The sequence below is a fragment of the Uloborus diversus genome, chromosome 1 (genome assembly GCF_026930045.1).
Source record: "Uloborus diversus isolate 005 chromosome 1, Udiv.v.3.1, whole genome shotgun sequence".
NCBI classification, from domain to species: Eukaryota; Metazoa; Arthropoda; class Arachnida; order Araneae; family Uloboridae; genus Uloborus; species Uloborus diversus.
This window is the reverse complement of record NC_072731.1, coordinates 28564597-28636685: the sequence shown is the minus strand read 5'-3', so window position 1 is coordinate 28636685 and position 72089 is coordinate 28564597. Positions and strand designations below refer to the sequence as shown.

The window sequence follows — 72089 nt, the reverse complement described above, 5'->3', positions numbered from 1 at the left end:
CAAAGTTCTTTGAAAAGCGAACATTGCCAGCAATGTTTGAATGGCTTAAAGTAAAGACTGTTGCCATTCCCTTTTCCATAAAAGCTTACCTCTTTTGGTATTCATTCTGCGGAAAAGGCTTTTAAACTAATCTCTCAAACTTAATACTTTGGAAGTTTCTCCTCGACTTGAATGTGGAAAAATAAACAGATCATCATATTTCTGAAAGTAATGTTGTTTATTTACTTTTTTCTTAATAAAGCATAGAAGAATGTTTTTAGAAAATTTCATTACAGAAGAAAAAGAAAGTCTCAAATGTATAAAACAAACTGACATGTGACATAAACAAATAAAGACTACCAGAAAAAAATAGGAAAAACTGATCAAAACACATACGTACATTCGTTTATATGAATATGTTTATTTATATGACGCAAAATGGAAATACTGGTAGTAAAATAACCTTCAAAATGCAAGACATTTTTGATAGCTAATCAGAAAATGTGATTTGTGACGATGGTAGAACATTTTTATGTGAAACTCCACGGAATATTTTTTTTCTCTTTCATCGATTTTAAAACTTGATAATTAAGTTTTAACGAGACAAAATAGTTGTTTCTTGACTTTTGAAAGCTTCGAGGATAATATGGCAATTTTCCAGAAAGTGAGGGAACTGTTTTTAAGTTCAAAGATTTGAATGTTCCTTCTAAATTAAGATCATTTCTCGCAGTAATTGAGATATATATCCTTAGATAATCTTTACTAATAATAAAGCTGAATGTCCCTCTGTCTGTCAGGATCTCTGTGACGCGCATAGCGCCTAGATCGTTCGGCCGATTTTCATGAAATTTGGCACAAAGTTAGTTTGTACCATGGGGATGTGCACCTCGAAGCGATTTTTCGATAATTCGATGTGGTTCTTTTTCCAATCCAATTTTAAGAACAGAAATATCATAAGATGGACGAGTAAATTTCGAAATTATCATAACGTGGAACCGTAACATGGGTACAAGCCAATTGGCGAGAAAATTCACCATACATTATTTGTAAATATACAGACGAACCAAAAGACCTTTTAGTAAAGTCAGACCAAACAACGTAAGTAGAAGCACAAATTTGTAAATTACAGCAGACACGTGTTTCGGCGTTACAGGGAACGCCTTTTTCAATGCAAAAATAATGAGCTTATAGATGAAAAGACATCCGACAAAGCTTTTGTCGGATGTCTTTTCATCCATAAGCTCATTATTTTTGCATTGAAAAAGGCGTTCCCTGTAACGCCGAAACACGTGTCTGCTGTAATTTACAAATTTGTGCTTCTACTTACGTTGTTTGGTCTGACTTTACTATTCTGCACAAAGGTATTTATTTATCTCAAAAGACCTTTTAGTTTTCTATTACGGACAAAGCCGTGCGGGTACCACTAGTATTTATTAAACGCGTTAATTTTACTTTATTATGTATTCTTTGTAGTTTTTTTTTCTTTACACACAGATTGAGGGGTCTGCTATTCCACTAAGAACGCTTATACCTCTATTAATTCACAACAATTTTTCATTTTTATACCAAGGACAATACACATGAAAGATTTACAAATGCATAAGAAGGTTGGGAAGAACACCCAGGGCTACAGGCGGGAATCGAACCCGTTCCTCTCTGCTTACAGAGCAGTTGGCGAAACCACGCGGCCACCGAGGCCCCTTGTAAATTTATCTTATTGTTTTGTATAATTAACAACACTCAATTATGCTGTCAAAAGCGAATTTTTCCAGATGAGTTTTCAAAGGTTTCGTTCGACGAACTCAACCGGTCGACCGGTTGCTAATCGCAGCGTTCTATGATCTACCGGTTATTACACTGGTTACCGTTTTAAGCTGTTAATTGGTTGATTGAAGCACATGATCATTAGCTGTCACGTGATCAACCAAACGGTAAGGGAAAACAGAGTATGTTCGGATGGATGTAACCGGTTAACCGATGATAACCAGGTGAGTTCTAACAGAGCTACCGGTTGATACAAACTACTGAAACCATCCAACGGACACTCACCGTGACAAAGAAAAAAAAAAGGTGGATGATTTTTTTAGCGTTAAATTTTATAATCCTTTTTATAGTTTATTTTTACAAATTTTATAATATAATACTTCATTTCTTAATTTATATTATTAATAATATTACTTCACTGTGAAAACGTGAAAGGTAGCTTTGTAGAAGTTTAAATCTTCCAAGGAAATGACCGTCAAAAAGAAAAAAAAACTCAAACACAATTTTAACCTGCTGCATCAGCCAAATAACACATGAAACAATCCTACGCTTTAGTAATTTTTTAACTTTTTTTTTTTTGCACAGCTGACTGCTTTAACCTAAAAAATCTATAAATATCTGTTCTTGAAGACTCAAAAATATGCTTTCACGATATTAAAATGCTGTTTCTACAAAGGAATACGCAATTTCATGTTTATATTCCGTTCGAGAAATCTCTATCCCCTTGGAGGCATATTTTGAGAGTCGGGATTTTTGAAGGAAAAAGCGAACATCCGTTGCTCGAACACGGATGAAGAATGAGATTGATGCATGTTTCTTCACCGTTCCGTTCGAGAGAAGATTCAGGGAATACAAATATGTTTTATGTTTCTGTTTTTCACGTTCTTTGGTTAAAAAAAAAAATCTTCAAAGGACTGTTACTCTAACAGTGGTACTTAGTAGAAAAATAACTCCGCTTTGAAAAATATGTACTCGTATATATAGGGGAATATGGGACAATGTGAAATGGTCAAATATTTACTCTACTTTTAGCGCCTCCTATCTAGTAATATTTTAACTATGTTGTAACACATGTAGTTTATTCCAGTCCAGAAAAACTACCTCTAAAAATCAAAGAATATGATGACAGAAGCCATTTTTGAAAATTGAAACTCATGTTTGTAATATTTTGTTTTAAATTAAAAGTAATTTTTGTCTTTATTAAATGATAAAGTTCTCGTTATTAACATTGGGAACATTAGTTGATACTTATAATGTTCCCAATTGCTAATATTCGGTGCAGTATTTATTGTTTAATATTAAGCTTATTTGTATTTTAAATGCTTTGTACAGTTAGTCAAGGGCATGCGGGGCAAAGCGGGTGGATCAAAGTGAAATAGTTCATTTCATTAGCTTATTAAATTTTTTTAACAAATCACTTACGTATTCATTTATTAATTATTTCATTTTTATTCCTTCATTTAATAATTTCCTTATTTGTTCACTCATCCACTTATTTTCTTATCAATTCACTATTTTATTAATTAATTTACTTTTTTTCATATATAACTTATTTATTTATTTATTCGTTTGTCGCTTCATTTCCTTTTCATTCATTCTTTTTTTACTCATTTAATTGATCAAAAAATATCTTTTAATAAAAATTTTTGTTTTTCACTTGTCAATGTTTCAATGCAAATTTATTATAAAATATATTGTTCTTTCTTTATGTACCGTAGTTTTCAGAATAAATTTCCAATTTGTTCATTTTTAAAAAAAGTTATCTTAGCTATTTTCACTTTGCCCCACACTCCCCTACATACATAATAGTAGAACCCGGGAGGCGCTGTCCTTCCTGCCCATAGATATACGTATATGATCGCCATTTGGTGAACTTGGTTGTAACAATCTATAAAATGTTGTAGAACTGTGACAATATTCGATTCCGAGTCACAACTGACTACTGTATTTATGTCGAGGACTACATACTAAGTGCCTTGCCTCCATTATTTTTTTATACCGATAGATGGCAGCATCATCACCGGATCGAACAGTTAATGAGAATTTAGAACTAGTCCAGGAGCTAATAGCTACCTGGTGCTAGCACCCCCAGAGGTATCGTTTCACTTGGAGGACATTGAGACCACGAGCATATTTAACGTCGCCCAGTCCCCTTTAATGACGACGGTGGAACTTAGATCATCGAGGTTCAAACTCAGGACCCTCTGGTCCCGAATCCGATACTCTACCGATCGGGCTACCAGGGCCCTGTGACAATATGATAAATAAATTACTGACAGGAGTTTCTTCACTTCTTTCTTTCTTTTTTCTTGTTTTTTAGAAATTGAGGATAAACGAGTATTAAAATAATTCACGTGAATGAAAGATTATTAATTAATTTTTTCAACATTGCATCAAACCTATCCTATGTGGCAATTGAAGTATACGGACAGAGTTTTAAAATGTTTCTCTCATAATCCCGCTATATTTGCTCTAGTTATTTTTGGGAACTTCTATTGTTGTAGTTTTTTGGCCTGATTTAAAATGTCACCAAATTTGCGATAATCGTTTTGAGATACCTTGGATAATGACTCCTCTCCTTCTTAACTGCGACGACAGATACTTACGCGTTATTCTGCCACTAATTTTCGTTGAAGAGAAATTGTCGTTAAATGCCAAGATACTTTCGGCAATCATAAAATGGCGCAAAATTTCCGATCTTACCCAAAAAGGTAGTGAAAATTTGGCGATTATTTGAAATAGTGGGAAAATGCAAATCAATGGAACTTTTTGACTTGCTTAAGGGTTTGCTACATTTAGGTGGAGGGGTTTTTTTACATTAAAAAAAATGTTTTAAAGTTCCTTTGTTGGCGACTTACGGAATCGGTGGGAAAAATAAGTAAATAAATAAATGAAAATGAAGAAGTATATTTCGCTACTTTGGGACTGTGTCTCAATTATTGAGATTCTAGTGCTGTCGACAAAAAAAGGTAATACTTTTAATTGGTTACACCGTCAAAGGCGAAAAATGTTAGTGTGGCGTCTTAGGCGCCATAAAAGAAACAGTTGGAAAAATTGCCCAAAGTCTCAGTTATTTCCTGAGTGGCAACTCAGTTATTGCAATCATAAGTCTCAGTTGCCAAAAGTCTCTTCCAGTAAGTTTGATGACATTCATGGTTAATTGAATAATAAGCAAGCGCAAAAGATATATAAGAAAAATATCTTTACTAATAATAAAGCTCAAAATCTCTCTGTCTGTAGGATGTCTGTAGGATGTCTTGATCTCTGTGACGCGCATAGCGCCTAGACCGTTAGGCCGATTTTCATGAAATTTGGCACAAAGTTAGTTTGCAGCATGGGGGTGTGCACCTCAAAGCAATTTTTCGAAAATTCGAGTTTGTTCTTTTTTTATTTCAATTTTAAGAACATTTTCCGGAGCAAAATTATCATAAGATGGACGAGTAAATTACGAAATTATCATGACGTGGAATGGGAGAGCGAATGAACATAGCCAATTGGCGAGAAATTCGTCATCCATTATTTGTAAATATACAGGCGAACCGAATGACCTTTTAATTTTCAACTACGGGCAAAGCCGTGCGGGTACCACTAGTAAAGAAATATAAGGTTAAATATGCGTGTAAGTATTCATTAAGTGCAATATAAGCTGAGTAACATACCTTTTCCCCCTCCCTCTAATAAGCTTTAAAATGAGAGGCATGTCGTCTATTGCAGAAGTTCAAGTCAGTAATTATTAGACTGATAAAAAAAAAATAATCCATAGCAACTTTTAGGGGGTTTTTTTTGACGATTTTTAGTTTTTAAAATGGTTGAGAATAAAGTCCGCATTGCATTGCATCTATGTCACGCAATGTATTTAATGTATTTACAATGAAACCTAAACTCTCAAAAAAGTTTTTGCCAGACTTTTGGATTCAGTTTAAGAAAAAGAATATTATCTCAAGCGAAGTATCAGGCGATAAAAATTACTATTTGTTTTTCCGAGCCACGTTTCGGAATTTAAAAACTACTCACAATGGTCATTAGGAGTGGTTTAATTGTTCCGCAAATTTCGTATAATATTCATCTTGTGCAGCCGCTTAAGCGCTTTAATACGTAGCAAAAATTAATTTTTGTGCCTTATTACAGTTTACCTCCCAGATACGCATGTATATGTACAGAATACCTACTGCACAAATAAAACGTTAAAGAAAAATATCGCTATTGATGTCAGCTTATATAGTTAAAAACTGAGCGTATCTATGTATGATGAATCTGTGTCCCAGTTACGTCTCCCGAACGCCAGTGAACTGACCATCGAACCAGGTATTGATAGATTCGTAATTTTTCCGCCCTATACTTGGCTATTTAACATATTCCTCCGATTATAATTAGCGGAGGTATCAATTAATAACTATTAATTAAGATGCTTTGGTTTCGACATAAAATCCCTATTTTTCGAAGGCTTTCATCCATTCAAATTGCACTAAAAACATATGCTATCGAATTTTCTCTTCCTCAACGTACTTTGGGTGTTTCTTATAGATTTCAAGGTGCTGAAAAACAACATGTTTGCAAAAAATTCTGTAACCCTCCAATTTTAAGGAATTTCATTTATAAGTTTTGAATTATGTATGCTATTTTATAGCAGTTACAAGTTCAGTATATTTTTATTTTAGATGCATATGACCCATAGACACATATCTTTTTTACTCATTATAGCGATAGAAGTTGAATTTGTCTTTCGGCGCGTGGAAATGCTGTGCCATCGGTTCTCATAACTTATTCTTGCATGAAGGAATTCTACGAAAATATGAAGATATTATTTCATGAAATTGACTACTCGCATCTTAATTGGAGCATATGGGCAGTTTTTTAAGAAATTGCCACTCTCATTCGTCTGCAACTTGATTATATAATATATTGCTATTTTCTGTGTGAGTGGGACACCAAGGCAATACATGAACATTTCTCAAAAAGAAATGGCCAGAGCGCAAACATTATATTGCAGGTGAAAGAAAAATGCAACACGCTTCTCTAATCAATTAAAAATATATATATATATATTTTCCCACAATTACACATTTAAGTTGGTATTGATAAAGAATTTCGTTAAAGCAATGGATAAAGAAGGGTGTGGATTTCAATATTTGCAGGAACAGTTCCCATCACTCATTTATGCAAAAATTAAGGATGGTATTTTCACTGACCTACTGATAAGAAAGCTTATGATGGACCCACATTTCGAAGCTAGTTGAAGTGATTTAGGAAAAACAGCATGGATTGATTTTTAAAATGTTGTTACACAGTTCTTCAAAAATAATAAATGTTCTAACAGTGAAAAATTATTAAAGACACGTTAAAAAGTTTAAAAAAATTGAGATGTTCAATGTCATTGAAAAATTTTCCCCTGAAAGTATGGGAGCTGTGAGTGACGAGCATGGAAAGAGCTTCCGCGAGGATATATCTGTAATTGAAGCGGGATATCAAACATGGTTTACACCTAATATGCTCGGAATTACTGTTGGAATCTTATTAAAATAGTATATCTTATTTAAGTTTGTGTTAATGCCAATAATAGAGCATCAGCAGTTAAGGCATTTACAGCTACATAAAGTATGAAATGTATGAAATTTTTTGCGAGCATCATTACTTTTTTCATCAAAACTCTCTTCCGTTCTTCTACAACTTTTTAAACAATGTATTTTTTTGCGTTTTATACTAGTTTAAGGCTTTGTAATTGCTTATAAGATGGTAAATGGCAAAAATACTGTACATGTATTGAATGAAAGGCAATAAATTGAGATTTTAAAGATTTTGGATTTTTCAAAAATCTGTGGGTGAAGGAATATTTTTAGTTATTATTCAGTACTTCATCTGAACTTTCGCGGGAAGAAAATCATTGAGAAGAAAGTTATGTTGCTACTTTTTTTCCTCGAATATAAACCAATAAAATTCTGTTTTATTTATTTATTTATTTTTTTTTTCGACGCTTTTCCTGTAATCGGGAGAGTAAAAAAAAATTTCTTTTTGGTTATTTTTCCGCAATCGGTCTGGAAATTTTACAGATTTTTTTTTTTGTTCAAGCGTGATTGTTGAACACGTGTTACTTGATACTACTTTTATTTTCTAGGTAAACCGTGCAAAGACTGGCAACGCAGCTAGTTTATTATTAATTAGAAAATTGCCCGTAAAGGCATGACGAGTGAAAATTGCTTCTACATTTGAACGAAGGCATTGCCTGTTTGGTGATATTTTAATAGCTAAAATTTTAACTATTAAAATATCACCAATAGTTAAAATATTAACTATTATTAAACTCTAACTCCAGTGAATAAACCCTAAACTCCAGTAGGTAGCGTTCATTGTTGACCTTTCTTTCGTTTCTTCATGCCCCTGAAATGACATAGTCTTACCAGTAAAACAGTTAGGTTACCGGATCGAGTTCAGCCTTGTCACAGTAAAGCCTTGTACATGTACATGTTAAACATTACCAAAACATATTATCAAATTATCACACAGTGGCTCGAGTTTCATTGTTGAAACTCGCGGGTTACTCGATCATTGGCTATTATATATATATAAGGATTAAATAAAACCAATTCACATGAAAATCACTTTAATGGATCTTTTCATAGATGGAAGTCCTGTGACAAAAACTCAAGTCCCAAGTGCTCACGAAGCAATAATGAGTACAGAATAACCTTTGTGATCGACTTAGGAAGGAGAAAGACATTTTCGTTCGACTGGGGCCTGATTCGACTGCAAATGATCCGGTCTTGCAGAATTCTTTAGCATGTTTCGAGGAGAACAAATTTTAAGCGGCTGACTCCCGAAGCGACTCCGGAGGGTGATGCATTTTTCTCCGGAAAGTTTTCGAATACTTAGAAGTTTTATGACTGAAGACTCATGGTTCTATATTCTAATTTGGAACTATAAAAATGTTAAACTTGCACTTTTAGTTCTTTTAGATACTGAACAGTTTGCAGCACAGGGTCATGATGACGTTTTGGAAAATGTAACGGTTTTATTCATCATTAGTATGCAGCTTAATTTCATGCACAGCGGAAGTTTAGTTTTGCGCGTTACATTTAGGAATATGCGATGTATAATACAGATCTTAATTATGTGCAACACAGCGTTTGGTAATAAACAACAGTTCTGAGAATCAATTATTTCAAGAAAATAAATATTTCTCAGAAAAAATGTTTTCCTACAAATATTGTGGAACTTCGATGATTCGACACCCCAGGGGAACATGAAAACATGTCGACTTACTGAGGTTCCATATTTTTAGTTCCTAATGAGTTTTTGTAGCACTTAATTACTAATGCTTAACATTCACATTACGAAAGTTGATTCTAGTGAATGAATTTTCTTTTCCTTTTCTGAAAAGTCCATAATAAAATCCCTAATATTATTTGAATACCTCGTGAGGAATAAATTCATAATTTTTGCAAAGAGGTAAAAGCTTTTTGTCAACCAGATAAAAAGTCCTGCTCACATTTGTTTGAAAAACATGTCATGGTGCCTTCTTTCTCTAGAGTACTCCCCTGGATACATCCGTCCTACCCTTAGATTGTTCTGGCTGACTCCCCTGGATAGATTTTGGAATTCTTAAAAAGAACTTTCTAGAAAAATATTGACTGACTAAGAAATCGCAGCTTAAAATTCTGAGTAAAAGTCAATATGAAAGATTGTTGGTAGCAAATTGGACTAGAATAGCATCTGGATGTCGACTTATAGGGGTTACTGCAAACATTTGTCAAGTTGGAGAGGTTTTCGCCCATTGAAATTACCATTGGATCAACCATAAGAAAAACAAATGTCAAGTTACCGGGGTAGTCGAGTTATCCGCGTGTCGAGTTAACGAAGTTTCACTGTATCTCTACATAGTATAAAATGAAGTCTATAAAAAGCGTATGTTTGTTTGAACGCGCAAAACTCAAGAACTACCCGGCCGATTTCGCTGAAATTTTTACAGTATCTTTCCTTCAGCACCGGAAAGGTCTCAAGGTGCAGACCAGTTCGAAAAAAATTCGACGAACAGTTCTTTTCTTTATTCCAATTTAGGTCCAATTTTCATATAAATCTCCGAATATGGGAGTGAAACATTGTTAGCACATAATAATGTTATATATCGCTGGAAATGGTAGAATTTTCCGCGTTCTACGCATTTTAATTTTTTTAGGCTTATCTAAAATTTAGGCTCTGCTTTCTTTATTAAATCTATCAATAAAAAATGAGGGAATTGCAAAACAGTTTTCTTTTTGACACCATTGGGAAAAGCGACATTTTTCACTCCAGATCTATCTCAACACATGATCAAAAAACTAAGCTTCTATCTCCCGAGGAAAAAAGTTACAAGCCTTTTTAAATCAAGTTCGAAAAATCTCATCTGCATTCAAATTGTTAACCATTTTATTTTGTGTTTCCACGGTTAGGATTTTTGAATTCATTGTTTCTTTCCATCTTTCTCTTAAACTTATTTTATTTTGTGTTTCCATTGTTACACTTTTTAAATCCATCCTTTTCATTTTAATTTCTTAAAAGTATTTTAATATCTGTCGTTATTGTTTTGAAGGGAAATTTTGCAAGATGTTTTTGTTTTCTTTTATTTCAGCCTTATTGTTGAACCTAGGCTTCACTTGATACGTGTTTTTATGTGTACTATACGTGTGTACAATACTATGTGTACTATACTATGCAATAGCGGCTTTATACTATATGTACGATACGTGTTTATAAGACACGTATCGATTGAAACCTTTGTTGAACATACGTCACTTGACACAATTTTTATTTTTGAGGTAGGACCGGGAAAAGCCGGGAAACCCAGTTAGTTTAGTCTTATTAATGCTAATTTAATAGAAAGATGTTTCAAGTTATGTATTGTGAAAAAAAAAAGCAAAATGATTTTACGCAATGATCAAACATACTTATGTTTACTCCCTCGTAATATAGTCGTTCTCATTTAACCAATTTTTAATACCACAATTATGCAGCAGTTATGCATATTTTAATGCGATGAATGCAGTATGACAATAAACAATATATGTTCATGTTATTCTTAACAAAATTCATAAAACTCCTGCTTAACTAGCATTTAAATAGAATGTTGTGTTTTCTTTTTATGTGTGCTCAGTTACTACCTGAATATTTCACATGATCCTGCATATCAAACCTTTTAAAGCAATAACGAGTAGTAATTTTACATTGCTTTTAGTCGCAATAGAGTGCATTTTTATGCATTCGATGCTGAGAATACCAGGCAGAATACAAAGGTGCCCGCTTAGGGGGGAGAGGGGTTCAGGCGCAGACTGAAATTTTTAGGGGGGTGTTTTGATGGGTATTTTACTCATCTTTAGGGGGCTCTTGCTTTTAGGGGATCTTCAAATTATGTAGGGGTTACACCTTTGATCTTAGGGGGGTGGTACTCCTGCAGAATAATTCATAAGACCTGTATAGCCAACAATGATCACACATAAATCCGTAACATTATTTACTAAGAAACACTTTTTAAATCAGTATCAATGTAATAACAGAATGGATGTGATGGTTTTGCTTATAAAATGAAATAAATTTCCCTAAATATAGTGATAAGGACTAGACGTTATATCCTGGTTATCACAAATTTGCCATTTCAACTGCGCATGCGCGCGGATAGCTTTTTGGGCTTTCTGTTTTGAGATTTCGTGTTGCTTGTTTATATTTTGGCTTTCGTTTTAATTGATCTTAATTATTTCTTTAAACTTATCGAATTCTGAAATCTTACTACTATTCTTATCCACTTGTCATAAAAAGTAAAAAATGGTTAACTGACATGCGAAATCTCGCCAAGGGTTCTTTGCTCGCACAATACCAAAACTATAACCCTTAACAAATTTTTGGCAAAACTCTTCTGCTGACAATGTAAGCAATAAAGTAAAGTTGGCGCACTATTTTGGTGATAAAAATGCTCAGCTTTTAGTTTTTGCTAGTTCAAATTCTAAACGTTCTTTCTCGGTGAAACATTTTTCATTTCGTTCTACGACAATATATTCAAGAAAATATTTTGCACACATTCCAACTTAATGCTGCAATAAAATAAGGCTAGTTAAATTATTTTGTTTTAACTAGGCGGAAATGAATGTCCTAATGAAAGCCTTCTGCTAATTTTATCAAATCCTTCTTTCGAGCTTAAGATTAAAAAAAAAAAAACATTCTTACAAATTCAAACAAAACATTAAATAATTGTACCTGGTATTTAAATAGAATGTTGTGTTTTCCTTTTATGTGTGCTCAGTTACTACCTGAATATTTCACATGATCCTGCATATCAAACCTTTTAAAGCAATAACGAGTAGTAATTTTACATTGCTTTTAGTCGCAATAGAGTGCATTTTTATGCATTCGATGCTGAGAATACCAGGCAGAATACAAAGGTGCCCGCTTAGGGGGGAGAGGGGTTCAGGCGCAGACTGAAATTTTTAGGGGGGTGTTTTGATGGGTATTTTACTCATCTTTAGGGGGCTCTTGCTTTTAGGGGATCTTCAAATTATGTAGGGGTTACACCTTTGATCTTAGGGGGGTGGTACTCCTGCAGAATAATTCATTAGACCTGTATAGCCTACAATGATCACACATAAATCCGTAACATTATTTACTAAGAAACACTTTTTAAATCAGTATCAATGTAATAACAGAATGGATGTGATGGTTTTGCTTATAAAATGAAATAAATTTCCCTAAATATAGTGATAAGGACTAGACGTTATATCCTGGTTATCACAAATTTGCCATTTCAACTGCGCATGCGCGCGGATAGCTTTTTGGGTTTTCTGTTTTGAGATTTCGTGTTGCTTGTTTATATTTTGGCTGAGCTAGAGTCCCAACAAATTAATGAATGCAATTAGAATATTTTCACAGTGATTTCGGGATACATTATATGAAACTACGGATATGAATTACTGATAATCTTTATAAAGAAAAGAGAAAAATGACACTTCAATATTTATTGGTTTGGAAATATTTATTTAACGTAAACGTAAAACACGATATGTACTTCAAAAATGATTGGAATATGAGTACAGATATCCGTTTTTTGCGGATATTTAACGTTAGGCGTAAACAGCTTAGTATTATACATTTTTATTTAGGTTGAGGGTTCGGCTTTGTATTAGAAGTGGTGCTGCAATTCTAGTACGCTCTTGTGAGGTTAAAAATTTGGCCTGAAAAGGGCCTTTGTTTGATGGAAAAATCAAACACCGAATCCATTAATAATTAAGACGCAAAACTCAATCTTTACCGAGGCCTAAAAACTAAATCGGAGAAATCTTTGTGATTTCTTTTTTTTTTCTGTTGCCATCTCATATTTATTAACAAATTTAAAATGTTTGTAATTAATTTTAGCGAGATTTTTGAAATCTAAGTCCGCGCGCAAGCGCAGTTGAAATGGCAAATTTGTGATAACCGGGATTTAACGTCGAGTGTGATAAGGACATAAAAGCAGGGGGGGGGAACGAAATCTTTTTTTTTTCGTTTTGTTTAGAACATTTAATATTTGAACACTGTAACTTATTCTGACCAATTTTTGCAATCGGAAGCAAATGTATAAGACTAACATTTGCAAGAAACGTGAACCTACACAAAAACAGGCACTAATTCAATGGGGTAGTTTCCTTCAGTCAAAAGTACTACTTTTAGTCATTGAAAGGGATAGAATGAGCAAAAAAAAAAAAAAAAAAAAAAAAAAAACACGGCCCCAGAAAATATTTTCATTTTCTCAACAGTTTTTTTTTAAATTAATTTTTTAACGGTCCGATTTTTCAAACAAGGCGTGGTCTTTATGACGTCACAAATGATGCACTTTGCCGCATCTTTCTACTACGTTTCCGCGTTATGATAATCAAGCAGCGAATTAAAATTGCGCTCTACGCTTGCTATCAACCAATCCGTTGCCAGTACACGTGAGTAAAGATGCGAATTAAATATTTTGGACCGTGAATGGCAACACTGAGAAGGCATTTCATCATTTGTGATGGCAGAAGCGTTAAACGATGAAAGAGCACCTATTTAAGTTTTTTTTTTTAATATTAAACTTAAGAAATTATTCAAAAAATGGTCAGATTCTATGTTTTTAAGCATGCGCTTTCAGAAAAAAAATACTTTTAAAATTTTGAAAACGACCCCATTATGGCATTAACTGCTCCAAAGAAGCTGGTTTTTTCTATCGTTTGCTCAAATAAAAATAGCTTTATTAATAGAACAATGTAATAGATAAATCATATTAAAATGTCGTCTGCTCGAGAAGGCCTTTCACGTGATTTAATTGTTGGCAAATGATTCATAGACTAATAATAAGAATAGGCCGAGCTATGGCAACCCTTTTGCCGCTCATAAACCAAACCATGTGACTGGTGGGTATCCTAGCAACAGCGGGCGTTGATGGTAGCAGACGATCAACGGACGCGAGAAATAAAATTAATAGAATTGATGGAACACAGAAGAATGATCTTTTATGGAGTCCGATTAGTAAATTTGTTATTCTAAGTTGTAAATATTTTGTTAATATAGTGAGTTTTTCGTTTAGATAGTATTGTGAATTTTCTTTAGTCAATTTCAATACTCTCTAGGCAATTAAAGATGCAAGCGCCCAAAAAGAATCGGCAAACGGTAAGATTTTTACCTACAATTTCAATTTAAGATACCGATTAGTACATTTTTGCGTTAACGCAAAACGTTTACGCCATTACGTTCACGCCAACGCTGACGTAGCAGTTCCGAATGAAATAAAAGTTACGGAAAACTGTGATCAGAAACTAATTACTAATGTCAGAATAATGCATAACTAAAAGAAAAACAGTTCAATCTCTGCACCTGAAAAAAAAATTGTAATGAAAACACATTACGTCTTAAAATACATGTCGAGTGCCAAACTATAGATAATGTTGCCATCTAGCAACCATGCTGCCTAAGTTTTCGCCAAGCCTTCCACCAGTCACATGATGTATCCATGAACCAATTTTTTCATCAGCAAGTCTGGGAAAGCTCGGTCTAATCTTATTATTAGTCTATGAAATGATTTGAAAAATCGTTATGAATTCAAGCTTTTAACTGTTGCCACCTTCTATTTGTTAACAAGTAAAATGCTTCAGGCTTTCAAAATGATTTTCAATTTTCGCTCTTTGATTCTGTTTTTGCTGGAATATTTTTACCATTGGGAAATCGTCGCGGTCGTCAAGTTTTTGTGTGCGTATTATTATTTTGGTAACCATGTTGCTTTTTTGTAACAATACGCAAATAGATATTTCCCAACTTCTTAACTACGCCGGCATAGAAAAGCAATCCTCGCGCAAGTACTGGTGCAAAAAAATCTAATGGCGATGAATTAAGGTCACCCAATTCCCAATTATCGAAATCTTCCCGCTGTTACGAATAGCAGAATATATAGTAGGGATTACATGAGCGATTATATATGTTAGAATTAAGAAATCAAAAGATAGGTATAGAAGAAGGTTTCGTGGTGGCCACAATATAGTGAAGTACCGTTTATACGTTTTTGAAGGGACTGTATGAAAAAAACCTATAAATGAAAAAAACGTATAAGAGGTATACTTTAATGTGTATTAGACTCTGTAGAGGCTAATTTTAAAAACGTATAATTTATAAAAACATATAAAAGAGAAATGTATAAACGGTGCTTCACTAGTTTATTCGATTCTAAGTTCTTATCTTTCCTTGTCACACACGCAAAGAAAAAAATTCTTCGTTGTTGTAGATTGTAAATTTTCAAAACAGCATATTTTAATACGTGTAAAAACGCTGTAAACACTTCTGGGAATAAAATTCTCCAGAGATCCATCTTACATTTAACTATAAGGCAAAAACTTTTATGCAATAACTTGAGATATTGATGTCGATTGCTGGGAGGTGGAAAAGAAAATCACAGGTAAAAAAAGGCCGACGCGAAAAACTACAAGAGAGATGCGAAATTTTACCGCTTAGCAACCCGGTCACGAAATCGATATAAGTATGAAAGCGATCATAAAGCATTAATGAGCGCCGAAGAATTTCGGGGACTGAAGTTCAAAAGTTGAAGAGGCATTTGAAGCGAAACTGATTTGACTGGAAATCGCTCAATTTCACAGAATTCTTCGTGAGAACTGCTGAGAGCAAATTTAAATGGCTTCCTCCTGGGAGGGTTTCTCGCGTTAAGTGTTTTCATCGTAAAACTTTTGCCAACAGTTGGAACTTTTATCAGTCAGGCCTGGCTCGTGATTAGAAAATATATATTATTTGTAATTTTATGTTGGGGATGTACTGAGGGTAAAATGAAACAAAATAGTTTCATTGTGCAAAATATGTGTATGCACGTATTTTACGTCTACGTAGGTGTCTAAGGGGGGGGGGAGGAGGAATTGAAAAAAGATACCATCCGCGGATATTTATAACCAACCAATAATATACAATACACAATCTACGATCTTTAGAAATGATAATTATAACAAAAAAAAAAGAAGAAGAACAATAAAAAAAATTACTAAATTAACTGCAAGTTATTATTGCCGTTTTAGTCAGTTCAAAGTATGTGAAAAAAATATTCACGGATTAGTTCAAATTACAGTCATACAAATACAGTCAACTCTCAATAACTCGAAGCCCCAAGGAACCGGCTAAAACCTTCGACTAATCGGTAGTTCCAGTAATCGGAAGTTCCTTTCTCTGCCTTCTGAAGAATAATTTTACTTTTCTTTTTCAGGAATAGTGCATAATGGGTAGACAATAACACTTATAGTTTAGATAAAACTAATTATGAGCACTACGTAAAATTATCTTTACAGAGAATAAATTTTCTTAAGATATTTCGAAAAAGGAATGTACTTTTGACTGCTTGCATTTTTTCTCGCATCTTAAACTGTTATTAAGTGTGTATGTCTGACGCTCAATTTTTTTTCTCTTGATTTCAATTCGTATTGCTTTTAAGTGTCTTTTTGTCCTCCAAGCAGATTTGACTTATCCAGTTGATAAAAGCTACTTTTTTTAAATGTTCGGCAAGATCAAAGATTAGCCAGCAAAAAATTTTAGGTCATCTGTCACTGTAAAAAGTAACCCATTAGGCTACCTTTCGCGTAATCTTGCATCACAATGTTCATTAAAGATCACAATTGAAAATAAATACCCCTACCCCTCACAAAAGCTGAAAAGCAAAGCGATGTGTTGAAGGGAAAAACTTTTTTTTTTCTTATTTTGGCTCCATTTTCATGCATAAAATGGATTTTAAACTCTCGTTAAAACTTCGACTTAAAAGATGTACACAGGGGCGTGCACAGAAATTTTGGGGCCCGTCACAAATGACTTTTCCGGGTTTTCCATATTCTTTACCCCTATATTTCACCCCTCATTTTGAAAATATTGGGCCCCCTCCAGGCTCGGGCTCAGGCCAACAGGTGTCCCTTCTCCCCCTCTTGTGCACACCCCTAGATGTACATTTGAGACAATTTTATTGAAAATGCTAAATTATTTCGGGACCGAAGGAAAACTGCGAGATAAAGGAACATTCGAGTTATAAGGCTTCCAGTTATCGAGAGGCGACTGTAAATGATATTTTCAAAAGTTCAACTCAATCTTGAAATTATCACTCTTAAAACTAAAAAGGTAAAACAAATATTTCTTTTAACAATTTTAAAACTGTTAACAAAAAATATGGTCGCATTTTCAGTTTTTTAAGTAGATACTGTCCTCTTTTGATTTCGTTAAGACATTTTTTGCACTTTTTTCTATCCTAATACATACTTCTTTGTTTCCTTCAAATTCAGCATTCAACATTTCAATGCATTAAGATCATTATTGTTATTAAAGAAAGTTATTTCCATTCCATTTTTGGCGAAAGCTTCTATTGAAATTGTGCGTTATTTACACTGCTTAACAAAACATTAATAAAGTCTCGGCAGACGTTGTTAGTGCGATAAAACATTTCTGAACATTAAGTAAAGCTTGGTTAAAGCTTTTCCACAATGGATTCTCTTCCGCTACTTTAATTGAAAAGGGAATAACAAAAAAAGATCCCTAATATAATTTGAGAAACTGAATTCCTACTTTTATACTATAACGGAATGCATATCCAGTGATTTGAGGTTACGAGTTTGTTCGGAAACTTATTTAACGAGATTTTCTCTAGTGTTAAAGGTTTACATCTGCATTTGGCTAGACAAAGAAAAGGTATTAGCTAAAGCTTCGTAAACGTTACTACAAGTTGGAGTAATTTTCAAGCTTGAAACCTGTGAATTTTCTGGCAAGGACTAATTCTGATATAATAATTTCTTTTCGCTAGTTTGAACGAATGTAAGGATTGTGCTTATAATGTTTTTAATCTAAAATTTGGATATTTTTAAATTTATGTAAACTGGTTGATCACTCATAACATCTTAAGTACCTGGACGACCGAGCCTCGCTCGGCTTTAAAAGAATTATTTTTTGTCAAAAAGAAGATTCTGAATGTAATTAAATCAACATTTTGCTTTAAACTATCTGTTACGTTTGTTTCCACTATACAATTTTCTTGTAGGTAATTAAAATATTATTATTAATTAACCTTAGTTTTGCTATGGTGAAATCGGTTTTTAACCGAATACTTCCTTTCATACTATGATGCGTTTCACGATTTTATCCCAATCGAGATTTTCTTTTTGAATAAGTACTTTTAGTTTTTATGCCAGAAAATGCCACATACAGCATGATATCCATCAAAACTGATGATCCGCAAACCATTCCAACAAATGATAACAACTGTCTTAACAAAACATAAACAATCTCAAGACATACACTTCTTCCAAATAAAATTTAGATGCGTGATTTAAAAAACATGTTAAACTATTTGAAGTGTAAAAAGAAAATAAATACATAAAATAAAATAGGATGGTGAAGCAATAGTTTCACTTAAAAAAGAAAAAAAGCCTTACATCGACTTACATAATGCTTTTGAATTTGTTTTCAGCCAAGCGTGTTTGAAATTAGCCGAAGTGGCCAATATCAGCCAAGCCTGGCAACCCTAAGCAAGTATAAAATTTTAAAGCGAGAAGAGACAAATTTTCATTGTTACTAGTCTGCGTGCCCGGCGTTGCACGGGCTACTTAAAAAATGAAAGAGCTGTTCAATTGATGTTTTTGTATTATTCTGACATCAGTTTCTAAAGCGCTAAGGAGTAAATAATTACGCGTAATGCAAGGCTTGCAAAACACCAGTAGAGCATATTTTTGGCAAAAACCTCTTTAACGTTAATCATATTTATCAATAATACAAGTTATGAGTATTTTCAATCAGCACAAAAGATGAAAATATATACATTCTCAACTATAATATGTGCTCACTTTAAACTGAATTAAATCTGATAGAATATATCTGAAATATTCATGTACAATTACAATCAGCTTTTTACATAAAATGACACACACTTTTTTGTTGATTACGTGAAACTAAAGCACCAAGACTTATTAAATACCAATAAGCATTAATTTAATATCAAGCCATCAGATTCCAATTAAGCTTTAGTTAAAATCCTTAAAAACAATCTTTTTTGTTCAACTCTGTTTCACTTAAAGAAATCCAAACAATCTTAATTTAACGTGTTCTTTTAACGATACAAACTGTATTGCAAAAATCGAAACAGGAAGGAAAAAGAGATTTATTACAATTCGAAAACTCACCCTTGTGACGGAAGAAAGTCCAACAAAATAAACATAATTAGTCGCACATCCTAAATGTACCCAAATATGATAAACTTACACTTCAATGAATAAACATTACAAAAGAAACATTTTTCATATGCTGAAAAGAGTTAAGAACGTTGAATGTGAAAAAATAAGAAAGGACAGACGATAAATGTCCGAATAGAGCAACCAATTTTAAACTAATTAAAAATGAAATTCTAGATGGAAACGTTGTTTTAAGATTTGGACAGCAGCCAAAAAAATCTCTTTTGACACAATTATTAGAATTTTATTTGCTCACCCATATGCAAAATGGCAAGAGGAAAGAAATAAAAATTCCTGAATAGCGTTATGTTAATTAACGTTTTAATTAATATCTCCGATAATTAAAGTCGTACAATTATGAGATTGGTCCTATTGTTTTCTTTGGAAAATTTCGAATTGATCGGTATCTCGTTTGACTCCCGATTCACAGTGGTTCTCGAGAAGATCGATCTTCAGACAGACAGACAGACAGACAGACGGACGGACGCGAACAGATTTTAATATTATAGTGGATGGTTGCAAATCGTCTGCCTGATGCGTCAACTCACAGTTTACTTCAAGGCTTAACTCAATTTGACTTTATATTAAAAAACTGTTTTTCGTAAAAAATCGCATTTTTACAGGAAAAACACTGATGTAGATGAACTTAGAATGCAAAACTACAATTAAATCCAAAATTTCATCCAAATCGTTAGAGCTGTTTCCGAGATAAGAAATATATATATACCCACAGGAATTGCTCGTTTAAAGATATAAGATAAAAACGTGGATAATAGGAAAGTGGGGTTTTTTTTTTTTTTTTTTTTTGCCTTGACACGCCGATTCTCGCTACACAAAAATATAATATAGATCTCTCATGATTATTTTGTGCATTCTAAACTGTAACAGATTCTTAATTTGTTTGATCATTAAAAAAATATGAGGAATGGTGAATTTGCACTTAGAGAATCTCTACAATAAAATTTTTAGATATTTGATAACCATTTTAAAAAGAAGTTCAATGAACTATTACTAATGTGTTTAGCTTTGTTACAGGACAAACAAAAACTATTTTGGAGGAAATTTTACATATTTTTTTCACATGACGCAAATTGTTACAAGTTTCTTTGTGTGAACCCGTGTTTTATACGATACAAAATGTTTGAAGTGTAATAAGAGATGAATGTGCTTTTAACGAATGTAGGAATAATTTTAAAAATATAGAAGTATTTTGGGGTAAATTATTGTAGAAGAGAATGAGAAATTGATAATAGAGAAAAACATTTCGCAAGATTGCGACTCCAGATACGTATAGAAATGAGAAAGATGATTGTTTATTCTTCTAAATGTTAAGTGAAATTGAAAACTAAAAGAACAGTGAAATAATTATCTAATATTTAGTGTGCATTCCCTTGTTCTTGATGAGCATTTTAAATCTTTTTTTCATACTTTTCACAAGGTTTACACCATTTCTTAACTTTTTAAAAACGGAGGTAAAAAATTGTTTATACTCACTATTATATATACTCACATACACATACTCACTAATTACCTAAAACTAACATTAAATATAACAGAACACACTAATAAAAAGAACTAGTGAGCTGATTGAAATTATGTTCCTGGTAGGTAGATAAACAAAGAACATAAACAAACAGACAGTGCTGCCACCTGCAAACATTAAATTAGGCTAAAATATCGTAATAATCAGTGTACAGTATGTACTGTACTTTGACAGCAAAATAAATAGTATTTTAGTACAAATAATGTACAAAAAACAAAACAAAAAACTCTTCAGTCTAATAATTTGACCACCACTGTATTGCTCGATATGAGAATGTCTCGTCATAAGAGATACCCCGTCGGAATACTTTTCTGTTTTCTCTTCTAAATCTCTCTCTCTCTCTCTGTCTGTCTCTTTCTCTTAAGTAATAAATTAGCAGTGAACATATCTATGCAATCTATCGAAGTCTATGCATTCAATTTGGAGCAGTTCTTCACACAATTCAGTGCAATATGCTCCAAATTAGACATTTTAAAATAATTAACGTACGCTGTTGTAAGAGTAGGTATGTACAAAAACATTTACAGACGGGAATATCGGGCAAACGCCTATTTCCGTGACATTTTGCGTCGGCTAACTAAGACGTCGGCTTTTACTACGAAAAATGTATTCTCTAACTAGAGGTACCCGTACGGCTTTGCCCGTAGTAAATTATTAAAAGGTCATTTTTTTCGCCTGTATACTTATAGTTAACGTCTACTATGCGTTCATTTTATTTATTTATTTATTTTTTCTAGATTTTTTCATATGTTCGACAGGTTTGAAAACTTATCATGTAGCCTTACAGAAACCAGCAAAAGCCTTAGAAATATTTTAAAAGAGGAAAGACATTTTTCCCTCCCTTGCTTAAAACGCAAAAGCACACATTTTTCCAAAATTGAACACTGTCGATAGAACGTTGTAATAGCAATATCTTAATAATTTACTGACCATTCGCAGCTCCAACAAACTATACGGGGCACTGCAGCTACCGTCTAATGGCAGTTGAAAAGGGTAAAACAAACGCATGTTAATAGGCCTAGTAATTTTTGTACATATGATTTTTTTGTTTCATTATTTTTAAATTAATTTTTAAAGTCTCTTGGATATTCTGGCCCACATAAAAAGAAACCAGAATTCAAGAAGTATTACTAAACTTCAGAAATTAATGCAAATTGCATAGTTCGTAGATCTACGCAGCCATTTCCACGATGTTGAATTCGATATTTATCAATTCTTGATGGAAATACATTTTCATTTTTTAGCCATAAGACTGACAAGAATAATATTTAATGCTAGATAATTTAATTATATGATATTACGTTTGATTATCAAAAGAGGAAGATAATACCTCTTTGTCTTGTCTGGCTAGCGCTAATTGTTTTACATTTATAGCTGAGTTATTTCTTAAATAGCCGAATCGGTTATTTTAATTTCTTTTGTTTCATATGTTCCTTATTTCTGAATTATGATCTAATTCTATCATGTTATGCAAATCATAAATAAAATTCTCACGGATATATTTAGATAGTTTTCGTTTTAATTGATCTTAATTATTTCTTTAAACTTATCGAATTCTGAAATCTTACTACTATTCTTATCCACTTGTCATAAAAAGTAAAAAATGGTTAACTGACATGCGAAATCTCGCCAAGGGTTCTTTGCTCGCACAATACCAAAACTATAACCCTTAACAAATTTTTGGCAAAACTCTTCTGCTGACAATGTAAGCAATAAAGTAAAGTTGGCGCACTATTTTGGTGATAAAAATGCTCAGCTTTTAGTTTTTGCTAGTTCAAATTCTAAACGTTCTTTCTCGGTGAAACATTTTTCATTTCGTTCTACGACAATATATTCAAGAAAATATTTTGCACACATTCCAACTTAATGCTGCAATAAAATAAGGCTAGTTAAATTATTTTGTTTTAACTAGGTGGAAATGAATGTCCTAATGAAAGCCTTCTGCTAATTTTATCAAATCCTTCTTTCGAGCTTAAGATTAAAAAAAAAAAACATTCTTACAAATTCAAACAAAACATTAAATAATTGTACCTGGTATAACGTTATCCTCTTTCAACAAAAAAAAAAAAAAATGCTTCAAACAGACTAGCATAATCATTGTTAATTTCACGAAATGCGAAATTTGTTAATCCAGAGTTTTCTTGAGTTTGAGCTTTCGCCATTCACTATAATAATCTCACTTTTTAGAGGAAAAAAATGAAAACTAACATTCTTTCGAGAAACTCGAGAATACCATTAAGAGACAAAACAATTTCTGTTGCTGAGAGCAATCTAAGACACATCGAATGCGTTAATAAATACTCATAACAAACTGCCTATGTTTACCAACCGACACAAGTAGAACGCAAAGTTTTATCTTTTTCTGCAATTTTGTAAATCACCACATGGTTGCGTATTCGAACGCTGGAGTTACGAATAAAAGAAGGATTGATCGATAAACTAGGCACGTTTTAAAAAAAGTTTAAAGAAGAAAAAAAAGTAACGCATCAATCAAAGAGAGTAAAAGATGAATCATGGTAACATACAAATTTATTTTCTGCTCCAAAAATAATTTCAATTTATCTTTAATTTTTGATTTTACTCTCGAGCAAAATCGAATCGTTTGGCTTGCTCTTAGATGTTAGTTTCGTCTAAACGATTCTTACAGCTCTCCTAATGCTGGCAAAAACTTTGAACAAACTTCTTATGCGGAAAATTCCAAGCGTTCGAATGATCTAAAACTTAAAAATGTGAATGAAATATTTCTCCCCCATATTATCAAATTTACGCGAGAAATGGGCTTAAAATTGGAATAGAAAAAGAATAAAATCGAATTCTTTAAAAATCGCTTCTAGGTGCACACCCCCATTCTGCAAACTAATTTTGTGCCAAATTTCATGAAAATCAGCCAAACGATCTAGATGCTATGCACATCACAGACATCCAGAGATCCAGACTTTCTATTTGGTTATTAGTAGAGATAAAGTTCATAGTTTCTTTATTACGCTTTGCTTGGCTGAAGCTATCTTAAGAGGAAAATCTGCAAAGTTGTAGAAAAAAAAAGATACAAAGCATATAACCTTCAAAAATTATACTATTTTCATACGTAAGTAGCTTGAATTCCCTCTGAAAAGTAAAAACTCCCATAAAATTAAAAAAGAATAAATACTACAGTTGAGCTTCCGTAAGCTTTCATGCAAACTAAGTATATTTAATTCTGGATTAAATAATGTATAATGACCAATTATATCAGCGTTCGATTGTTTTTTTTTTTTTTTTTTCTGTCTTATCTCAATAACTCCGCTTATAAACACTTCCATTATACATTATCTGTCCTTTTCCTTTGGATGGCAGGTACATGCTATCATTAAGCTTTAAGCTAATTGTTATTCAAATTTTAAAAATATTTTCAAGACTCAGCTTAATCAAGCATTGAATCCTGGATTTTGGGCATCTGAAACTTTTCAAATAATACTGGTTCGGAAATTTCGTCAAGTCTAAAATTTAAAGCATTTTTTAAAGTTTTATTTTTTTTTCACCACATGCTTGTTTTTATTTTTAGGCTCATCATAAGGCTCCACGAAGTTTCTACTATTACTGTGGTGAAGATTATGCCTCAACTCAAGCTTGTATTCAAACTATCATGGACAGAATTACATTGGAGATATTAACAGGAAGAACGAGTTAGTGGTGCATCTATTTTTTTAGTGGATGTTTAAAGTACAAGAAAATACTGATTAATGTCGGATCTTCTGATGAGTGAATCATAATACAAAATGAATGTTCAAACAAATGGAACGTTTATGTACAATGTCAAAGACTCAAACTCTTCTGTACAGAGTTATGAAAACGAATCTGGATTTCTGGAGGATTATCGAGTTTCGCCTGCTCTACAGCAGCAGGATGAATTCCCGTTAGCTACAGTGGTGCCTCTGGCAGTTTCATTGGGACTGTTAATTTTGTTCACTGTGATTGGCAATGCATTCGTTTTGGCGGCCATATGTCGAGAGCGCCACTTGCAGACAGTGGGTAACTATTTGGTTTTTTCTCTGGCCGTGGCAGACCTGATGGTAGCATGCCTGGTGATGCCACTAGGGGCACTGTACGAAGTGACTGGCAGACGATGGGTTCTTGGTGCTCAATTGTGTGAGGTGTGGACTTCTGGAGATGTTCTTTGCTGCACGGCATCTATCCTGCATCTAGTAGCTATTGCTCTAGACAGGTAAGGACTTTCTATCTATCGTGAAATGGTCTTACTCCTTACTGAAAATGATACTTTTTCCAAAATTTAATCTTCTCCAATATTTGTGGAAAACCAGAAAAGTTAGGCGTACAAAAGTTCACTAGATCAGTCAAAAAAGTAAATAATAAATGTCATTTTTAAAGTTGTCTCACGGTGAAAACTTTGCTAAAAGGTCAAATTTATCTCGCAGGTAGAATAAAAAGGGCGCACCTCAAAAATTGCGTTTTCTCGAAGAACTTTTAATTCAAACGTAATTAATATTCCCTAGCACATGATGCTGATCCTTTTTTTTTCAAGTGACAGTAGTCACCGTTGGATAGCAGTTGATGCCCTTACTATGCTGCTCACTATGAAGGGTGAAATGTGAGACAGGCAAACAAATTTGATAGTGGATGTTTTAAGGCCCGTCCTTTACATTCCACGTGTACATCATTTCGAAACCTTTATTGTCTGTTCCTGAATTTCGTCAAAAATCAGATTGAACATCCCACAGATTTAGGAAAATAAACAAGAGTATATTTTCTAATCCAAAAATATGTACCTTTATGCGTCATTTTTCATATTCTTTGTATCGATCTTTAACGCGCATGGATTAACTTTTAACATCTATTAGCAGACATTTTGAGCGTGGATCCGATAGGGTTTGGGTCAAGCATTCTGAAGCATCCCTGTCTTTCTCTCAAATATGTTTTTTACCAAGTATTTTCTTTTTAAATTTTCCAGAAATGTTTCAAAAGATTTATAAAGAGACGTACTCTACACAAGCTACTTTTTGGCTAATACCATAATTTCTAGTCTGAACACTTTTTTTAAAGAAATTTCTAAAATGACTTGTATGAGCATGTTTAAGAACATAAAGTTTATGTTTAGGCTTTCAAGTTATCAGCTTTGACTAATCGCCTGTTGTTATTTAAAATTTTAGCTACTAAGTTATTTTGTTTAAAGTAAGATATAGTTCGTCGGCAATCTTAATTCTGCATTTGCAGTAACTTACACATATTACTCGCCTTTTGCAGGTACTGGGCCGTAACAAACATCGATTACGTGCGCCACCGCAGCGCCTGGAGGATTGGAGTTATGATCGCCCTCATATGGGGCGTTAGCTTCCTCGTCTCCTTCGCCCCCGTCTTCGGATGGAAAGACGACGGATTCCTGCAGAGAATACAGGAAGACAAACAGTAAGTTCACAGAACAAAGTACCAACTGGTGAAGACCGACCGTTTAATAAATATGTAGTTTTTTATTTTTTTGGAAAAAAAAAGTTTTTTTTGGATTGGCTATATAACCTTTCTCCTACTCATTTCCGGAAGGAAACGACTAAAAAATGCTTTGTATGTCCTTGGGTTGGAGTGTTCACTCATTGGCCTCGGCACTTCTTTTCATATCAACCCCAGCCTTGCCTTGATGCAGAACCATAAAAAAATCTCTTTTTTTTTTTTTTTAAAGAATTGCATATGCATCATCTATTGTGTTTTTATTGTCCCTCCCGTGTGACAAATACTACAATCTTTAATAATACTTTGAGTTTTTTGAAAATCTAAATGCGCTTAAGTGTTTATTCACTGGTTGGACTACACTATAGTGATTTTTAAATAAAAAAGTGTAATTAATCTAATGCATTAATAAACAATCAATACCAGAATCGACTTTTTTGAGCAAAACTTTAATTAAAGCAAAATAAAAACTAACACATAAAAGAACATGTAGCATATACGCCTTTTTTTACCCCCTTATACCTATATACGCCCTTTTATGCCGAAAGCTCTAATTTATTTCTGCATCATAAAAGGGGTTTCTTGTAACTCAAAAATTCGTATAGGGTAGCTCCGGGAGAGATGGACCACCGTATGAGATGGATTAGTCAAAAATTTCGTCATTGTGCGACTCAATAGATGAAACCACTATTTCAGTCAGGTACGGAAAGACATTTTGTATGACATGCTGCTGTTTGCTTCTCGAAAAACATTTTTTTTAGGTAAAAGTAATTGTTTTTTTCTCTAAGTCGAATAATATTTTTACATAATTATAATCATAAAATCTAAGCTCTTGTATTAAACGTAACCTAACTGCTTTTGATACTGCAATGTCGGGGCACATGTCTACTTCCTAATAACCAAAAATGGTGACGTAAAATCCACAGTGAAAAGTTAGGGGGAGGGGGGGTCGCTCTTCTTACCCAGACAATAGGGAAAGATGGACAACTTTATTCGGAAGAGAGGGACCTTGATCTTTTTTAAATATTGATTTTCAAAGAACTGAATTAATAATACTAGAGGATGATATTTTCCTGTTTTTAGAATATGTCAACTACCTACATTAGAAAAAGTTCGTAGACACGAAGGGAATGGACTGTAGCTAGTTTGAAAAATGCTCTTAAAGTCGTTAAAGAAAAGAGTATGGGTGTTTAAAGGTTTACTTAAGTATTTTTTTATCTTTTTGAATAGCTCTTTTGTATTTTTAATATAGATGGAACTGTTTTACTGATGAATTAAAAAACCCGGCGAATTAAATAATCTAAAATTGTGGCATTATTTATATTTGGAGTAAAAGGATAAACTATTGCAATGGTGAGGGAACATTTTTTTTTTCTCCTTATTGTAGTTTGAAAGGAAACAACATAAAACATAAGTTGCTAGATGGAATGCCTCCTGTAGCACAAATTTAAAATGTCACTGCAATCTGTTTACGAAAATTCTGATACATTTTAGTATTGGTTTTAAAAATGCAATGAAAGTAAGAAAATAAGCTTGAACAAATATAATAAATGTGAAATTATTTCACAATTTTACTGTGGTCCGTCTCTCCCCATTCAAATGTTCCATCTGACCCGGACTACTTCGGGTAAGATGAACCGTATAACAAAAAGTACAAAACATCATAACGAGAATTCCTTTAAAGATATGACTGCCCCCATTAAGATTTTTGTAAGAAACATCATATGCTATATGTATGTATACAATTAAAAGTGAAATATATGTAAATATATACAGCTTTTAGAAAACTAAGAAAAAACGTGGTCTATCTCTCCCGGAATTGACCTTTGCATTATTTTATTATTGCTTCTGCATCAAGGTAAATATTTTACTTTTTACATTAACAAACATTGAATCTGTCGCGCCATCACAACTTGAATCAAATATTTGTTGCACAAATAAGAAGGTGTATCTGAATCACGTCACCACTCCTTAAAGAGTAAACAGTCCTCGCTTATCATTGTATAGAATGCCTTTTTTGGTTTAGAATGCAATGAATTAGAAGAGATTCAATGCACTCCAAAAAAATAGGATAGACTGGTACACGTTTATGCATGGGGCACGTTTACGCAGTGCCCTTTCTTCAAAACGGATTATAACTGGAGAGCCAACAGTCATAACAGATTGATGCTACTCCCAAGCACATATTCGCACAAGTTTTTGAGCATCAGTCTAGCTTCGATCTAGCATGCAGAAAGAATAATCTGTATTCTAATAAATTGAGTAAGTTTTGTGTTGAACGTTTTAAAGCTTATTATGAATACATAATACTTAGTTAAGAAAGAACAAATATATAAAAAATAACAGAATTTTATCCTTTTTTGAGAAATGTACTTGTATAAACTGAAATATTAATTTTTTTTTCACGTTAAAAGTAAATCCAATTTTGACGACGGGGCAAGTTTACGCGTTGACGATGGAGCAGCTTTACGCACGTTCTTACGGTATCTTAAGCCCTGGTTTGCTAGAAGCGAATCGCCGATCTTCGACGTCACTCCTCGCCGTGACGCTGAAATCAAAGTCAAGGGGATTCCAGCGTGGACATTCACGATGTCGATTTAGCTCGGGCGCGCATGCGCAGAAGAATTAAGTTTTCCCTTCGGTGAAGAGCGACACCGACGATCGGCGAATTCGCTTCTAGGAAACCAAGGCTTTAGTTCTAAACGCGCCTTGACTTTTGTTTTCGCTCCGAACTGTCTTAAACCTTTTTAGTATTTTCAAGCTATTTAGTTTTGAAAATCACAATTTTTTTTTATAATTGAGTTACAAATTCGTATCTTATAAGTTACAATCATATAGTATTGTCTTCATGCCCATTCAGCTTTTACTTTATACACTATTCAGTCTGTAATAAATTTGCTTTATTTTAACGATGGTAAGACATCATTTTCAAAACACTAACAGAACCACGTTAGGTGTCAAAAATAATATGTGTAAACATACCCCGGCTCCGGGGAAAGTTTACGCAACCGACTTGGACTCAAAAATAATTTTTTTTAACGGTTAAAACACTGTCTGAGCAACAACTGAATATACCAATTTTGGCTCCATTAACTGCTTCATAAAAGTGCCATGTCTAAAATTTCCTAAGTTAAAACATAAAAAATTAGAAAATTCATTGGGAAAAAAATCCGCGTAAACGTGCCCCGGTATACCCTAAGTTTCCACTGTCACAAAAGGAAAGACTATTTACTAAAAAAAAATCCATTGTTCCTGCATTCTTTGTGTTTACATTTTTTTTTTTTATCGCAGCTACCAAGCAACGCATTTTCATTGCAGTTAGGCAAAATTGAGCTATCGAATGAAATATAAAACAATAAATCATCTCATCAAATATAGCTATAGCCTTCGGTATTGCAATCAAATATAGGAAAGAATAAACTAACTGCATTTACCTATAAAACTATTTCCGACCGAATTAATATTTTTCCTAATTAAGGAAAGACTTGTTTTGCTTCTTCTGATGAAATTTAGCGATTCTGTAAGTAACTTTTGAGGCGTTTTTGAATTGCAAATTATGTTTGTTCTCAGGTGTCGGAAAATATTCTCTAATTTCGATTTATAATTTTTGATGCAAAATGATCCTTTGTAATTTCAAACTGCATGGCAAAATATTTTAATATGTTTACTAGTCTAGAACAAAAGGTTTAAAAACTCGTTTAGATAAGCTATGTTTTGAAGTAAAACAAATCCGTAAAACTTTCAGTATGCCCTTTGAGTTACGTTTAATATTTCCTTTCTTCATAAGTAACTCTTTCTTAAAACTCAAAAAATAAATAAATAAAATACATCAATTTTTATTTTTTAAGTTTTCTATTCTTATATATTATTTCTGTAGCCCTTTTTTTTTTTTTTTTTTGTTCCTACGTGAGATCTTCCTTAAATTCTTGATTGATTTCTTCGATGTTCACCTCATTTTGATGTGCAGGCTAATGACGAAAAATAGACCCAAGTTCTAAAAATTGTTTTTTCTGTCAAAAAACCTGTTTTAAAGCACCGGACTGAGGTTTTCGGTTAAATTAATAAAATTAACTTGTGCTCTGCTCGACAGAGCTGAACAGCTCGTTCGGCAGAGCGTTCGAATGGTAACCAGAAGAACGAGTGTTCGGGCCCGGCTCAGACGATGGAAATGCTCCTTGCTGGAACGAAAACCTGATGCAATCTGTAGCTAAAGTGATTCTTAATTGTAAGCTATCTTTTTTTTAAAGCTTTTTTTCTTTTCTTTTCTTTTTTTTTTTTTTTTTTGTTAAAGCCGATCAGAAAACTAAAGCACAATGTAAGCGAAAATATAAGTATCAGGTTTAAGATTTCAGACTACAATAGAAAAATATTTTGTTCAGAAAAAAAAATCGTATGCTGAAATATAGATTCTTTTAATGAGTTTTTGACCATAGTACAAATAAAAAATTACTACCCCGAAATGAAATTACGTTTTTCATTTAGTTAACCTATGAATATTTTTTAGAATAGGAGGCAAAACATGAAATTACTAACAACTTGATAGGTAAATTATTATTATTATTATTATTATTATTTATAATTTCGGCAAAGAAATAGGAAAAAAAATAGCCAGTCACATTTTAACGACATTCGAAAAGCTACACCTAAAAACCGAACTTAGTTTAATTGATTTTGTATTTTAACCGTTCGGTAAAATGATGAACACGTGCTGCCATCTATCTATGCCATAACGGTTCAAGCAGCCTGCTATAACAAATTGTATACATTTTTAAAGATAAAAACACTTCTCTTCAATATCTTATCGTATATATTATTTCTGTGGATTATTTTTCTGTCGGTATGCGAGATCTTTCTTATTTCTTCAAGAAAATCCCCCCTCAATTTAAAGCTTATCGGGCCGGCGACAGATCAAAAATAGATCAACAGTCTAAAAATCAATTTTTCGGAAACGCAATTTGCTGTTACAAAACTTTGATGCAGCCTCTAATTCTTATATGCAGATTTTTTAATGCAAAATTCTAGTACAATTTTACAATTTTTAGTGCCAGCGAGAAAAAAAATTCACAATTAACCAGTTTTTTTTTTTTTAAATAAAGTTTAAGAGCACTGGGTTTAATTGTTCGGTTAAATTGATAAGGTTTTTTCGGTAGAGCGTTCGGCTATAAACTAGCTTAACTTCGGACCCGCCCGGGCTATCCGTCGTTACAGCTAATTAGATTATAGCTAATTTTATAACGCATTACATGTACTCATAACATACAACAGATAACACATGTAAGGCAATAAAATAAGTCCGACGGAAGTGCTCTTGGCGTTTTGACTCCTTTATGCAGGCTACAGTTATTATTCAGATAAGTTGACCATTAATCGAAGGGTGTATATATATATATATATATATATATATATATATATATATATATATATATATATATATATATATATATATATATATATATATATATATATATTAATAGCAATATAAGGATTGAACAAGAACGAAAAATTCATTTAAAAGAAGGAAAAAATGAAAAAATCCCAAAATACCCTGGGGCCTCATCAGATGGGCCATATATGAACAGATGTGAATAGCAACGGAAATAATTTAGTGGGAAAAAAAGGGTATTTTGTACAAAGAAGTAAAAGTCATTACAGTCGCATGTGTGTGACTGATGTGATGCTAAAAATGTGTGTGATTAAATTACTTTTTACTTCCAAGTAAATTAGTTGAGAAAAAAATAAACATCTAAATTTTCATCTTCCTAGGCGCTACATTATTATACAGTGGCTCCCAAAAGTGTTCGTACACTTACAATTTTCAATGACTTACGCCATTATCCATGCGTTAAAACTAATATTTTTGAATGCGTACTTAATTATAAGATGTATGATCTATTTTCAACAAACTACATGAAATTTTTTATAACATAAGGAAACTTTATTTTTAAGAAATAAAGAATCAAAAAGTGCCAGAAACTTGATCTCACAAAAGTCTTCGTACACTTTGAAAAAATGTCAAAAAATTCGAAAAAAAATGTAACTTTTTACTAAGTTATTATTTAGTAGAATATCATGCAGTATCAACAACAGCTTTTAAAGGTCTGGGAATAGATTTAATTGTTTTTTCTTTCTTTTTTTGTGCAATTTCTCATTAAATGTTCAGCCGCATTTCAAGTCTTACTGTTTCTAGTTCGCTTTTCGTTTCAAAGCCGTTTTTTCGTAATCTAGCCACCAGATATCTCCAAATATATTCCATTAAGTTTAATCTGGCGATTGAGGAGATATTTCTAAGCTTTAGGACAATTTTTGAGGCACCAAACACAAACGTGTATTTCTTATAGTTATCTTGGTAAAAAACAAGGTTGTTTCCGATTACCAAATTTTGGGCTAATAGTTTAAAATTGTTTTTTTTTTTAATATTTAAATGAACAGCATGATTCATTATTTCATCAAAAAATTCCAAACTTCCAAGTCCTGACGTTGATATGCACCCTCACCCAACAACACCTTCACCGTCCTGATTAACTGATCCAACTAAGTTCTTAAGATTAAATTCCTCGTTTTTTCTTCTACTTACAATTCTACAACAATTGAACCCAAAACGTTGAATTTATTTTCTTCTATAAGTAAGACGTTGTTCCATAACGTTTTGAGCTTATTTATCATTGATTTTGCGACGGAAAGCGTAAACTTTTTGTTTTTTTCCACGAACAAGAAAATTTCTGCAGGAAGAGGTCCCATTTAATCCAACTAATCAGAGAACTTGGCGAACAATTTTAGGTGAAAATTAAACGTAAAATGTTTCATTCAATTCTGCAGAAACTTTTTCAGCACTCAAATGTGTATTTTTCATGTTTTTTTTAACTGTAAATCTCCAATCACGCTTTGTTAACTTTGCTAGATGACCTTTTCTTACCTTGTTTTCGATCCGATTCTTATCTTTAAAGCATTTTATCAAGATTTTCACTCTAGAATGGTATAAATCAACTAATTTATTGACATTTCAAATCAATTTACGGCTACTGTGAGGGGAAAAAATCAAATTTCGAATCGTGTTTTTTACTCATACCTGGCATTTTAAAATTATAAGCAGGAATATTAGGGATTAAATAAGCCAAATGATTTTACAGTGTCATCACAATGCAAAAATAATAAAAAAACGACAAATGATAATTTTAAGCATGAATTAATTCGAAAATATAACAGTGTACGATGAATTTTGCGGCGTATTTATTCTCTGTCTCTTCGTTTTTTGACGAATTTCAAAAATAAAATCTGGCAATATTTTGAAAAAAAAAAAAAACTACTGGGTTTGATTCAGAACTCGTTCAGAATGGCATAGGAATGGAGTGAAAAAAAATTGGACTTCATTTTCGAATTCAGTTTCAAGTTATTTTGGTTTTACTACAAAATTTCAAGATGTACGAGCACTTTTGGGACCCTCTGTATGTCGTAGTATTTTTTTCCTGCTTTTTATAAAAATGCATCATTTTCAGGCTGTTGGGCAGTTTTTCTATGTTAATGATGTCTAAAAAGCTTTATTGATGTAACATCTCTAAATGGTTCGTCTTATATAAGTAATTAGCCAATTACTAATGTTCATATTCTTCTGATTTAGATGTTTAGTGAGCCAAGATGCAGGGTACCAGATCTTCGCCACCTGTTCCACTTTCTACGTACCACTAGTGGTGATTCTTCTCCTGTACTGGAAGATATATCAGGTGGCTAGGAAAAGGATTCGTCATAAGCCGGGCCACAGCGTCCGGCCAGCAACTTTTCTTCCATTGGTCGCCAACAATTCTTCTATGAATAGCACTGCCTTCAATAACGCGAATGAGGCGGTAAGCTTTTCCTGATCTTTAAACTATGAAACAATTAGTGGACTTGCTCAGAACGCTCTGCGAATTATTAAAACCCTTCCTGTCTTGTTAAATCATGTTTTGTGCTGGAGGCGATTCGCATGCCATTAGGAAATCATGCGTTTTTAGCGCAAATGAATAGGGGTGATGTGATAGGGGTGATGAAGTGTGAGTCGGGGGGATGACCCCGATGTGAGGTCACTGTGACCTCCCAAAAATTTCATTATTCAGCAAATATTTTCTGATGATTCTGCAAAAGTGGGAGTTCTATTCGGCAAAATTATCATCATTCGGCGAAATTTGAAATCCCATTCGACAAATTGAGAGTTTCCACCCTCAAAAAAATGTTCAAGACGTTAATGCACATGAACCTTTTCTCTGCAAATTAAAAGAAAATAGAAATCAGCTAACAGTTATTCTTTCACATTTCATTTGGGGAGAGGGGGGGGGTTGTGTAGTAATGAAAATTTTAAAGTAATTAAATGCCTAATGTCAGCGTCGCAATTGCTCCAAGTTGCCAAACGAATGCCATTGTAGAAGTCCAACAATAGTTAGCATCAAAGAAGCTTCAAAAAATCTTTATAATGACAGCCCCATAATGACTACCCATAATGACAGCTCCGAGGAACTTTTAATGTTTTTTTATATACTCTGACGATACTTTTACAGTATGATTGAACTTATGGGTTTTATCTGTAGCCAAATTTCTTTCAACCAATTTGAGAAAAGAAAGTAATATCGACACAGTATGACTGAACTTATGGGTTTCATTTGTAGCTAAATTTCTTTTAATCAATTCGAGAAAAAAAAAGTATTATCAACGACCAGAAAAAATGACGTAACTGAAATATACAAATTATTTGTGTAAGTACAGAGCAAACTGAGATCTTTTCTTTAAACTCTTAAATGTATCGATAGGACGTAATTTTATACATTTTCAAAGTTATCCTATATCCTTAGATGGTTTGATGGTGAAAAGATTATACAGACGAAAGTTTACCTCTTTGTTTCAACGGCGTATCATATACAAGTTCAAATACTGTTCAAATATGAGTTCATATTGTTCAAACCAAAATGTGAAATATGGGAACGATTTTTTAACGCTCAAAATTTATTAGAGAAGGACAGAGACAGACGACCGGCAGACTCGTATTTTCACCTATCTTAACACCCTACTTTCCAAGTTTTAACTGTTCAACATTTCTTTTATTGTTTTACTTATTTTTTTTTTAATTTTTTAAGCAATATTTTCTATATGTACTAAGCTATTGTTCATGTTTTTTTCTTCTTTCTTTTACTTTTACGGGAAAAAAGGATATAATAGGAAGTAAAAACGACAACGTACAAACTACATTATCAATATGAAAGAGGTATTAAATTATCTTTTGAAATATTTTTAAAACTCATTTTGAAATCTATCTGAACCGATAACTATTCTAGGACATTTAGTGCATATTTAGGTAAAATTTTCAAAGAGAGAACGTTTTAAAACTTGAATTACTATTTTTAAATTCATACATTTTTTCACATTAAAATTTATAAAAAAGTGTCCAGAATTGCAAACGTTTGGATAAATTTACCATCTTTGAAACTTTAACATTAGAAATAAAGCCATATCTACAGTGATGGACAAAATTATAGACTCAATTTTTTTTTTATTTTGTTTCAATTACAACATGACTCAATTTAAATTATTTTCATTGAAGTAAAGATGAATAGTTGAAGAAATAGTTCTAAAATTAATATATCTTATCAATTAAATTAAAAAATTCATAAAATTTGAAAATTTGCAAATTTAATATTTTATCATTACGTGAAATCTGGACAAAAGTATAAACTCAAAGGTAAAAAATCCAGGATTACGAGAAAGTTTCGTTCGAAAATGTTAATTTAACGCCATAGAATGAATAAATGTTGCCATCAGTGATTACTAAAAGTTTCGTTTTTGGAAATTTATGAGAAACATATAAATAAATGCACCGCTGGACAAAATTATAAACTCATTTTTCTTTCTCATTTTTTCAATCATAATTTAACTCTGTTAAAAAAAGTTTTGTTCCAGTAAAGATAAATAACTCTCTCAGCATGGTAAAGCAGGATTGGCATTTCTTAATTGAAGGTAGAACGCTGAAGATTACCAATTAATAATGGAAGATAATCTCTTACCTTTTGCTCATCTGATTCCTGGAGGTAACTGGTTATTTTAGCAAGATAACGCGAGTGTACACACAGCGAAAAGTACAAAAGAATGGTTCAAGCGTGGGGTATCAAAGTTATCAAATGGCCAGCTCGTAGTCCGGATCTTAATCCGATTGAAAATCTTTGGGGGATCACGATTCGCAAAGTTTATTATGATCGGCACCAGTACCAAACCACAGAGGAATTAAAAAGGGCAATACTTTCAGCATGGAACCATATGCCACTGCAGCTGTTGGAAACCTTGTGAAATCTACATGCCCAGCCGCATATTCGAGGTAATTCAGAAAACTGAGGGCCCAACTCGTTTTTATACGTTTGTAGTTTACACTAATGGCTAGATTTAATGCAGTGTTAATTTTTAAAACATTTCAAATATTGATTTTTTTTTTCAATTTATCCATGTTAATACCAAATTACATTTTCCTAAATCTATGCTTTTGTTTTACTGAAGTAATTGCAAATGTAACTTAACTAAACTCAAAAAAATAAATAAATAAATAAAATTCTGCAGCTTATAATTATGTTTACGCAGTTTTGTAAGTTTGTAGTTGAGCATTGGTTCATTTTTGGGTATTAAATGATTAAGTATTTGAATAAAATTCTACCAAACTTCAGAGTTTCTTACTTTTGAGTTGCTACTTTTGTCCAGGTTTCATGTATTATAAAGATATTAAAGTTGAGATTTTTTTAAATTAAATTATTTATTTTATAAAGTTTATAAGTTATACTGAATTTAGGCCTATTTAGTCAGTTATTTATCTTTACTGGAACAAAACGTTTTTTAACTGAGTTAAATTATGATTGAATAAAATGATAAAAAATAAGTTTATAATTTTGTCCAGCGGTGCATTTATATGTTTCTCATTAATTTCCAAAAAAAAAAAAAACTTTTAGAAATTACTGATGGCAACATTTATTCATTCTATGGCGTTAAATTAACATTTTGGAACGAAACTTTCTCGTAATCCTGGATTTTTTACCTCTGAGTTTATACTTTTGTCCAGGTTTCACGTAATGATAAAATATTAAATTTGCAAATTTTCTAACTTTATGAATTTTTTCATTTGATTGATAAGATGTACTAATTTTAGAACTATTTCTTCAACTATTCATCTTTACTTCAATGAAAATAATTTAAACTGAGTCATGTTGTAATTAAAACAAAAGAAAAAAAAAATGAGTCTATAATTTTGTCCACCACTGTATAACAATCTGATTACAGGAGTAAACTTTTTTAACCCTAGTATCTTTTTCTTGTTTTACCACCCGAAATCATATAAATAGCTCATCAAATTTGCTACATTTCTTTCTATCAAAACATCCAAATTTTAACAAAATGTCTCAATTTCTTCTGCAGTTATTAAAAATATTTTAAAATATTTACTTGTACGCTATTTTCTTCTACCGTTGACAGCAATGACTAAAATGTATCAATTAAAATTGTAGCTAATGCAAAACTAAAAGAGAAAAGAAAACCAAAAAATGATCTTAATATTGCAAGGAATGCAATGTACTATGCAAAATATAGTAAAGAAATGTTTAAAAATTACCTATTTAGCATTTTGATAAGCAAATATTAGAGCCGAATTACAGATTAATTTCACACGATTTGTAGCCATACCGTCTAACTATTAAAATTTTATTTTCAAAAGAATCTGAAATGCTAAGATTACAAATTGATTTTACATAATTACGTTGAAAATTTTTGAGAAAAAAGGTCATTAACTTTTTGAAGCACTTAGCGTTTATGTCCTATTATATTAAAAAGAAGTATGGATTTAATTAAATACAAAATGCTTTGCTAATAAAAGTAGTTTATCAGCAAATGAGCTGTGAATTATTTCGATCTTTCATTCTACAGCCTGCCTACAAACGTTAATAAAATCAGGAAACATTAAAAAATTAATAAAATGCTATTTAAACTAATTAGTTTAAGGCTCTTTATGCATTAACAAAATTTATCTGTAGCTAACTTAATTATTCTTAACTAACATGTAAATTAGCTAGGTTGTGTGATAGGTTATTCGTTTTAATAGTTTGCATTGATTTAATTTTGAGCTATAAAGTAAAAATTCTTGAGAATGTTCTAAGTTAATTAATGCTTAAATTTTTCTCAATAACTGTGAAACACAATGTTTTAAGGAGAGAAATTTAATTTGTCTCCGAAAATTAAATTATTCACAATTATGTATTGTAACCAGGTTTGAAGTTGTTCTTTAAAACTTTTTACTGAATTCTTTTTCCCCTTTTAGAACCTCAATATACTCAACATTTGATCAATTAATATTTCTAAAAGTTATTTCTCTCTTTCATAACTTTCAGACGAGTGACAAATTGAAATCGGAGTGAAAACACTAATAAATCAGAATATTTGAAAACTTCTACTAAAATACATAAACCAATCATTAAATAATAATTATTATCTTTACAGTATGAAAGGGACACAAATGTATTTTTTTACTGTCTTCAATGAGTTGAAAATTAGTGGAAACAAAAACAATTTCTATGGAAACAACAAAAAGAAAAAAAAATATTTCATTGTCTTGGGAGTTGTAAACGGAAAAAAACTTAACCTGTCATCCTAAAAGCTAAAAGATGCGCTCATTTCCACCAACAACCTTCTATCTCATCGGTAGTCGGGTTAACTTCCAGTTTTACCAACATTTAAAAGAACTACCCCCTTAAGTTTATCAAAGGTAGGATGGAAACTGGGGGGACGGAAATTTCAAAACTGGGGGAGGGGGGGACACTGGTGGTCCGAAAGTATTATTGGCCTACCTCTTTCCTTGTTGGCCCAACAACGATACCATTGACAGTCACGTGAATAAAGGTTTGAACTGTATTTAAATTCCTGATAAAAAGGGTTATATTATTCCCCTAAGCTCTATTGTCTATTTAACTAGAAAGTTCAAAACAATTTCATGAAATGCACAAAAAATCCGCTCTTTCTTTCAGTATTAATATTTTAAGCGTGTAAGCACGCTTTAAAAACAAAAATTGCGAAAAACGCTTATTTTCGAGGTTGTTAATTATTGCCTTCGGTAGTTAAAGTTGTGTAAAGACTAGGCTTGGCTAACAACAATCTCGATCAAGTCTCCTTCGGAAAAAAATTACCGAAATCAGATTGTGAGCTACGGTGCCACACGCATACACATACACTTCAAACTTATAACCAATTTCCTTTCTACGACGAAGTTTAAAAATGGAGACCTTGCAATCTGTGTTAAAAAATTATTTACAGACATAATTACAAATAAAATATGCCATACTGTAGGAAAAAAAGTAATTAGATACGAAGTGACAAAGAAAAAAGTCCTTAGAAAATTTGCAAGGTGAAAAAAACATCTTCATTTTCGATGAAGTAGGACACTCCAAACCCAATTAATAGACTTCATTCAGCTCTAACTATGCTCAGTCACTTGCTATATGGCTTGAAAAAAAAAAAGATAGGTGGACTGAAACCGCTATCTAGTCAAGTAAAATAATAGTATTTTAGCATTTAAACTTTCCTGGGATGTTAGACAACCGACCTTACCGGTAAACGGATAATAGCGTTAGATTTCTTAATGCTAACCTAACCTTATAAAATAAGGATGTTTCAATCCCAAGGGAAAATTAAATCTTACATCGAGTTTATCCATCTCCTCTAATCTTTCCGCTGAATATGCAGCCATAATAACTTACTAAAATCTGCATACGGTTATGACTTGAAATATTGCTGGAATAAGATTTCGAATCCCACGATCATCATAACTATTCATTCTTTTTTGATTCTGCACTGAGTAAGATATGGTAGGACTACTAAAATCGCCGAGTTTTAAACCCCATTACATCCCTCAAATTTATGTGGAAAAAGGACCGAAGAATCATTCCCCACTGCATTAAATGGAACGAACCATTTTGAGATATAGCTTGAGATTATTCGTTTCGGGTGAAATATTCAAGACTAATATGCTTTTACGAGGGTAACGTTTTCGATCGGTTGGGTTTTGAATATTTATTGAATGTTTAGAATGTAAGGCAAACGCGGGTATTGATGGAGCATGAACGAATTTTCCATTTCCTCGCAACAAGTTATGGTTTGTTAATAGCTTGTTTTTTTTTAGGAGAAATCAGCTGTGATTTATCAAATCAGAAATATCAAGGCGCCTTTTGCTACGGCGATTAAATGATCAATGATAGAGTTACATTCATTGATATTAGTGTTCTTTCGCTTCTGTTATTTTTCATTCTAAGATCTAATGTTCCTTCGACATTTTTTGTCAGAACATTGTTTGTGAAATTCTTTTCATTCCTGCATGAAGCCTTGAAACACAATGTGCTTTAAAATAATACCTTTTTTTCCCCTTGCTCATTCTCCTGTTTTCTGAAACCTAGCCGTATTTCCTTTAACTGATCAGAAAGTGAAAAATCTCTCATTGCAGTCCCATCTTTCAATGATAGAACCTGTTCTTGTTAATTTCTGTTTTTTTCTTTCCTCTCTTTTTCTAATTGGTATTTTTGTAGATTGTTTTTCGTTAGATCCCAGGTAGCCTACATAACCTTGAAGTGTTTCATAAACATTTTAAAATGGTTGTCACAACGTTGACGGTTATTCTAGAACATTTATGAGACAAATTGTGCTACGACCTGGGATAGTTTACAGCCTATTTCCTCTTTAATATCTATTTGAAGTGGCAAAGGGAAAGGGTTACGTCTAGCAATGAACTAAAGATTGGAGTCATTGCTCTATGGGCGCTATTGCCTCCTAATATCTCGGCCCTTCTGTAGGCTCACAAAATATTCCAAGTTGGTTCAAGTGTTCCCTTTCCATCACTTTTCAAGAACCACACAGTGAGTACATATTGTCGCCTCAGAGTAACAGTAAGATATATAATCCCTGGAATAAGAGTGAGATACCTAATCCCAAGAATAACAGTAAGATACCTAATCCCAGGAATAACAGTAAGATAGCCTATTGTTTGCTTTGAGGCGGAAATATATTTGGCTATGCGGTGCAGCTGGGTGGCGAGGCAACCGTATCCCATTAACAGAGACCTAAACTTGATCTCTGATTATTTCATTTTAAGTTTAGTAGTTAAATTAATCCTTTTAATTAAATTGGTCCTTTTAGTACAAGTTATGTGCGGCAGTTGGTAATCGTAAGTGCTTACGTTAACAATGAGAAGCTTCAGGGAAAACAAACGCAGATCATTCAGTTTTGAACTGAGAAAATCAGATAAGTACACATCATGACAAATCCTTCTTTCTCTTTTCTTTATATTTTTGGTCATGGCTTGTTACGACTTTAATCGTTTCCGAAAATACTCCGAAAAAATTATTTCTTTAATTTTACTTTTTCATCGTTTCTGAAGTGGTTTCATAAACTAATTAAATTCAAAATATGTTCAAAATAAATGTTCAAAATATTTTAATTTTTCACTTATTTATTGCAAAAATAGCAAAGAAATGTATCTAGAACTAATTGGAATGTACATAACACCGATTTTGTGACATCTTTTTTCACAAATCTCCGACTTTCTTATAATTTAGGGTCATTTTTCTTAAATATTAAATAAATAAAGGACGCAAAATTATTATGTCATGCCTGAATAGGGAATTCAGCCTATTTACTCAATTTAAAATAACTAAATCAACTTAACAAAAGTTTGCCCGCACCTAAAACAAAAGCTGCTAAGCTTGCAATCATAACATAATGTTGTGAAACGTTTCTCTTTTGTTTAGAGGAAAAAAAAACTCCATCATTACGTCACTTTATACGACTTCCGGAATCTAAGGATTATAAAGGGATAAAAATAAGAAAAAAAAAAGAAAAAAAGAAAATAGGAAAAAAAAAATGGTAAGCCACTTTTTCGAAAAACGGAGGAATTATTACGAAGTCATTACAAGTTCTAATCCTGCTTCGAGCGAGCAAAATTTTAGCTACTAACATCAAGCTGCCAATTAAGTCTCGAAATCCTTCACGGAAATACTTTAAAATCAACCAAACTTTCCTCCCGAAGTTTTCAAAATTTAAAACAGCATAATGTGAAGGCCGGTGACTTGAGTTAGTGAATTTTGTATTCAAAAACGAAACAAAAAAAGAGAAAAACGAAATATTTTGAATAAAAATGAATAATGCATTAACTCATCAATATTTTAACGAAACGTAGTTAAGATACACTCTCAATTTTCTAATTCCTTATTCATCTACTGAAACTCTTGTCTCTATCTGTATGTGAAAATTTATTTTGGCGTGGTACTCCTATTTGCAAACTAAAACATTGAAAATAATTCATACAACGTTTGTGGAATTTTGATTTTTCTATGTTGGGCATTGAAAACTAAATTTCCGGCATAAAAGTTTTGGTAATAAATCAAGAAGTATGGAAACAAAAAAATAATATTTTTGTAGTTATCTTTTTCTTCCAGAATTCTGCAATCGTTGTTCATGACGGGGTTTTGTACCCCCACCCCCTTTCTCCCCTCCGTACTCCAAGAAAATTTCGTATGTTGTGGCCCTACACGAAACTTTCTCCCACAGTTTGCTAATCAGAGAAGCAGAATCGAGTGTGAAAAGTGAATAAAGATCATTATAGAAGCTAGGCTTCAATTAATTACAAGCATTTTATTGGTTGAGATAGCAACAGATAAAAATGTTAAATAATTTCTGATCGTCTGCTGCAATTAAATCTCATGACGGGCTCGTGAACGGCTTAGAATCCTATTTAAAACTAGAAAATCGCCAGTCAAAGAATGACAGCTGAATACCGCTTCTTCATTTGAACAAAGAAACCGCCTGTTTTGGGATGATTTGCTAGTTGAAATTTTAACCCTCAGTCCAGTGGATTAACCCTAAACTCCAGTAGATAGCGTTCATTGTTGACCACTTTTTTATTCTTCATTCTCCTAAAATGACAATTTTACCTGTAAAACAGTTAAGTGACCGGATCCAATTCAGCCTTGTCAAAATTTGTATTACATTTGTATTACAAAATGCCTTAAGGCTCTTTTTTTCGTACGTACAATATTTAAATTAAAACATCTGTAGTGGCCAGTGATTCAGTAGTGGCCACTTCAATGTTTAAAACACAGTAGTAGTCGTCACAGTGAAGTATATTTTTAAACTATTGGTCTACAATATTAATTACCTCTCTTGAAACTCAACGAGCGTATTAAAGACCAATTTCCCTCAATCGTTCCGTGATCTAATAATGTCAGAATTTCAATATGTTCAATTATTTATCCATTTTTATTAAAACCTCAAATTTGATCCATTAGCGGCCATTCCAAAATCTGAAAATTTCAGTAGTGGCCATCTGCTATTCTCCCATCCACTATAAATTCAAATAACTGATGAATAAAATTGATACAATATGATAGTTGCATTAAGTATCAACAAAAAAGTCACATTATTATTGTTCATATCGTTCTTCAAAGAACTACTTGAAGTGAAAAGTAAACTTGAAGTGGCCACTCTCTCTACTGGTGTTTTACCTTATAGTTCTGAAATTTTCAGTTTAAAGGTAAAGATTCCCCGGAGACGACAATTAAGCGAAGCGGGAAACAAAAAAAAAAAAAGAACCCAAAGATATTTTCGCAAATTTAAATGCACGCCAAAGTTTAGGGTCTCAAAGTTTTGTCTCAATCGCAAGCGGTGGCGATTGATTGGTGGCACCCCAACGCTAAAATTAGCTTTGCTTTCGGGAGGGCGGGCGTTCCGAAGTGCCCTCTCGTCATGAATGCACAATACCTTTTCGGACAAGTGTACGATTTTGAAAATATTCCTCGTGGTATAATGTGGATCTGATAATTTTATTCGTGCCCTCGACAATGTTTACCTCTTTTTGATGAGTCAGTGAAAAATAGAAGTGTTATTGGTGCGTATTTGGGTTGGAACGCTTTTCGAAACCTACATTTGAGCACATATAATGAAATTACCAATATGCCACAAAAATAAAAGTCCTAATAATCGAAGTATTTTTTAAGTATCCGAAATTTAAATGACGATTTAAAACGGTTAGGGACAATACAAACTGTAAATATTAAGCGGGATGTTCTTTTAAGAGATATTCCAATAAGCGGATAAAATTGCACTGCCAAAGTAACTACAACCAACTTCAGCTCCAATCATCTTTCATTAATTTCTCCAAAAAGAGGTAAACATAGTCAAACTCACGGATCAACTTATCAGGATCCTATTGAACACCCAACTAGCGTACTAATCGTTTTCCTGCTACATTAGTCTGTGAAGTTGATCACCTGTCTAAGTTGACCGCTTTTTTCAGGCACGGAATTAACCCTTATATAAATATATAAATCATACTAATTAGTGAAACCTGTGTAAGTTGACCACTTGCGGTACACTACTTTAGTGGTCAACTTAAACAGGTGGTCAACTTACAGAGGTTGATTTATATGATAACGGCTATTCCGTGCCTGAAAAAAACGGTCAACTTACAAGGGTGGTCAACTTCACAGGTTTTACTCTATAAATCAATCTCTGTAAGTTGACCACCTGCTTAAGTTCACCACCAATGTAGTGCACCGCAAGTGGTCAACTAACACAGGTTTCACTGTACCCTTCTACTGGTCAACTCTTTTCCTCACTGGATTCTTATTTAACTCGTATATCGTACATTCTATTACTCATTCATGTTCTGTAGTATATATTCACGGTTGGAAAAACAGTAATAATCGTATTACTTTTTCATTAGATACCCCAGACGGAAGTCAAGAAAAAAACCCGAGAGAGTATTGAATCGAAAAGAGAGCGCAAAGCGGCAAAGACATTGGCCATCATCACAGGTGTTTTCGTCGTCTGCTGGGTTCCATTCTTCGCCACCGCCTTGCTGATGGCGCTGTGCGCAACCTGCCAGCCGGACCCGTGGCTCTTCTCGCTCTTCCTTTGGCTCGGATATGCCAATTCCACTCTGAACCCTCTATTATACACCCTTTTTAGTCCTGATTTCCGGAAAGCTTTCGCAAGAGTACTCAGAGGAAGGAAGAAACCGAAATAATATGGAAACGATGTTATGCAAATGACTGTTTTATCAGCACAAATTTAGTGTACCAAGTGGTTGAGACTTTAAAATCTACTAAAAAACAATAGCTTTTTTCACTGGCATTCAGAGAAAGTAACTAGAAAACCATAATGTCTCTTCTACTTGCTGATGAGTATTGTTCAACATACATGTATAAATCATAGCTAATTTTAATTCTGTTCACGCCTAGTTACATATAAAGTGGGGCTTACTTATGTTTATCTAGCGTACGGATGTGAAAAATGACATTTGTAAAGGAAGAGTTCATATTCCAACACTAAATCTAGCATTGACTCTCAAAAGAACTTAGTACTTATTTCATCAACCCTAATGTTGACTGTGTCGACCATGACTGTATTGAACCAGGATTGCTAGTTTGAGTAGTTCAGTAAGTTGACCCCCCCCCCCCCCCCCCCAATGACACAGTCTACACTTTAAACCATCGGCTACGCAAACATGTTGGGGGAAAGATACTAAGAACGTTTTGAAATATTTGATCTGCGCGAATATGTGTATCAAGTGACTGCCACTGAAAAAGCGATAGCAAATCATGAAGATATTTTGATTATTTCAATTAAATACTCCCTCTGGATTTGAGTATTCTTTAAACTCTTTTCCAAAAGATGACATATGCTAGAAAAACAGTTTAAATTTCATATTTTTCATTTAGCTTCAGAAAAAAAAATTAATAATCACATATTGATGAATGCTGGAATTTGAAGAACACATTTGAATAAATATTTAGTATACGGATTTGTTGCAGCACTTATCACACTGCATGCCATGTTCCAACGAGCAAAAAAATCAGAAATTATAATTAGCGTTACTTACAAGAGTATCACTAATACAAGGTTTACCCTTCAATTCAAATTGAAAAAAATAGCTAAAGTGTTATTGTATCTTTTGCAATACTCTTAACTGTAAATTATGTTGTTTTCATCTGTTTGACATGGCAAACCATCTAAACTTTACGGATGACCTGACATTTAAACAACACTTGGCCAACACAGTCCTTTTGGATTAAACGACATAACAGTCACCAGCGGATGGCTCCGCCGTCGCCCAAAGAAGCTACAATGACACCATGAACGGATTTGTGCTGAAACAGCTATCATAACCAAAAACAACCACAAACGAACCTGACATCCCCAAAATTATTTGCTTGGAGACACCAACGTCATCAGTAGCTGTCCAATGCAGAGCAAAACTGCTGCACAAGAAAAGCAACAAGTGGCTCCGCGTAGAGTAAAACACGTGCTCTTTTTTTCATTGAAATTGTATCAGTGTATCAGTTGTTATTGATGAACTATATAATCGACTTCAAATTATCATTTATGTTAATAAATAACATTTTGATTTGAATATGCTGTGAATTTTAGATCTGCTTTTGCTTTAGTAATATTACATGATCCGCTCTTGTTTTGTCTGATGAATGCATATACAGCTATCACTAAGATGAAGCAAGCCTCTGTTTATATGTTTTTTTGCAAACGCTTATGTGTGGAAGACATTCTTATTTTAATTTTGAAGTTAGTGCTGATTTTAGTATCAAGTATCAATTACAGTTGAAGTTATACAGAAAGATAATCCGCTTTAAAGTTTGAAAACACATTTCTTTCTTTATTAAATTATTAAATTGTTATTTATTCGCTATTTGGATATCCGAAAGGTAGCGAATTTTTAAAACGACTTTAAAACGACTAATAAACACACACACATACAAATATATAAATATATAAAATACAAATATATATATATATATATATATATATATATATATATATATATATATATATATATATATATATATATATATATATATATATATATATATATATATATATATATATATATATATATATATATATATATATATATATATATATATATTAAAGGAAGGAACGTTAATTTTAAGAGAATCATTTCATCGTATAAAAAAAGCAGGCATGTAAGATAAGAACGGAAATAAAAGTTAATAACGATGCACAATTTAATAAATGTATTTGAAAACTTCAAAAAAATTATAAATAAATAAATAAAAATATTATTTTTTTAAGCTCTTTAAACATAGACACGGAATAAACTCTGCCAAAACTTTATTCTTTGTCTACATTTACTAACGTTTAGCATTAAAGAAAAGTTTGTATTTCTTTAAAAGCAGCAATTACAGCAGTTTTAGAATTAATTTTGCTTGCGAAGTTGATAAAAACAGCAAACGGTTTTTTCTACAGGAAAATACAAAACATTTTCATGAAAACATTCAGTTTGTTTAAGAAAACAGAATGAAAGCCTGTTAAACTTAAGTTGTGCTTCTTGTAAAATTACTTCATAGTATCAAATTAGGATGAAAACATTTAATAATGCAGCTTAGATACTTCGATTTTTTAAGGAGCTATGTGAATCAAACGTAAAGAAAGTCAAATAATATTTTCAATTGTAAAAACTGTAAAAAAGGAAATTTTCGGATGTAACTGTCACATGTTCACTTGTGAACATGTATGTTCTGTAAAAAAAATATTTGTTACAAAAATAGCAGAAGTGTAAATAACTATAAATCCTCGACACAGGATTTGATGTTTTGTCGCATGATTCTGCTCAATTCAAGTGTCGAAAGGAATTCGTTGTGTCGAGATTAGATTTCGTGTATACTTGTGACAAATAAATTGATTGCTTGTATGTTATTTCCGGCGTTGTAGTTTTAAAACACATCCTATTCTTCATACAGTTCAGTTACAAAGCAAAAGCTCCGATTGTTTTTTTGCCAACCAAATGCACAAACGTAAAATCTAACTTTAAATTGGGTCGTTTCCCACTTTTCAAAAATAAATAAATAAATAAATTTGAAAAGCATGGTCAAAAACACTGGGTAAGATACTTTTTTTTTCCTTAATTTTGACTTCATTTCTTTCTTAAAAAAAAAATAATGTTTAATGACATTAAGCCATTGTTTCCATTTTCGCTGTTGACGTCACAAGTGAGCAAAACGCTAAGGTTACCAGAATAAAGTTTCAGAACGCTGCCAAACTTCGCGAAATGAATATTTTATTCAACTGACAATTTTCTTTTCGCTATTTGATTGCTCGCCGTGAAAAAGTCATTGAAAGGCGATATCTTGCCAGAAAAGACAACCACGCGCTGCGATTCAAGATGGCTTTTATCACTTGTGACGTTACACAATGAGAGATTTCAGTTTAAAAACCAGACATAAAAATTTAAAAAAAAAAGTTTGGGGAACTAAAAGTTTTTTTTCTAGGTCCATATTTTTTTCTTTTTTTTTTTCTTATTCTACTAATTTCAGTCACTAAAAGTAGTATTTTTGACTGAAGGAAACATCCCTATCAAAACTATTATCCTTCTCTATTTCTTTGGATTTCTTCGCATCAAAGATAGTTTGCTTTTTAACTAGAATTCCAAATTTTTATGTGAAAGAAACTGATTGGGAATTACAAATGGAAAAATAAATAAATAGAATGGGAATTAGTACCTATATATGAAACTGTATTGCCGTAGGCAGGAAACGTGCAATAACTGCAAATTTTTCCTTTTTCATTTTTACTTCCTTTTACAAAAAAGGAAGTATTGCATTCGCGAAAACATTTTCGCTCAAAAATCGATCTTAATTTCTATTTTACCCACCCCCTAATGAAATTTTTTTTTTCGACTCCACCACACGTGGATAAGTGCCTAAGTACATATAGACACCCGAAATATCCATAATGACGATTCCCGAGTTAATTACAACAAATTTTCTCGTGACGTCTGTATGTACGTATGTATGTATGTGCGGCTGTGCGTATGTATGTCGCATAACTCAAGAACGGTAAGTCCTAGAAAGTTGAAATTTGGTACGTAGAATCCTAGTGGGGTCTAGGTGTGCACCTTCCCTTTTGGTTGCATTCGGGTGTTTTTAAGGGGGTCTTTTGCCCCTTTATGAGGGTAAACCATTGTTAATTTCGGTGTAAACTCAAGTGGTGTTATAACCTGACGGACACTTGGCGATATATCGCCAGTCTTTTGGCGACAAATTTGGTGACTTTTTAAAAAAAATCTGTTTCAATTTGTCCACTGTTGGTGATATTTAGAGAGTAAACTATTGAATCACATTAAAATTGCCAGTAATGGGGAAATGACATTAATCTGGAGTAAAAAAAAGTCATGTGAGCTTCAGCTCGTTAATTTACATTTTTGTCACCTGTTGTACGTTAGTTTTATTGTACAAAGGTGCTTATTTGGTTTCAGCTGAGAATTGGGCGTGAAAATAACGTCTAATACCAACATTTTCCTATTGTTAGTATTGAATCCAACACACATTTCTTCAAATATCTCGAAAACTTATTTCTGCAGAAACTACCGTTCACCTGCCCTGGCAGTGTATGCAATTCAAATTTGAAAATTACTTTGCAAAGAGGTCTCTCATACATAAGAAGTATCAATTTTAATCAAAAAATATGAAAACTTCTTCATATTCCAAAATTTTAACAAAAAGCTGTAAGTCACAAAATCTTCCATTTTCTTATTAAATCTGAGCAATAATGTATCATAGTATATTTAAACATGAAAATTCTGCTTTTTCATATTTTAGTTTCCATATTGTACTTTTAGTTTTTCGTCAAAAATTCTAGAATGCCTCAATCAGTAAGAATTCAGAAATTTAAAAAAAGGAACTCATTTTATATGCATCATCAGTCTTTTATTCTAAGCAGAGTTAAAGTTTCTTTTCAAGATATAACTAAGGGAAACACAAGCAAAATTTTGAGACTTCTTTTATTTAAGACCGTTTTAAAAAAATAAAATTTATCTAGAGAACGAAATCATTTTCTAATAAAGAAACTGAATAAAGATTATATGTTTATTTTCATTTCCCAAAAGATTAGAAATACAAAAAAGAACGCTTCACAATAGAGCAACCAATTTCAAATTAAGTTATTTTATTTCGAAATAGTTTCTTCATTTACGTAATGAATGGCAACGAAACGAAAAAAAAAAGAGAGAGAGAAATGAGGAAAGTAATTTACAAGCCGAAATATATTGCTTGTATTTAAAGACTCGTTTTGTTGAAGAAAATGGGATTCATTGTTTTTTAAAAATCTTACTTTTAAAAATGTTATTTCTAATATTTTCTATTAATTTAGTGAAATAAAATATTCAATTATTCTTTGAATTTACAGAAAAACGTTTTGTTTCATTCAAGTACAGAAAAACCTCAAAAAAAAACTATAAGTTTCATATTGTTTACAAATATGTTTAATTTTTCTCTAATGAAAAATCTTAGCGTTTGTATAAAGCTATCTGAATTCAATCTGAAAAAAACCCCAAAATTAAGTTTCAACGTAAAAACTTTGCTTCAGGATTTTAATAAACTGAAATATCAACATTGCCGTTATTTCATTTATTGAAAAATGAAAAATCAACGTAGAACAAAGGTTTTATTTAGTACATACTAAAAAAAAATAAGACAGTTGAAAGAATTCTCTCTTATCACAATTTTCATTTAATGTACTCTAAACATGGTGGATTTTTTGAAAAATCTTCACTAATCTTTTTGGAAAAAAAGGAAAAACTCCACGTAAAAGAAAAAGGTTACGTCTAATGCAACGTTATGCAAATTCATGTTTTCAATTCAAAAAAAATGAATTTTTCTATCTAATGTGAGAAATTCTCATCGAAATTATCTACATTCCAACTGTGGTTAGAATCTGTATATTGTTTCTTGAAATGTAGCAGTCAAATTTTTATAATTTTTTTTTTCCGAGCACTCTTATAACGAGCAAACATCACGATTCCTTCTTGCTCAGTATAGGCAAGTTCGATTGTAATAAGCAACTAAGCTCCTTAGCCAGGTGATATCAAAGCACATAATAAATAAAACAGACCGTCGTCATTAATGGTGACTGGGTGACGTTAAATATACTCGTGGTCACAATGTCCTCCAAGTGAAACGATACCTCTGGGAGTGCCAGACCAGAAAGTTATTCGGCTCCTGGCCTGGTTCTAAATTCCCGAACTGTCCATTGATGGCACGACCATCTATTGTATTGTCTTCAGAAGGCAAGGCGCCTAGCACGCAATCCTTCATAGTTTGAGGGCCAGAGGTCCCTTTGGTAGTTGATAGTTGAAATAAAACAGCAATACTCTTAGATAGGAATACGATTGATAATAGGAATACGAATAAATCAAAAAAGAAAATATTACAAAGGGATTTTTATTAAAGTAACAAACAAAAGATGACTACATTAATTTTCAATCAGGTTTGGAACTCACGATCGGTTATTAGATGTTAATGAATATTCAAGCAATGCCATGATACCAAAGTCACTACACTTGAATCATTTAGTTTCTTTTTTTGGATCTATTTAACAAATATACTTTATAAAAAAATCGACTCACCAAAGAAGGAGTTGTCGGCACGAAATGAAAATTTACATCCGTGAGGGCTGCATTGATACAAGAGTGATTGCTAAGTGAAAGTAAAATGATCATTTATGTAAAAGAAGCAGTCGAAAACATTGTACAATGAAATAAGTCAAAATATATGACAACGTGTATACATACATGTACAAATAAAATCAATTAAAAGGAGTTTAAAAACTCTGCAAGCAGCTGCTTCGGGTTATAAAACCAAACCCCTTTCATCAGTGTAAAAAAGGACGATGGAACACAAAGACAGACACCAGACAAGTGAACAAGAAAAAGAAAGACGAGGATGAGTAAATACAATGGAAGTGGCCGGAACCAGAAACGTGACGTCCGTCAACAGAAAATAGCAAGGACATGTGTACCTAGGAAAAAATGTTATAGACCGAAAAAATATATTATTAAAGGAAAGGTTTCCAAACTGTTGGGAAAAGGAGCGTGCTCGACAAATCATTCACTAATAAAGCAGAATTGTTGCAGATGCAGTAACATTCCCAAAAATCTAAATCGTAAGTGGAAGAAGAACTATGGGTAATTTTGGCCGTAGAAAAATTGAAATTATGGTTGCACGACCAAGAATGTTGGGCGATGGAAAGAATGTTTAAAATTCTGTTTTTTTGATATAATTTTCATGTTCTCTTAAACGGAATTTGAGAGCACGTCTAGTCTGTCCTATGTATGCTAATCCACACTGACAGGAAATACTACAAATTCCTCATCTGTCAAATTCCTGAACATGGTGTTTAAGTTGTGAAAATTTCAGTTTATTAATTGGGGAAAATGTGACAGGAAAATTGAACTTTTTCAGGATTTTAGCGATTTGATGACTGATTCTTGGAAAAAAAGGGTAAAACGACAGAGTTAATATTATCGTCAGGAGTACGTATTCGATTATTAGTAGTTGAATTAATTAGATTCCTGTAAATGGTATCCATGATATCAATTGAAAAACCTCGATCCAACGTTACGCTTTTTTAAAAATTCAATTCCGAGGAAAGTAAAACGAAATAAAAACAAATAGACAAAGTCCGGAAAACAGTAATAAAAAAAAGTATTGTCTCGACGAGTGATAGAAACATCCAAGAAAGAAAGATGATTGCAAGATTCAACTTCCGCAGTAAATTGGATATGTGGGTCTACAGAGTTTAAAACATTTAACAAATGATCAAGGCTCCGGAGAGACGGATCCAAAAGAACAAAAATATCATCCACATACCTGACATAAAATTCAAACTGTACAATGCTAAACAATTTAAGTTCAAAGTAGTCCATGAATATATCACTTGAAATTGGACTTAAAGGGCTCCCATCGTGAGACCCTCGGTCAGACGGGAAAAAAATTGTTGTCAAAAATAAAAGTGTTTTGTTTGAAGCAAGCTCAATCTCAAAGCACGAAAAGTGATGTTCCAACATTCTTAATTTGAGGCAGTCCAACGAACCTTTCACGGGTGCGTTATCAAAATGTGTAACATTTTTTTTTGTCTATGACGTTTTTCGGTCTATGACAGATAATCTTGCTGTTTTCTGTTGACGTCACGTTGCTGGTTCTAGCCACTTCCAATCTATTTGCTCATCCCGGTGTTACCTTTTCTTGTTCACTTGTCCGGTGTCTGTCTTTGTGTTTCACCGTTCTTTTTTGCGCTGGTGAAGGGGTTTGGTTTTATAACCCCGAAGCAGCAGTTTGCTCTAGAGTTTTTTTTTTTTAACTCTTTTTAATTGATTTTATTTATACACGTTGTCATAGATCTGTACTTAAAATGATCATTTATTACTCGAAATATAACAAATGAATGGAGGTTTCAGTACCCTGTCGGGTCATCTCTAGCATGATTTCAAAGGAGACGCTGGCAAAAGTGTCGTAGGATGTCCTTTGTCATCACATTCCTCATTTACTGTAAAGACGCTCGCACTTCAATCAAGCTCGAAGGCCACCATTTGAGAGCTTCAAAACACATATTGAAACTTCAACTCTACTTCTTTCTTTCCTTTTTTTTTTTTTTTTTTTTTTTGTTGTGCAAATTTTTTATCTTGGGCCATTCTACGAAAAACTTTCATATTCTCCCGCACGTGACGCCTCATATATGTCATTAAAATAATACTTTAAAACATTAATGAACAATTTCTTTTCTGCTTAAATTACGAACTTATGTCTGATATCATAAGCAAAAAATTTCTTCGTTGCCCTTTAAAATCAATATTTTTAATGAAATGTATGAACCGTCACGTGCGGGACAAGCGGTTGACTTTTTCATGAAATGACCCATTTGAGTTTCATTAAAGATATGTGGGAAGTGGGGAAAAAATGAGGTCATGTCTGAATTTAGTGCTGAATCATACTCATGAATCAACAAATAAAACATGAAAAACATGACACAACGAAAATTTTCCATATTAGTGCTATCAATATTTTAATGAACAATTTTAGAGCTAAGCACAATTTTTGATGTGCAGGGTATACGTATTTCGTGTTTTTCTAAAGAAAAAGCTAAAAATATATTGAGAATAGCAGTAACCGTCTCTATTTTTCGGGAAACAACCTTTTTTTTATGCCAGTGGATTTTGTAATTTAAAGGAATTTCTCCCGTAGGTGTTAGTCTTAAAATGTTAGCCTGTTTATTGAAAAGTACACATAAAATAATCGACTCGTGTTTTCCCGTTGTCAAAGGCCTTAAACTTTGCTCAAAGCAAATCTGCCTGTATGATTGGTTTTACAACTATTTGAAATTCGTTCGAACCAAAAAAAAAAAAAGAAAACATGGAAATCAGAACCTTGCCCAATGCTTTAAACAAAAAATGCTGCACAAATAGACAGATCAATATGCAGGCCAAGACAGACAGACACACATTTCCTTGATCTCACGACCTTACTTTTATTTTTTTCAGCAGTATACTAAACTATTGAATTTGGTTTTTTTATTCCTTTTTTACCGATAATTTTAAGACAGTCAACTTTTTTCCTTCTTTTTGTTTTTCTTTTCTGAAAAGAAAGCAAAAGAAATGTAATTAATTGAAAATTTGAAAAAGTTTAAAACATATAAACTAAGGCTTAGCGAGTATCAGCGCTGCAAATTGATGTAGAAAATTTTTCATGGACGGCCTGATGGATGAAACCAAAATGCAACATACGTTTAAGTTGTCCAACTCAAGATATACATTAGACAGTGAAATAGAGACGTTTAATCTCAGTGTATCAGAACAAGTGAAGATCTAAATCATGGTGCAGTGAATATGACGTCGGCATTTGTCATTAACTGATTGGAGGAAGCTATAAGCAGTTTAATTTCTACTGCCTAAATGGCAACACTTGCAGTCTACGCCCATATTTCATTTGAAGTAGTTGGCACTGATGTCAAATGCAGGCACCATTTGTTTACCGGAATGTGAAATAGAATCTTATTGTATCCAGATACATTGAGGAAATCGAGAAGTGTGAATATATAGTGGTAGAGAAAATGATACTATTTTTGTGATAGCTCGGTACAGTTTAGCACGTTAAAAAAAATTGATCAAAGCTTTTCTTTTCCCTAAAAAAGAAGTCTCGAAAATTGCTGAAAAATTAAAAAAGACGAATATGCAAAACTCTTTTTTTTTTAATTTGGGGGGTAAGGGAGTCTTATTTTTTCCCTCAGGAGAAAAAAGAAAAACTATACATCCTGTCGGTGAAAGTAGGACTTAAGGAAAAATGAATATAAGGAAGAGAAGGAGTACTGATTAAGATTCAACATTAATAAGAGTCAGGAGCTTCATTGTCCGTTACCTTAAATTACATGGCTTATCACAATTGAACCCGACTATTCCGAAATCTAGTAGTCTCCCTAATTATAAAGTTCTTGATATAATATTGCCGTGGGAAGGCAAAGGGCAGAACTGCTTGTTTGGTTTCTGTTAAAAATAAAGCACGCAAAGACATTTCATTCCAACATTTCCCTAAATTTAGGGTTGAATTCAAAACGCATTTCAACGCTTTCTTAAATATCTCAAAAAATCATTTCTGCAGATACTGTCCTTTACCTTTCCATGTCGGAACAAGGAATAATTGGACCAGAGATCAAATAGTCATACTACTGCAAATGACACATATACTGCTATCTGTCGATACCCCTTCCAACACCGAATCCCCACCACAACTCACACAGCCCCCTCTCCAAATACGGAAAGTTAATATGCCGAACCCTGTATGATTAGTCATGACGAAGACGAAATAAACAAGTGAAGTAAACTACTGTAATGACAACTAGTCGACCCGTGCAGAACTCCGTACTGTGCTTCGAATCGTTTCGGGTGGCATTTCGTTCTTTAAAAATTTCAAAGAAAGAACATTATGAAGAAGAATCGAAAAAAGTAAACGGATTAAAGTAAACGGAAAATTTTAAACGCACAAAAGAAGGCCTGTAATGTAAAGGCATCAACAACAAAAACAACGTTGTGATAATGTGATCATCGCTTTTGGGTTGTACGTATTTTCAATGCAAATATGAATATCATTAATAGTATGACTGAGTGTCTCGTGAAAAAGCACTATGCATGTGAAAAAACAGGTTGTGGCAAATACAATTCTGCCTATGTGAGTCTCTGACGGAAAAAAAATCTTTAAAGAAAAATTTATTAGAACGGATTCGAACTGGCGCCATTCCGATTAACAGCACGACACTCCAACCAACCGAGCAACTGCGCTTTCGTTTTCCAATGCTATTCATTGAAGCAATTGAAATAAAAAAAACAGCAAAATGCTTTTTGCCAAAAAAAAAGAAAGAGACCATGCGTCCATGTTTTGTCATTAAACAGCATGATACGCTTTAAAATTATTAGTAAAACATGGACTTTGATTAAGGGATGAGGAAGATCTCATGTAGCGATTTAAACAAACATTCTGGAGAAATACAAAACCAGATTAAAAAGAAGTATTTTTATTTTTGAAAATTGATATAATTTCCCACAAAAGGCTGTTTTAGCCGTTATGGCCCAATGCCAGTACATGTTTTTCTTTTAATCGAACACAACTCAAAACCAAAACCATTTGAACCTAGTCTGTTTTTTAAGTGTAATTTTTCGAACGTTGGCAAAATGCTCTTTTTTTTTTTCGCCGAAAGCAGAGGAGTAGAAAATGACTTCTTACTTATGAAGTTGATAATAATTTAAATGTTTTACATCGTATTCAAATAAATAGTTTAAGGTTTACTGGGTGAAACTCGCAATTTCAATTAGGCGTAGTACGTTTTTATTTATACAAAATGTCGAATACTGCTATTAGAAAAATCTACATTTCAGCGTACAATGAAAAAAAATTTCTGCATAAAAAGGATTCCCTTGAGGTCTGAATTTTTAAATCTAATGTTTTTTTAATGTTAACATTATGCTTAGTTAATGTGAACGGAGTCAAAGCATAAAAAAAAAAAAACTTGTCTGGATAACTGTAGCATGCATAAAGGAGTCGAAACTCAAAGGGCACTTCCGTCTCGTTTGTGCAAAACAGGAAAGCGAAGTGTTTTACATTTTAGCTAAGTGTTTTTATGTTAACGCAAACACAGATTTAAATCAGGGTACAGATGTATGCAAAATACACTGCAGCATTATCATTGTAGTAGTCCTTCAAAAGTGAAAGCAATGAGATACGTAATGGAAGGTAACAAACAACTTATTAATTTACAATAATCACCTTACTTAAAACAACAGAGGGTGAAACTCATTTGAGCAGCTTCCTACTGCAAGACTAATGGTCACCACTAATGAAAGCTCGTCAACTGCTCAATAGAATTCACAAACCCTATATTCGGAAATTAATTGCTTATTAGCAATTCCTTTGTCAACAGCATGACAAGTAGCAAAGGAACAGGGTCAGTTCTCATTAATTTTGTAAACGTTTACCGTTATAATGATGACGCCATCACAAACCTCATTTCTAGCAAATAATCAAGATCTCCTTGGCTAATTGTTCAGAGTCATTCGTGCATAATTAAATAACAAGGAAACGATTACAAATAATTGGAAAAACAGCGTTCGATAGTTTATGGAATCCTTCAGATAAGTTCTCGTACTAAACATCCACTTGCAAGTTCTAAGTTAAATGCAGGAATAAAAATTAATATAAGATTGTGCCTCATATATTCGCCTAGTGAAAGAATAAATACATTCAAGGTAGCTTTTAGCCAGTGTCTCTCTTTTTAACCACCTCTATTGGAAGTCACGGGAGAGGACTGTGACCTCCCAAAATATTTTCCATTTGGCAAATTTTGTCTGACGATGCGGCACTTTTGGAGATATAATGGGGTCGTTTCCTAAATTTTGAAAATATGTTTTTCTGAAACATCATGCTTAAAAACATAGGATTTGACCATTTTTCATATAATTTGACAAAGTTAACGATTTTTTAAAAAAATATTTAAGTCAGTGCGCAGACTCAATTTCATTTTCTACGCTTCTGCACTTGACATCACAAATGATGAACTGCCATTCGCTGTTGCCATCCACACAGAGAGTAATAATTAATTCGCTTCTTTACTCACATGTATGGCAACGATATAGTTGATAACAAGCGTAGAGCGCAATATTAAATTTGCTTCTTGATTATCATAACGTGGAATCGCGATGGAGAGCAAGAGTAAGCGTTCAGTGCGCCAATGGAATACGCGCCTAAGTTCATCATTTGTGACGTAATAAAGACCACGCCTTGTTTGAAAAATCAAATATTTTAAAAAATTAATTAAAAAATAATTGTTGGGAAAATAAAAATATTTTCTGGGTCCATGTTTTTTTTTTTTTTTTTTTTTTTTTTTTGCTCACTCTATCAACTTCAGTGACTAAAAGTAGTACTTTTGACTGAAAAAAACCACCCCATTGCAACACTGCGATTTTTAAATGCTTGATTGTCCCTTTGATTTACTTTTATGGGCATTACCGTATTTTAACATTCAACGGAAGTTGGAGTTCCATTCGGCACATCAAGAAAATCCGCACCCCCAAAAAATTTAAATTCGAGTCGCCCCTGACCACCCTACTCTTATTTTAAGAGTAATATGCAGCTTGTCTCCGTTTAAGCGATACAAGACCTTTTTTTTCACAACCGTTAGTTCTTGAAGCCTACTTCCAATTGAAAAATAATAATAAACTGAGCTGTGTATAGATATTGAAAGTTTAAATTAAAAAAGAAAATTAGTGAAAAAATACGAAATTTAACTTTTTATATTGTTAGAGACCCTAAGTTCCCTAACCTATGCCTAGGGAAGAAATCTCAGTTGAAAAATAATTCCAACGCAAAACAATTGAAACATATGTGACCAAATATTAAAGAAATACTCGAGTTTAAAATTTTAAAAGACTGCAAAAAAAAGAATTTGGAACATATCGATCTTAAAGGGCTTTTTTTGGACGACCTTGCCAAGTTGTCCAAATAATAAAAAAAAAAGTTCATGCTTTTCATTGCTAGTTGAAAACTAAATGCAAACGAGATGTTATGATATTACTTAAAACACACATCAAATACTTTTACATTTTGAAAAATCACGTTCTATGCACGCATATAACTTTAAGCACTTGTTACCTCCCCCCCCCCTCAGAAAGTGTTATTGACGAGCGCGTGCAAGTGGTGCAGGTTATAAAACACTGCATTGCATGTCTCGGTGAATTGGTTGCACTAATGCCAAATTTTTGTGCTTGATTGGTTTTACATTTCCCTAACTGCAATGTGGGGGGATTTGGAGATCATATTATAAAAAGTTGGATTTCGATTTTTTTTAATTATTTTCTTTTTATTCACTTCAAACTTCCCTTCAAACTCATTTCAAACATTTTTGCAATTGGAAATATGCGTCTAAGACTAACGGTTGCAAAGAGAGAGGTTAAGCGCGGACACTGTAAATCAAATGATATAAAGTTGGCAAAAAACTCTTAAAATATTACATAGTTTCCAAAACTGTAAAAAAATAAAATTATTCTTTAAACATAAAGTTATCCTGTCCCTTAAGGTAGTTCAATAACGTAATAAAGTTAATGTAAAATGAATAATTTTGATAAAAGCAGTTCATTTGTGGAACAGAAACGCAAAATTTTCAAATTTTTAAAGACTCCACATTTTTACTTCACATCAGGAGATTTTTGCAATTTATGGAAAATTGAGTCCAAATTGCCCCACACATGACGGTGGAAGTCATATTCAAAACATTTTCAACAATAGAATCGAAGGATGGATATTTTACGAGAATTGGGAAATCTAAAACGGATATCCCAAAGTGTGTCCTGTACTCCGACAGGAAAATTTCATTCTAAATATAACACTTACGAACGATATTGAAACTTTTTTTTTTGCTCAACAAATCACACAAGCAAAGTATTCTTACTAGGTCAGAAAATTGGTGAGTTTTAGCCCTAAATAGTTCGTAGCAGACTCGCGCTACAACGCGATTCTACTGATGCGAATTGACACGCGAGTTTTTTCACGAGTAACGCATCTCAGATCTAACCTCGAACTGCTCTCCCGTAACACAAAGTTATTCGTAAATGAAGCATTGGAATTAAATACTGGCTTCGTTGTAGGGTATTAAATATTGGCTTTCTGAAATTATTTCCATCCCTTTAACATCCCCGAAGACGAAATATTTTTCATCGTACAATACCAAACCCAGGGAGGTCCACCCTCCCTAAGAACAAGAGCGCACCCTCCCTAAATGTCACAAAGCCCCCCCCCCAAAAAAAAGAGAAAATTATTCCTCAAAACAACCCCCTCCCTAAAAATTTCAATGGCGCAGTCCTGCGCCATGATCCTCCCCCCCCCTCCAGGTGGACACCCCTGTCAAACCCCGCTGTCCCCCCCCAGTACCCAGCTGTCTTAATGTGTGCGAATAACCACTCCATATTTTGCATTCACCCCTTTCATTCCAAATGTAAGAGAAAATTACGTACAACGCATCATTTAAATCTATTGAAGATGGGAAGAGAAAGAAAAAGAGTTTCTTACAATTTAAAGAAAAATTTAGAGCATCGTAAAGGTATTTTATGTCGAATGAGAAAGCTTTTTTTTTCTTCAGTTTTCAAATACAGTATATATTTAGTTCTTTAGGTTAGTGAAGATAATGTATAGTTAAGAAATTGTTTAAGATATAGTTCAATGGTGTCCAAAAGTCTGAAATGTCGTACATACATCCTTTTTACAGCACACAATTTTGACTTGCGCAAGTGGTCTTCCAACGCATTTCTTGCGTAAGTCAAGACTCCACTGCATATATAAAAGTCTGGAAAATTTTAGTCCAATTGCTTCACACGTGACTATGGAATAACCTTAAGAGAAAATAACGCCATTTGGAAGAGTTACATTTCTTCTCTTCTCTGGGAAAGAAATTACAGCATAAATGGCTCTGAAATGTCCGTTACATTTTGTCACAATTCCAAAAAAAATGGAAAATTTATCTCTCCTTTCACAAAATTCACCTATTTCAAGGTTAAAAAGCAGAAGAATGGCAACTTCTCATTCCAGCACACTTCTGCACTGGAAACTGCTTAAAAGACTTCCAAAATGTGCAATACGACGACGAAGAAAAAGTTTCCATTTCGTCTCATCATTCTTTATTCCACGTTGAAAGCGACATTTATCGTCTGCGTTTCGTGTCCCACGAGAGAAAAGCTCATAAATTCAAACAGACGTGTTTAAGAGTATGAAATTGAAAAGCGAGCTCTTGTAATTGTAAAACCGCTTTCTTCATAAGTTTTGGAAAGAAGTCTCGGACACATTTTCAGCGTCATGTGCTTTGAAGTCGTATTTCTCAAAGTGAGAATCTCATTTGTCTTGCATCATAACTTATTCACGTCTCGTAGTTTCAATATCACCTGCTGTCGAGCTGGGACGGATTAGAAATTAAATCACGCAACGTAAAAGAATGGAATTCCATTACGACGTTGATTTCGGAATCATAACACATGATGAACAAATCTGTCGACAAAAATGGTTTAAAATGTAGACTTAATTCTATAATCCAATGATGCCTAACCTTGTTTTACCCACGGGTCACACCTCATCTTAAATGAAATCTCGCGGGCCATATCGTAAATAACATTTTAAAGCATTTAACTTTTCTTTTTAACAAGGGATATCATGGAAAACGAAAAAAAATTACAATCGTCATAATAATCATAGTTATAGGGTGACAAGAAATAACTTGAACAAAAAATAATACACCATAATTTTAATGCAAATGAAAATATTACTACCAAACTTTAAAATAAATATAAATACATTATTTCGTCTAATATATTTACAAATTTTAAAAGTGACTACCTTTAGGATTAATACAGAGCTTTAAACATGTCACAAAGTTCTCGGCTACGAGCCGCAACTCACTGATATTTTATCCCATCCCTTGCGTAAGGATTTCTTTAGGGGTGCCAAAGTTTTAGAAAGTTTAGCACCCAACCCTGTCTCCAGGACTTTCTTGCACTGTTGAACTGCCTCAGCGACCCCAATCTAATGGATTGGGGTGGGATATGTGCTAGTGGGAAAATAGTACTTGTTTTTGTTGTTCGGAGGATGAAATTAGTCAAGAAACATATCGCAAACGCATTTTGGAAGATGTTGTCTTACCTTGGTCAAAAAAGTTCTTGGAAACAAAAGATGGACCTTCCAACAGGATTCCACACCTGCACACAGAGCTAAAGACACTCAAGACTGATGCAAGACACATTTTCCGGACTTCATTGGAGCTGAAGAATAGTCACCGTATTCTACAGATTTGAACCAAATGGATGTTTCCATTGTTCAGGATGTTTCCATTGTTCAGGATGTTTCCAGTTTGATTGTTCAGGATGTTTCCTGCTTGATCCATCGTGGAAACAAGGGTGTGTGCTAAATCTCATAAAACTTGGACATCCCAAAAGAAATCCTCATGCAAGGGATGGGGGAAAATATCAGTAAGTGAGTTGCGACCCAGAGGCGAAGATTTTATGACGCGTTAAAGTTATGGTGTATTCTGTGTATCTAAGTTGTTTTTTGTCACTCTGTATTAATCTGAAAGCAATTTTTCACAGCAGTAAATAGATTCGAAAATCGTCAAGTTGCCAAGGGTAATCTTTTCTGTTGTGCCTATGAGTGTTTTGGTATCTTAATTTCATAGTCAAATAGTACATGCGTGTTTTTTTTTTTTTTTTTCAAAAATAAATGAGCGTGTGCTACTTTTGAGTACACCAACTTATGGAGAAAAGACAAAATGATAAGCTTTTAGTAGGTGACTAGTGACTATTTCTCAATTTCTAATTTAATTTAAGTATTTTAAGATTAGACTTAATTTAATTTAATTAAGTCTAACCTTAATTTAAGTCTACATAATACCCTTTTCGTACTACTTTTAGTCGATGGTTTTGGTTTATTGCCATTTTCTTTCCTTTCTTTTTTTCCCTTGAAGTAAGTTTAAGAAGGAAAACTATACATGATGAAGAAGGCACATTATTGATAAAAATACCTTAGCAATGTATACAAACCCAAGCAACCACAAAGTGTTTTTTGCTAGCACGTTTTTTTTTTTTTTTTTTTTTTTGAGCAATCACGATTGCTAATTGCTTTCATTTGACTGTTTTTGGCGTGCTATCATTTTTCCCACCGGCGCGGCGCCACCCTCTGCCAGCACCACCCGGCCTCACGATGCTGCTCCTCTAGCGAAAACCGTCTCCAGGTTGCGTCCATATCCTACACACACAGACGCACACACAAACACATACACAAACACCACCATACACACACATACCCCTACACACATACACACAGGCATGCATACAGACACCTACACATACACACAAATACACACAACTGCCCACACATTCATGCCTGCACACAGACACAAACACATATGCTTACACACACACACATACATACACATACAAACACACACTCGTGATTGCGAAAAACATAATTTGAATTCAAGATGACAAAATTCAAATTAATTTTTTCATTTTTTTTTCTTTAAAATTATGTATACAGGGTGTTTTGTTTTAACCTGCCAGACCTCTATTTTTGCAACCGTTAGTCCTAGGTGCATACTTCTAATTGCAAAAAGGTTCAAAATCAGATGCAGAGTTAAGATAGCGAAAGTTTGAAGTAGAATAAAAAATGAGTCAAAAATTACAAAACTTTTTATACGGGTCCCAGGTACCCTAACTTATATTTAGGGAAATAATCTCCATTGAAAAACAATTCCGACACAAAAAGTGTAAAATTAGTTCGACCAATATTCACCGAGATATGAAACGCAGCGTTCTGTGACTTACACCACTCTACACTCGCCGTCAATAACACCTTTTGGGGGGATATATAGCACTTAACAAGTGTTTAAAATTATATGTATGCAGAGTGTAGTTTTTCAAATTGTTCGAGGCTTTGCAGTATGTTTAAGCGTATCACGGCATAATATTTGCATGATTTTGGAATAGCAATGAAAAATATAAATACCTTGTTTTTTTTACTTCGACGACCTGTCATTCTTCTGAAAGGATGATAAGTTCCAATCTTATCTTCTGTATAGTCCCTTAAAACTTTGAACTGGAATATCTCCTTGAGTTTTGGTTGCACAAATGTCAAACTTTTTGTGTTGGAATTATTTTTCAATGGAGATTATTTTCCTAAACATAAGTTATATATATATATATATATATATATATATATATATATATATATATATATATATATATATATATATATATATATATATATATATATATATATATATATATATATATATATATATAATATTTCAAATCCATGTAGTCGAATTCTACTTAAAATTGAAATTATTGAATATCGAACTCATCAACAAAAACATTCATGTTTTTCAGAGGCATATATATTTGAGGTACACTGCTTTTTTCCGAACTATAACAAAAGTCACTTTCAAGATTTTAGTCAAATTTTATGCCGGAAAATAAAATTCTACTTCAGTATAAAACTAAAATAAACATACAGAACAAAATGTATATCATTGCTTACTTACATTTTTTCGTAATATCTTTGCACAACATGAATTTGGTAGTGTTTATAATTTAAAAAATGAAACTATATGACAAAAAAACTTATGGCAATAGTTAGATAAAAATACGTCTACTTTTTCCAAACAAGACCTTGATTTTATGTCAGTTTAACTAAATACTGCACACAAACAAAAATAATTTTAGTTTAGAATATTTAAACGACTATTTATTTGAAATTCATAAAAAAGTGTGGCACTATTTCCGAACATTTTTGTCTTAAATTCATTGAAAAAAAAACTTCCTTCTTAAAACCACGAAGAGAAATGAATATAATATTTAGACAACATTTACTTCTAATTTCTTAAAAATCATCACAAAGTTTATTTGTTTCATTTACAGAAACGGATTGGAATTTCTAAAATTGTCTTCAAGTGTTCCTCGTCGCATTCAAAGTCAAATAGCACTGCACGACTGGCCACATTTAAATATCCACGTATGCATAAAATGCAGAACAAAGCTGATTATCTCCATTGATCAGAACAATACAGGACGTGGCGTCTGTTTAGCATTTAAAAGGGCGCTGATATTCCAATCAAAATTTCAGCTGATAATTAGGTGCATAAATTGTATGTTCAGTTTTATATCTTGAAGCTAACTGTAATAGTTGGTCTAATTAAGTACTTGTTAACTCTAGAAATTGTAACATCTATGATTGAAATTTTAGATTTAACAGTTTACAACTTTATTATTAGAGCATTGTCTCCCTCGCTTTTGTATTATTTCATGCTCTTACTGTACTTTTTGTGTCGTGGGTTGACAAGCTCTTTAACTATTGACAAAATCAATAAGGAACAAAAGTAGATAAAGTTAATCCTTAGATATAAAAATTAATGTTAGTGTGTATGTGCGTGTATGCTCTAAAAACACATCAACAGTTTACGTTTATCTTTTTCAAATTTGGCACACAGCTCCCTCGATGCTCAGAAATTCACATTGGGAGGTTTTCGCTAGAAAATAAGTGAAACGGAATATTTCCGCCTATTAATAACATTGACTGAACTCGTAGAAGTTTTAAAAAATCCAATGAGATCTAAATATAAATTTCGAGTTATAAAATTGCTCTTTTCTACACGTCGACGGAAAATTTTGCACTATTTTTTTTTCTTTTGTTTAAACATTATTGTTGAACATGCGTCACTTCACACAACTTTTATTTTCGCTGTAGACTATGCAACATCGGATGACCCTGCTAATTGCCCATGTATATAATAGCGAATCACTGAAACTTGCAATGAAACTCGCGCCATGGCATGATAACTTGATAATTTTCTTTGATAATGTTTGAGATGCAGGGAAATACTTTATTTTGACCAGGCTGAACTGGATTTGGTTACCTAACTGTTTTACTGGTAATACTGTCATTTTTAGAGAATGAAGAACAGAAAAAGTGGTCCATGAGGAACACCATCTGCTGGAATTCAGGGTTAATCCACTGGAGTTAAGGTTATAATGTGAACAATGAAAATATCACCAAACAGGCAATAGTTTCGTCCAAATACAGAAGCAATTTTCCTCCGTCATATCTTGAGGGGAAGTTTTCCAGTTTTAGGAGAGTAAAGAAACGAAAAAGTGATGAACTATTACCGCTATGTACTGGAATTTGGTGTTAATCAACTGGAGTTAGTGTTAAAATTTCAACAATAAAAATATTACAAACCGGAAATTGCTTCGTTCAAATGCAAAAACAATTTTCACCCGTCTTACGTTGACGGGCGATTTTCGAGTTGTTAATTAAGGCTATTGTGACTTGAACACACCAGCGAGAGTCCACAGCAATGGTACGGTATAATTCTTCAATTTAAGGCAAAGAGTCGGTATTAAGCTCTAAGGTATCTTCCTTAAACCAAGGTTAAAAGGATGAAACTGCAAGGCTCTGTTGGCATAACCGGGCTGTTGGTATATTGCATGTAGTTCTGCCTTATACACTGCTTGACAATTGCTAAGGAACAATTACGTTTTTAGGAATAGTAAGAACAGATAATGATTAAAGAAACAGAACGAAGTAAATAGTTAGTAGGGAGGATGTGCCTTTATTATAAGTACAGAATAATACAAATATTACTGCATTAATGAAGTAAAAACTTAAAAATAAAAAAATAATCCTACTTAAATGATTTTCAAACAAACACAAAAAAAATGATCTAGGTCAGAATGATAGAGACATGAGTACCTTAATATGATGTATGATTATAAGGGACACTAATGCACATTTTACATCTGTTTTCCATACTTCCCACTAATTACTGAGGAGTGCTTGGGGGATGTTTTCCCACTCCTTTCTCAAGGCGGATTTGAGTTCTTGTACTGTTCTGGGAGGGACGGTTCTTCGCGCAACACGTCTGCCAAGAGCCTCCCAGGCAAGTTCAATTGGATTTAAGTCGGGAAAGTAAGCAGGTCACTGCATACGGAGAATGTTTTTACTTTGCTATGTGTCTGACACTTCAACGCTCCTGTGTGGCCGTGTATCGCCGTCCGTAAAGAGAAAGTATGGCCCTAACAACAACCCCCCCCCCCCTAAATAGACGAACGTGGTCCAGCATAACTTCTCTGCGATACATTTGCGAAGCGACGCTTTCTTGTTCAAAAATGTGAAGCGGTGTTCTGCCATTGTGCATGATGCCTGCACACACCATCACGCCTGTGCCGTACCGTTCATGTCACAAACAAATTTTTGTGCATAACATGTTCCACGCTCTCTCCACAGTAGCTGGTGACCAGAATGACTTGTCACACTGAACCGAGATTCGTAGGAACATCACTCTAGACCAATTTTGACGGTCTCAACCAACATGTTCCACACCAGCGTAATCTTTCTCGACGATGGCGTGGTTGAACTGGGCTGCAACGTACGGGCTTCTGTGCATACAAACCAACATTATTTACTCGCCGTGAGATGGTTCTTGCAGAAATATGCGTGCCGGTAGCGGTTTTGTAAGATTTCCAGCTATCTGGAGTGAAATTTCTGTTCCTTTTTGCCACGAGGACTACGTAGCGATCCTCCGAAGGTGTGGTGTTCCTACCACAACCCCCCGGCAAATGTGGGGTTGAATCCTGTTGCATGGATGGAGTAAAAATTACACGATTCTAATACTGTTCATTTTTAACTATTCTATGTTATCTGCTTTAAAAGAATTCGTATATAAAATGCTTCTTGAAAAGTAACCAAAAAGTATTCTTTAAGAATAAAATTAAGTATTAACAAAAATACATTAAGAATAAAACACTCTTATTGATTAATTCAACATCATATTTTAGGAAATTTAAAAGGGTAAAAAAAGCCTTTCTTTGTGTATATACAAGCATATATGTTTCCGAAAAATATATATTTTTTATATCATATTACTTAGTTTAAAAGTATTTAAAAAACTAAATTTTAAAATTCTCCTATCAAAATGAACAGAAGAGTTATCAAAATGTTTGTTACATAAGGTAACAAGATCTTTTATCATTTTAAAAAAGTATAAGAAAAAATCTAAATGATTTTTCTGTAATCTTTACGGCAAAAATGTTGGTTAATTAAAAGAAGTAATGAATGGTTAACAAAGAAATTATTCTTTATTTGAGACAGTGAGAAGCAAAGTGGTGTAAGTGGACATTTTCAAGTTTTGAGTAAAACGCTTTTAAAGATAAGGTCCTAGGAAGACTTTCATTGAAAAGTTTTTCTAAATCATGCTGTATAACAGCACTACCAGTTTACTAGTACTATCTCTTGCCCCAAGAAAGAGGAAAAGTTCATCTACGATTAGTACTGGTTATCTCCAAATTTTTAATTTTGTTACATACATCCCTTTACTTCTCACTGCCCCATTTAAGATTTTAAAAATTCTAATAAAATTTTGTTTTTAAATACATTAAACTTTGTTCAGTAGGTTACCGCCCATTAACCAGGGCTAAGGCAGAAATACATGAAATACACCGCCAGCTCAGTCATTTCCAGCCCAGGACTGCAGTTTCGTGCTTATTAGCACTCATCAGCTCGGCATAGGAAAGTGACTGAGCTGGAGATGGAAAAATCTCTTAAGGAAGCCAAGAGTGCCAAACAAACTGGCTGGCGGTGTATTTCATGTATTTCTGCCTTAGCCCTGGCTAATGGGCGGTAACTTACTGAATATACCATGCCTTGCCTTCAATGTTCGAGTCGAACCGAATCATTGTTTCAGTCACTCGTCTGGTCTGAGCTAATTCTATATTAGCTACCAGTTTGTTTGGCACTCTTGGCTTCCTTAAGAGGTTTTTCCATCTCCAGCTCAGTCACTTTCCTATGCCGGGCTGATGAGTGCTAATAAGCACGAAACTGCAGTCCTCGGCTGGAAATGACTGAGCTGGCGGTGTATTTCATGTACATTAAACTTTGTTAAAACCTTTTAACATTTTAGTATAAAGAAATCTTAATGTATCATAAATCTTTACTAATAATAAAGCTGAAAGTTTGTCTGGATTTCTGTCCGGATCTTTGTGACGCGCATAGCGCCTAGACCGTTCGGCCGATTTTCATGAAAATTGGCACAAAATTAGTTTGTAGCATGGGGGTATGCACCTCGAAGCGATTTTTTGAAAATTCGATTTTGTTCTTTTTCTATTCCAATTTTAAGATCATTTTCTAGAGAAAAAATTATTATAAGATGGACGAGTAAATTACAAAGTTATCATAACGTGGAATCATTACATGGGCAAGCCAACTGGCGAGAAATTCATCATACATAATTTGTAAATATACAGGCGAACCAAAAGACCTTTTAATTTTCTACTACGGGCAAAACCGTGTGGGTACCACTAGTATATTAATAATTTTGAGCATTGCCTGTCTTGAAATAAATTTACCATAATTAGTAAGTTGCATGTTCAACTCGAATCTATGTGTTTATTGTAATACAAAAAGGGATTAAACTTCTTCAGTTAAATTGTAAGAAGTTAACAGAATTGGAATAAATTTCAGTGCGCTTGATAAAGTAAAACTGTCAAGCGTTCATTGGCAATAGCAATTACAAATCCTTTTCCAGTGAAATGATTTTAAATTCGAAGTAAAAGAAAGTTCTCATAAGTTAATTTTAATCAGAGAAACAATGGCATTTGATTTTATAAGCACTTTGATGAAAGATATATATTGTTTATAGTAGTTTTCTTCGCTGTTAAGCAAAATTAAGAATTTATATGTTTTAGGAGTAAAATTGAAAGATATTTTCATATTCGAAGAAAAACCCTTTTTTGTGTGTGGGGGGGGGGAGCATTTTGTATCATTGAAAAGCCTAAACGAAGTATTCAAATTGTGTTTTTAAGGCAAAAGACACTCTTCAAAACTTTCTTTCTTCGTTTTCTTCAGGGTGTCAATCTTACATATTTTACAATTCAGTTCTTACTAATTTAGTAAAAAGTATTTAATCGGAATTAACCAATGCCTCCTTTTCTTTACTAATAATAAAGCTGAAAGATTGGACCTCTGTCTGTATGTCCGGATGTCTTAGACACGCATAGCGGCCATACCGTTCAGCCGGTTTTTATGAAATTTAGCACAGAATTAGTTTGTAGCATGGGGATGTGCACCATAAAGCGATTTTTCAAATATTCGATTTTGTTCTTTTTCTATTAAAATTTTAAAAACATTTTACTGAGTAAACTATCATAACGTGGACGAGCAAATAAACATAGCAAATTGGCGAGATTATCACCCATTATTTGTAAATATACAGGCTAACCAAATGACTTTTAGTTTTCTACTACGGGCAAAGCCGTGCGGTACCGCTAGTTTATCTATAAAGAAGAGACACAAGACGTCTCTCAAGAGACACGAAAATAAATATTTAATCCATTTTTTCCTCTGTACTCGTATACATGACATTGAAACGGTGTAATATTTAATTGAGAAACAAACAAATCTTAGCATTTCATACGACTTGTTTCATGCTTAGAAAAAAACAGCGATTTCTCATTTCACATTGTTATCAAATTAAATGAAAGCTTAATTTTTAGCTTTAATACGAATGTAAGTTGTTCATAATCGCTTATTTATTTATTACTATTTATTAATTTAGTTATTTGTAAAGAGGTGCTTCAAATTTCGATTCCTGCGAGTAACCAAAATTTAAGAAGATATCCAATGCGTGAACAGAAAACAGCGTGACTTTTTTAATACGACGTATAATTAATTATTATGCTCATCCTCACATATATAATAATGAATGATCGAGTAACGCTCCTGACGTCATCAATAATGAAAACTCAAGACACGACATGATAATTTGATACTATTTTTTGGTAATGTTTGACATGCAGAAAAACGCATTACTTTTGACAAGAGTATTTTTTTTTTTTTTTTTTAAATTTACGCCAAGCAACGTCCTCTCGGACATAAGGCGCCTTGCAGTCCAATACAACAATGATGCAGTAGCAGACCGGGGAGCTCCCTGAAGACGACATCCCTCAGCACCTTCAGCACGTCGAGAAGAACGGGGCAATCAAAAAGATGCTCCCCTGTCATTTGCTTAGTCCCTTCACATAGTGGGCACAGCGGGGAACTGCCCAGTAGTCGTGACCAGTAATGAGACGAAAAGATGTAACCCCTTCAACTCTAGGGAGAAGGGAAAGTTGCAGTCTTGTTTGGTCTTCAAGAAGACACGCCAAGATACAAGACTAAACTGGATCCTGTCAACTGTTTTATTAGTAAGACTCGTTTTAGGAGAGTGAAGAAACGAAAAAGTGGTCAACTATAAACGCTATCTATTTGAGTTTAGGGTTAATACACAATTGCTTTATTAAAATGTGGATTATTAGAAGCAATTTTCACCCGGCGCACCGACGAGCGACTTTCTAGTAGGAAATAGTGTTGTATTTTTCTTCAATAACAAAAAGGGTTTTAAGACAGTAAGGTAGGAAAAAAAAGGCATAAATGTTTGCTATAGGAACTGTTTCTATTTAATGTGTTATTAAGTGTCATCACATGTTGTTAAGTGTCATGACACTCTGTCAGTAATTGTTGTTGAAACGTTGAAACGTACTCAATACTACATGAAATACACCGCCAGCTCAGTCATTTCCAGCCGAGGACTGCAGTTTCGTGCTTATTAGCACTCATCAGCCCGGCATAGGAAAGTGACTGAGTTGGAGATTGAAAACCTCTTATGGAAGCCAAGAGCTTCCATAAGAGGCTTCCATAAGAGGTTTCCATAAG

General features: G+C 33.1%; 1 protein-coding gene across 1 annotated transcript; it reads left to right on the top strand.

Moving 5' to 3' along the window:
- Positions 1 to 24671: 24671 nt before the first annotated feature.
- LOC129228577 (5-hydroxytryptamine receptor 2A-like) lies at positions 24672 to 46997 on the top strand. The gene is given in 6 exon segments (XM_054863263.1): positions 24672 to 25198; positions 26236 to 26397; positions 34049 to 34304; positions 39100 to 39139; positions 43908 to 43939; positions 45185 to 46997. Coding segments are annotated over 6 exon segments (1239 nt in total). The 5' UTR covers positions 24672 to 24752; the 3' UTR covers positions 45488 to 46997.
- The last annotated feature ends 25092 nt before the right edge of the window (positions 46998 to 72089 follow it).